The following is a 65430-nucleotide window of genomic DNA, read 5'->3' on the forward strand; positions in this document are numbered from 1 at the left end:
CCCTGAGAATTGGGGGAGTTTTACACGTGCAGTTGCCTCACAGGGCTCAGCGTTTCCTCCCAGAGCTCTGCTGGAAGCTCTGGCTGGATGCATTCTGCTCATGGAAACCTCACAGTGCTGCTTTTGTTCCTCCTTCCGCAGTCCCTCACAGGCAGCCTTTGAGAGTGGATGAAAAGGGCTCCGTGCCAAGTGCAGGAGCAAATGCCTCTATTTACTGTGGGACAAAGGGGCTGAATACAACATGTTTACTTTTCTCTGAGTGCTTGTCTATACTCTCATCACCTGCTTGCTCTTGGGTTTCCTGCCCCAGATGTTTGAAGAAGGATTTGATATTTCATTGTGATGCTGTTTGTAATTTATTCCTGCAAGTTGACTCATTTTGCTTTTCCTTTTACTCCCCAGAGAGACTGTGACTGTCACCTTGCTTTGGCCACAGTTTCAGCTGGTTTGAAGGAGGCCTTCTGACTTTCAGAGCTCCTTGGGCCATCTTGACTTCCCTCTTCCCGTTTGCATTTCAAGCTCTGAGACCAAATGTCTCTGATATGGAATCCTGGAGAACACCTCCTTGTATTTAACTTTTTAAGTTGATGCTCCCAGGCCTTCACTGAAACCTTCCCCACCTCTCTGCGATTCTCAGCACAGCTGTGACCTGTCCAACCCGGTGCTGCCCAATCCTTGGTTTCCTTCTCCTCCTCTGTGTTTCTTACCCATTTCCTTCACAACACAAATATTGAGACATCTAAAAATTCCCCTGTGCTCGCTTCCCAGTATGACATTCCCACTCCAGTGCCGTATGTGCCCCTCCCAGGTGACACCCGTGCGAGTGAGATGCTGGAGCTGGCCTGCATGCACACACTCTTCGTGCGGGAGCACAACCGCCTGGCTGGAAAGCTGAAGAGCCTCAATCCCCACTGGAATGATGAGAGGCTCTACCAGGAGGCACGAAAGATCCTGGGAGCCATGATCCAGGTACCAGCCACCATCCCACCTGCCCTGGCTCTGCCTGCAGTCTCACAAGGTTCACGGGTTAGGCTGTGCTAGTGTGGGGTGGTGAAAGGGTGCAGGATTTTGGGGTGAAAGGACCAAATTCTTTCTACCAGCCCCTTTCGACCAAAGCAAAATCACAGAGATACCTGAAATGACAAACACAGAGGGGTCCTCCTGAAACTTTGATGTCCCTCTACTGTTAAATTTACAAAGTGCTTGATGAAATTTTTAATGGCACATTTTTGTTTGAGGAACAGGCAAAAAAATCAGAGGAGAAGTTTTTTAACCAGTGTTTTGCACCTGATAAAGATGGTACTGGAAATCTGGATTAAAACTCCTCTGGGTTGTGAATCTCTTCCTCTCAATGATTCCCTGCCTATGGCAGGGGGTTGGAATGAGATCTTGAAGGTCCCTTCCAACCCAAACCATTCTGGGATTCTGTGAAGAAGCCCCATGTGCTGGTGGGTGCAGCCAGTCATGGTGTCTCCTTGGGACTGGGCTGCACCCCAGACTTGACCCTGAATGGGATCCTGGGGTCACACAAACACCTCTGTGCTTGGGAAGCACCTCCCGAGGTCTCTTGTCCAGCCTCCAGTTTGGAGCAGGAATGGCCTCAAAGCCAGATGAGGTTTTACAGCTGGCAGGAAAGGCTGGATCCTATGAGAGAAAGGGACATGGGGTTTCCAAAGGCACTGCACCTCCTTTGAAACCTGTCTTCTGAGCTGGTTTAACAAAAAATAAAAAGCAGGAATATCAAAATGTTTATGTTTTTATGCTGTCAATTTAAATATTATTGTATTGCTGAAAAACCATGCTGGGCAAGGCAAACACTCGAAGGATTGTCCTTAAAAGTATCATCCCATCATTGTGTTTACATCAATGGTTTCATCTTCATGCAGTTTTCAGACAATCCATTTTCTCCTACGGACACAGAATTTGATTTTTTTTTTTTTTCAATTATATTGTGCTGCCTTCTCAATATCCCAGAGAGACATGAGAGCAGGACTGGAAATTTCTGCTGTGGGAGGACTCAGGAGCTGCCCGTGGGTGGTGTTACCCCTGTTATCTGCCAATGTTATCTGTGCCATCTGAGGCACACAAGGTGCAGTTCTGCCTGCCTGCTGGGAATGGTGACAAGGAGGCAACATTTGGGAGGATTTGGCAGCCTTTTATCTTCACAGAATCACAGAACCAATTAGGCTGGAGAAGACCTCTAAGATCATTGAGTCCAACCCATTATTATGTTGCTCTCACCTGCCAGAGCGTGGTGGCAGAGAGAACGTGAACAACAACTTTGCTTCCACAGAAACTGATGGCACAGAAACTGATGAAGACATTAACAGTGCATCCTTTCCTTGTTCCCCCCTAGATCATAACCTACAGGGACTACCTGCCTCTCCTGTTGGGATGCAGGTTCCGGAGGTTCATTCCTCACTACCGGGGCTACAAGGAGTCTGTGGATCCTCGGATATCCAACGTCTTCACCTTGGCTTTTCGCTTTGCTCATGCTGCAGTCCCCCCAACTGTTGGTCGCTTAGATGAAAATTACAGACCCATAACTCCTGAAATTCAACTCAGAACCTCCTTCTTTGCTGTCTGGAGGATCATTCAAGAAGGTAAATCCTTTCTTGCAGCTCTGCAGTATGGATTTATTTCATTCCTCCTTTTTTGCCCTCTCTGGATGAGCTCCTGCTTCAGCCAAATTTAAAAGCATTTTGCATTAAATGTATTAAATGGCCTTTACTACCAGCCAGAGCTTTCCCAACAGAACTGTTCCCTGTAGTCAAGGGCAGCCCATCATGTTACAAAATGGTCTGATTGCTTAATTGCTGTGGCCTCCAAGAACATTATTCAAAGTATTTTCTTCTTAATTCTTTAAGCGCAGGAAAATTGATTCTCAGGTAGTAGAAGCTTATCATTAAATATAAGCTGTGCTCACCTCTCTGGGGCCTCTTACACACACACCAGCCTCCCTGCACTGCTCACACGTCCCTGCTTCAGGTGGAATTGATCCCAGTTTCCCTGTGGATGGGATTTCTCTGCAGGAGGGATTGATCCATATCTCCGGAGCCTCATGGCCAACCAGGCCAAGCTGATGACACAGCAGCAGATGGTGGTGAGCGAGCTCCGGGATCGGCTGTTTGAGCAGGTTGAAAGGATTGGGTTTGATTTAGCTGCCCTCAACATGCAGCGCAGCCGAGATCACGGCCTTCCAGGTAAGTCAGCTGTAGGAGCAGAGCTTACAAAGGAAAACAAGTGGAAATCAGGCGTTTTTGTGATTAAACATTGAGAAACTTCTCCAGCCCATGCTTGGCTGAAATTACTCAGGAGTTGGATTCAGTGATCCTTATAAGTCTCTTCCAGCGCAGGACCTTCGGTGATTCTATGATGCTCTTTCCCAAACCTTTTCCTTGTTTCTGAACAACCACAGGTAAGTGGGTGGAGGCTGAGCACTGAAGGCACAGCCTGGCTGAAGCTGCAGGAGACACGTGGAGGCAGGAGAACACGGGGCATTGCACAGACCAGAGTCTGGTGTTCAGTGACTGACTCATTTCTATTTTATTGGTAAAATAGCTCAGCAACAAGTTTGCAGGAGTGGAATTAGGGCTGTAAGTCCCCTGTGACTTCTCTGCAACCATCTGTAGTCCACACATGACTGGAAGAGCAGATTCCAATATGTAAAGAAAATCTCATTATAATGTCTCTATTAAATCTGTGTCCCAGAAAAAAAAAAAAAACAACAAACAACCAAGCATGTCAGAACCACTCTCAGGGCTCTGCAAAACCAGTGTAATGGCATTGCAAGATGGTCTTGAGAAATAGATTGTTGATGGGACTTCAGAGCTGACTCCTGGGTGGGTCCTTGCCCAACAGTGTCATTAGGCTGATGTAAGTGCCCGGAGCTGCTGTGTCAGCAACATCGTGAGGGATGCAACAGGGCTCCTGTTTGAAACTGGGATGAAAACTGAGCTGGATCCACGGGTTTTAAGCCCAGTCAAAGGCTTTGTGGTACATCCAGGTGCATCATCAGCTCACAGAATTTCTCTGCCTTGGTCACAACAGAAGGTTGTGATTTTTTCCATGCTTTGTTGAGGAACACCATCATGCAAAACCTGATGGGAACCACAAATCCTGAGTTTCCAGACCTAACATGGTGGGAGTGACATGTATTTCTAGTGAATTTGGGTTTAGCTTTAGGTCTCAACCCACCAATGAGTGCTGCTGTACTCCTTTATATTAGACATCCATTAAGGTGGTGATGGCATAGCAAGGTCAAAAACCCTCCCTAATTAATTTTCTGATTAAGAAAATTCTCTGTGTCCTGGAATTGTTTGACAGTGGTGTCATCCAGGCACCATATGGTGTGTCTTTTTCTCCTAATTCTCCCTGGTCTTTAGACAGAAGACAGTAGGTTTGGATTGGATATCAGGAAAAAATTCTTTCCTGTGAGGGTGGGCAGGCCCTGGCACAGGGTGCCCAGAGCAGCTGTGGCTGCCCCTGGATCCCTGGCAGTGCCCAAGGCCAGGCTGGACACTGGGGCTTGGAGCAGCCTGGGACAGTGAGAGGTGTCCCTGCCCATGGAAGGGGGTTGGAATGAGATGAGCTTTATTATCCCTTCCAACTCAAATCATTCCATGATTCCCTGACATCCTGCTCACAGCAGAGGGGTTTGCTGCAGCATCATCTCATCTCCTCCACCAAGATGCAGAATTATGCACCATTTGTGGCCCAGTGGATTTTTGGCTGTTTGCAGTCCAGAAAAATTAGTCCAGCTGGCAAAGTCTGGTGGCTAAAGTAACTTGGGCTGTGTGGAGTGGGTGGCTTGTCCCCACGGCTGGACAGGGACCAGCTGTGGGGAAGCACTTGGTCATCCTCCTGTTATGGAGAGAGGGGTCATCAACATCTTGTCCAGGTTCATTTTCAGTGAAGGCAACGTCAGTTGCATCCCTGCTGAGTGGAGCAGAACATTGCTGGAAGGTGGTGGAACAACTCCCACCTGCAAAGACACGGCTCTCCCTAAACAGGAGAAAGGCCAGGCAGGAGGAACTGGCTCTGAGGAGCGGGAAGTCAGTAGCGTTAACAGAAATACAGAAAAATGTTTTAAACATTTTGGGACCCTGTAGGTCTCTTTGCAAAAGAGAAGGAAAAATCTTTCCAGGAGGGGGTGGCACATTAGTGCTCTATCTGCTCTGACATCCAACTACTTGCAGGTTACAACTCCTGGAGACGATTCTGTGGGCTCTCACAGCCCACTGGAGTGAAGTCACTTGGTCGAGTGTTGCGGAATCAGAAGCTGGCAAAGAAGTTCCTGCAGCTCTATGGGACACCGAAGAACATTGACATCTGGATTGGGGCCCTTGCAGAGCCCTTTGTGAATGGAGGCCGAGTTGGGCCCCTCATGGCTTGTCTCATTGGTACCCAGTTCAGGAACATTCGTGATGGGGACAGGTAAGAGGGGAGCTGGGTACACCAACCTCAAAGTACAGGGAGGCTGGAGTTTATGCAGATTTCTTCACACAGATCTGAAAACCACTCCAGTTGTTTGTTGCCTTTTTTTCAGTACTCCTTCAAAAGTTTCTTTCTCTTTGTAGTGATGTGCTTATTCCTCATCTGATGGTTGAGATCCTGCGCTAAGATCCCTTCCCAGTGAAGTGATGTCTCACTATTTCTTCTTCCCAGCCCAGTTCTGAACTGGAACCCTCTGCTCTGACACGTGGCAGGGCTTGGTCTTTGCTTGTGGTGGATGTGGTGGGTTGGGGTTTTCTTGTCAGCCAAAATCACTTCAGCAATGCTGAGGTTTCAACACACCTGAATTCCTCCTTCTTCTCCTTGAGGTTGCTCAGGGGCTTCAGGTGCAGCAGTGAATTACGTTCCCCATCTAAAGCTGAATTTATGAAGCAAGATCCCTGTACCTGCCAGCAATATTGCCTGAAAATGGGATCACAACCCATGTTTCTGGGAAACGATTGTGCTGAGAGAGACACCAGGATGGGGGGCTTAGAGGCAAACAGTCTGCTGCATGTCTAGAAATCCTGTCTTTATGGCAGGAAATGAACCCTTTTCTAAAAAATTGAGTAATTATAGGTCTTGTTCCAACATGGCAATCATGTGGCTGTAACCCCAGCCTGTGCACAGTCTATGCAGCCTTTCCCATTTGAAAGAGGGTGCCTGTGCCTCATCTGAGGGCAATTCATTCAATTGCAGCTTTGTTACATGTCCATGGCCAAAAGAAAAGCAAGGCAATTATCCAACTGGTGAGTCAGGGCTCTCAATTTAAATAACAGAAATTCAAATTTGTTATTGGCAGAAGAAGTTAGTGTTAATGGGAAATAATATTGTGGGAGTCATGAATGTGAAGAAGGCAGAAGGCAAAAATCTGTTGTGTCTTTTTCTTTCTCCTGCAGGTTCTGGTGGCAGAACCCTGGGGTTTTCACTCCTCGCCAGCGCTGTTCACTGGCCAGAATCTCCTTGTCAAGAATAATATGTGACAACACCGGCATCACTAAAGTATCAAGGAATATCTTTCGGGCTAACAGATACCCCCGTGACTTTGTGAGCTGCAGTCAGATCCCAAAGCTGGACCTCAGACCCTGGAAGTCAACGAGCACTGAGGAGCAAGGTATGATCTGCAAACAGCAGCAGATCCTGCCTGCACACCCCTGAGAAAGCCAGACCCTGTGGTTTAAAACTGAGCTGCCTGACATGGGGCTGGACCTGTGTGCCAGGTACAGCTTTAGATGCTCCACTTCACCAGGTGTACTCAGAGTAGCTCCTGCAAAATGCAGATTTTTTGGCAGACCAAGCCAAGTGCCCTATTCTGGGAATTTTTTTAACAAGGACAGGCTGAGGGAGCCGGGGCTGCTCAGCCTCGAGAGGAGCCCCAGCTGAGAGGGGCCCTCAGCCCTGGCTGTCCCTGGCTGCAGGGAGGGCTCAGGGCAGGGCCCAGGCTCTGCTCCGGGGCCCGGCAGTGGCACCAGAGCACCGGGCAGGGCCTGAGCCCAGCAATTGCCCTGCACAGGAGGCAGAACTGCTGCCCTGGGCAGGGCCCAGCCCTGAACAGGCTGCCCAGGGAGGGACTGGAGTCTCCCTCAGCGGGGATATTGCAGAGCCCTCTGGGCACAATCCTGTGCCCTGTGCTCTGGGATGGCCCTGCCTGAGCAGGGAGGTGGCACCAGGGACCCTCTGGGGTCCCCTCCAGCCTGGCCCAGCCTGGGATTTTTTTCTGATTAATAGCCTTTCCATTTAGCCCTTCACTGTTGATGCCAGGGTTTCCTGCCTGGGAAACAATGCCCAGACTGAGGAGGCTGCTCTGTCTGTTGAGATGCTGTTTGTCAGCACATCCTTGTAAGGCCAAAAGCAACTCAGCATTTGAAAAGGAATTCCCAGTCTACTGAAGGGTTTCTGGTTTTGATCTCTGCTTGTAGAGTTGTTGCCTATATTTACACTATTTCTCTCAGATGCCTTCAGGATTTGTAAAATTCTTGAGGTCTAATTCCTTCCAAAATACTCCCTGAAATCCGTGGGAAGTAGATGCAGGGAAGAGTGGCTCTCCCCGGGAAGGGCAGGCTGTTCCAGTGCCTTTTCCTAACAGAACATCCTTCCTTTCCTGACAGTCAGGTCCTGCCACACTCTCATAATACCAGTTTTTGATCCCTCTTTTCCAGCTTAACCTGTGGAAACAAATCACACAAGGTATAAGGGAGCTAAGGCAGGTTCTTTTCTGTTAACACAAAGCTTTTTATCTCCTCTAGAAAAAGATTCTGGTGACTTTAAATGCTGAACATTGAGGATTTCCCAGATGTCCAGACTCGGGAAGCTGCTGAGGTGGATTATTAATTTTTACTGTGTTTATGCTTTTACTGCCTGCAATGTTTGAGCATGGTTCTGTCATTTGCTCAGCTTGATTTGCATGAAGCCTTTACAGTGGGATGGAGCCCAGGAATGAAAGAACTTCATGAAGAGATGCCCCAGATCTGTGCAATCACTCAGTATCACAAAGCCAAGTGAAATGAGTTATCCAGAGGCTGATCCCAAATCACACCAGCTGCTGGCTTAGGCCATAGAACCACACAATGCTTCACCAAGATTTACTGTCAAACACGTTTTGGACCTTACTTTTAAAATTTTCAGCCCCCACAGAATGCTCCAGGACATTGCAATGACAGCTGATTTTTGTTCTCAGATTTTTTTGTTTGAAAGAAACAAATCCTTCAATTTCCAGAGAAAATTTACTAAGGGCAAGATGCCTCAGAGAGAAGCAGAAATAGTTGTCCTGCACCCAAACACACTGTCCTAAAATGCTCTGTGCCAGGTTTTGCTCCAGCATGGAAGGAAAAATTTGCCACATGGAAGAGAGTTTTCTCACCACTATTTCCCATATTCCAGAATGCCCAAAACTTCCTCTGATGTGACAGAAACCCGTGACAAGTTATTCCTGAAGCCTGGCACGAGCCAGCATGGCTCACTACTGGACTGTAGAGCTGTGGGATGTGGCCTGGTAAAGATAAGAACAGTCTGAACATACAAGAAAGTAACAACTATTCTGGTTTCAATCCAGTTTTTTCCCTTTTTCTGAAAGGGATCAAACCCACTTTCTCCTCCCTCTGTAGCCTGCTATATTCCTGTTTATTGCTTAATAAATTGCAATTTTGGGCTGAGGCCAAGATGTTCTTTGCGCTTTGTAAAAGGTGCAGCAACCACAGGTAGGTTTTCTCTGAGAATATTGGGAAAAGGCAGTTCCTGAAGCGGTGTGTCATTAAAGAAAGAAGGTATTTCTTGCTGCAGCCTCTGACCGTAACTCCAGTGTGATGCAGAACTATGAAAGTCAGCACTGATGGGTGGGAGGTGTTGACTGGGCTGCCCCAGTCTCTGCAGCTCTGGTTTTCCACTCCTGGTTGTCTAACGGTGACACAGCCCCGTGTCTGCCCAGCCCCTCGGGGACAGAGCATCCTTCATTACCTGTTGTCTTCAGCAATTCCCCTCTGGGGGAGGACGTGACTGGCTCAAATCACCCACAACCCCTCTGTGTGCACTAAGCACAGACACCTGATTTTTTGTATTTTAGCCAAGATGAAATTTGGACAATTTGATTGACTTTATCAACTTGATCAAACACTTGCAATGCTGGCACAGCAGCATAGGGACTGTCCATAGGGTGCCTGGCATGTGCCTGCCTTGGCCAGTGGAGCTCCTGAGGCGGAGGATGCATCCTGCAGGAGCTGGGATGGGATGGTTTACCTTGATCAACCTCTGCTGCTGATTTCAGAAGCGCAGCTCTCTCTCTCATCTCTGTTGAATCTTCTCATTCACTTTGTTTCCCACCTGCAGCCTCACCCAGCTGTTTCTGCTCAGACCTGGATGTCCGACCCAAGTTCATCCTGTCAGGTCCTTCTCCCAGTGCCAACTCAATTTTTCCTCGGTGGATGCCCACCAAGGTGGCCAGTGGGCTGCAGCACATGGTGATTTCAGTCTCTCTAAGGAATAGCTGTGAAGGTGAACACTTCCCAGAGGCCCACAGGACAAGAAGATGCAGGTTACAAAAAGGGAAATAACCTTTAGACAAAGACAAACGTTATTCCCTGAGATAGGGTGTGGTGCAGACACAGGGATGAGAGAGATCTTGGGATCTCCAGCCTTGGGTATTCTCCCAGACTGTGTAGGCCTTGAGCAAGCTCTCTGGGTTTGCTGTTAACCCTGCTCCGAGTAGCTGGTTGGCCTTGCAGATCTCTTGGTGCCCTTTCCCCCTTCAGTTTTCCTATGATTTACAGTGATAAACTGTTTTACTTCCTAGCCAGAGTTCACTGGCTGGACTCTAAACTAACCCTTGGATGCAAGCCCTGCAGCCCAGGCGGTTCCAGTCTGTTGCGCTCTTTTCTGTCAGGGCTGTCTGGATACCACAGAAGTCTTCATGAGCCAGAAGACCTTTTCTTGTAAAACCTCTTCTCCTGTAATTACAAGCACTTCCAGCCATATCTTTGCTCATAAATTGGTCTCCGAAGCTAATTTGTGCCTTGTAAAACTGAGGGTTACATGGATTCATCATGGAGCTGCAGTCAGAGCATCATAAACACTTTCCTCAGTCTTGATGATCTTTCTCTAATATATTTACCCTGGAATCCCTCTGAAGGTTTTAGTATCAATGTTAATGCCTCTAAGTGAGTAGTAAGTGATGAATTCCCTTTTGGCCCGTTCACCCTTTGGTGGCTGGTGACCAGTGTGGTCCTTGGCCAGACCCAACACTTTGCCCTTTGATAACTTATCATAGAGACATGGACTATCCTGAGCTGGAAGGGACCCACAAGGATCATCCAGTCCAGCTCCTGTCCCTGCACAGACACCCCAACAACCCCACCCTGGGCATCCCTGGCAGCGCTGTCCCAACACTCCTGGAGCTCTGGCAGCCTCGGGGCCGTGCCCATTCCCTGGGGAGCCTGGGCAGTGCCCAGCACCCTCTGGGGGAAGAACCTTTCCCTGACCTCCAGCTAAACCCCCTAACACAGCTTCAGCTGTTCCCTCTCCCTGGTTACCAGAGAGAAGAGATTGGTGTCTGCCCCTCTGCTTGTTGCAGTCTGTACCAGAGGAAATATTTATGCCAGCAATTTTCAGTGGGAATCACTCCCATTTCAAAATCCAGTCCTCATATTTTGTGCTGGAGTCATTGCTTTGTATTTGGAAGTCAGTTGTGGTGTTCGGCTTCATCAACTCCTCTCTCTCACATGTTGCTGTGCTGACAACAGTCCATCCTCTTCTGAGCCTTCATATGGTGAACAAGACAATTTCCTTGGCCTTTTCCCACCACATTGGATCACTTTCCCTGCCTCCCCTCTCTCTTCTGGCCAATATGTGGCTGAGCAGATCTGGGGAGCAGGAGAGTCATTAAAGCTGTGTGACAAAAGTTCACAGTGTGAACAAGTCCCTCCTCTCCCTGTCTCAGATTCACTTGAATTGAGCCAGGTTCTGGAAAGGGTGCAAAGAGCCAGGGGCAAAAGGGAGTCAGCTGGGCATGGATACACTTAGTCTGGAGACTGGGATCTTCATTAGAGCTGCAGTTTCTGAAAACACCTTGCAGGTTAGGCAAGAGCCAACTGCTTTGAAACGGGAGCAGGATGGACCCAGGTGCTGGGGATCCTTGCAACAGGTGAAAATTATAGCTGCAGATTTTGGTATCTGTGGGTTTGGAGCCCGAATGTTGTATCAGATCTGAGCTGACTCTCAGTCCATGGGGAACTGGGAATGTCCTTGGCTTTCTCCATTCTCATCAGAGACAGCTTTTGGAACCAAAGACCTCCTTACTCTCCACAACTCCCTGACAGGAGGGGGCAACTGGGGGGAATTTGGGCTCTGCTCCCAGGGAAAAAGGACAGGAGGAGAGGGAACAGCCTCAAATTGCACCAGGGGAGGTTCAGGTTGGACATCAGGAGCAATTTCCACATGGAAAAGGTGGTCGGGCACTGGAAGGGGCTGCCTGGGGAGGTTTGGAGTGCCCATCCCTGGAGGTGCCCAAGGAAGGACTGGATATGACACTCAGTGCTCTGAGCTGGTGACAAGGTGGGGATGAGTCACAGGTTGGACTTGATGATCCTGGAGGTCTTTTCCAACGTCAATGTTTCTGTGAAGTCTTTGAAAATTGCTGACAGTGACTTAAAATAAACCTTTTCAGTGGTTTGTGAACTGTTGTGAACTTGCAGATTTCCTTGCCCCTGACATTCTGGGTGGGTTTCTATGTGCAGAGTTGTGTCAAAGGTTTCTTCTACAGTAGGAGCCTGACAGCAGCACCCTGGTTTGGAAGCCACGGCCATCCTTGCAGGACAACCATTCCACTCATTCACTGGCATTACATTTTAGGAACCTCTGTCTGGTAGGTCAGGATGAACCAGTTGTGCATCAAATCAACCTTCCCCCAGTTGCAAAGGGCCGTAACTTTGTACAGATGAGATACAGGAAAGGCTGACAGGCGTTAGAAAGGCAACTGTTTGCTGGATCAAACTTTGGAGAATCAGAAAGAGGCCACGGTTTCTCTAAGCACTGGCTCCCACAGGGACCTGCTCTCTGCAAGCACCAGTTCAGAGGGTCCCAGTGTGCACACACGGGGCTCTTGTCATTTCCATGGGCTGGTGCAGGGACAGTTCAGAGGCTGTGGAGAAGCTCTTTGATTTGGCTGCCTCTCCTGTGGCTGCAGGGAAGCCTTGGGAGAGCTGAGAGGTGAGGCTGCAGTCACCTCTCTCCAGTTTTCCATTGAAAATCGGGATAAGAAGGGTCCCTGGCTAAGCCAGAGGAGCAGGGAGCACAGGCAGTGCCTTTCTATATTATTCTGTCTTTCCTCAGTTTCTTCAGGAAATATCACTGAGTCTTGCCCATTTTACTGTCCTCGAGGATTTGACTTTGTTCTTTAGGTTGCAGGTGATGGTCATTGTGGTTTTATGGGTCCTCTGGCTATTCCCTTTTGAGAATCTGCAGCTCTCAGTCCTGGCTGGAATTTAGAGTCATTGCTCCTTTGAAGTGCTGGCTCTAGAGCAAGGCGTGGTGGGCAGACAATGAATCATGAAACATTTTTTTTCAGCCCAGTCATTCTGGCTATTGCAAAGTTCCTTTTCACGTAGTTGTTTTAGGAGATGAAACGCACTTGGAGCAGTCCCAGGTTATACCTGCATTTTCCTGATTTACTCCTTGCTTATGCAGATGCTGTCTGAACATGTGCCTGCCTCTGGCCAGGAACACATTGGGACTAGCTGCTCCTGCTTTGTTTATCTTTTTCTCTAGACTTGTGGCACTTTTCCCACTCTACATGTGGAATGTCCAGCTGCTCAGCTTGGTCCCTCCAGTTCTTGGATGTGTAGGGCAGGGTCTGGCTGCTCAGATCACTGCTTTTCTTTTTCTCCCCTCCAAAATACTGATTTCTGATTTCCTGGACATCTTGCAGCCAGTTCGCTTGGTGAAGGTTAATGTTTGCACACAGTGAGATATCCTGGGGTCATAGAATCATGGAATCATGGAATGGTTTGGGTTGGAAGGGACATAAACATCATCTAGTTCCACCGCTGCCATGGTCAGGGACACCTTCCACTACCCCAGCTTGCTCCAAGCCCCAACCTGGTCTTGGACGCTTCCAGAGATGGGGCAGCCACAGCTTCTCTGCACAGGGTTTGTGCTGTCCGGTACATCCTGCTCCTCCCCACTAGAGGTTTTCTTACAATTCCTCAGGGTTCCTATTCCCAGAGCCCCCTGAAGGGGCCCTCCAGGCACTGCCAGCCCCACAGCCCCTGCACACGCACAGCTTTGCTGCTGTGTTTGCTGTGTTGCCATCCAGCCCTCCTGGAGCTCTCGCAGTGCCGTTGCTAAACCGGCTTCCCACGGTGAGTGCAGCTCCCAGCAGAGAGCACAGCCTGGCTGAAGCCTCACTCCCAAACCTCATTCCAGCTTTGCACCACCCACACGTAGCTGATGGAGGGAGTCTCACCTCTGCCCTACATCGCCAGCTGCTCGTGACTCGTTCACTGCTCTGCTCAACCTGCTCCGGGCTGGAAGGATGGAGCTTTTCCTCCTTCACTACCCCTTTACCTGTCTGCTCATTGCCTTTCTAGTCCTCTACCAGGTGAAACCTGCATTCAGATTCTTCTGCAAGATGACCTTCTATAAGTTGTGGCTCTTCACCATAAGCACTGGGGTTATGATCCTCAGTATTCCTCGTGGACGTAACGCAGAGAACATGATGTAAGTTGTCTGTGGCTCCTTTCTGCTCTGAGCACTGATAGAGTCCACTCTGTCCAGTGCTTTGATGTGGAGGGTCCTGGGGGTGTGCTGTGGTGTGGAGGGATCAGTTGTATATTGGTGTGGGGAGATGACAGACTGTAATTCAGAGAAGGGGTGTGGGTTTTAATACTGGTTTGGTATTACCGCAGGCCTGGTTCCTACGGTACATCACCGTGTCCCGCAGCCATAGGGAGGAGGAGGAGGAGAAGATCCAGCAGGCAGGAATTGTGCAGAAAGATTGATTTATTTAATTATTTTACAAACCTTTTATAGACTTTTTTCTTCATAGTCTAATTGGACAAAGGACCAGCCACCCCTTGGGGGTGATTGGCCAAAATCCTAAAACATCCATTATCAAAATATTTTCTACTATACCATAAACAAGACTTTCCAAGGTTGCAGGTGGCTTGGTTGTTTACATTCCCTGCTACCTCTTCTGTGAGAGAGAAAAGTCTCTCACAGACTTAGAAAAATAACAAGAAAATCCTCGCTAACAGCATTTTTGTACCTACAGTTTGGGGTCGATAAAAGAATAACAAATTATGGCAAGAAAGGATGTAAAAAGTGACATAGATTTGCCAAAGCAGGTAATGCCAACAACCTGGATGTAATGCATATTGCTATTTTTATTAAAGCTCTTTTATCTGGTCTTTGGAGCTGTATTTCCCTCCTCCCCATGGCTGACCATTCCATTTCTAAGTTGTGCTGAGAAAGCCATCCCAGGTGCTCTTCCTAATCTCTACTCTGAGCCAGTGCACACCTGAGACATCACCACGGTGCAGTGCTGGCCCCTGCATGGGCACTGGTGTCCCCATCAGCTCAGTGACAGCCTGGTGTCCCAGGTCTGGCAGTCCCCCAGCCCATCCCGTTGCTGCCCATCCTGTCTCTCCAGATTCCGTTCAGACTCTCTGGGCTGAGGACTCGCCTGGAGGCTGCGTGGGGTGTCCAGGAGTGATCAGTGGTGGTGGCAATCAGGAACCTGGGCTGAGGGGGGACGCGAAGATGACTCTTGTACACGGCACCACAGTGCTTGAACCCTCCTGAAGTGCTGCAGAAGCAGAATTTACCATTCCATTTTATGCTCCAGTGAGAATTCACATCTCCTAACTGAGCATCAGTTTTTTGCTTTGAGAAATTTTCTTCACCTCTTGACATTGGTGCCTGACTTTTTTTTTATTTTATTTTACCAGGATCTCATCAAATAGGGCTCCCAGCACTGCAGCCTAATGTCACCTAGAGGCAAACCCCTCTCTTTCAAAGCCAGCAGAGTTAGGCACAGGTTTATTGCAGCCTGTATTCCCAACCCAGCAAAGTGGGCAGGGAAGCAGAGTACAAAGGTGTGCTGTGAATATGGATATTATCTAATATTTGGTTGATCTGTGGAACTTCTGGGACTGGAGTTGCTGTGTCAATGGTCATGTATGGCTCGAGGGAAATCTGTGAGGTGTATTTGTCTTCTGTAATTAAATAATTAGCTGCAGAGGGACACTAATTGTTCTTCTCCAAGTCATGGTCAAATCTGTGTCTGTGGGAAACTGGCAGAAGCAGTGTATGAGGTGGGCTGGTTCGGATGCAGTGTTTTGTCCCGAATTTCAGCATCTCTTTGGCTAATTTCTGCTCCTTTTTCCAGGATTTTGCGCACACTGGCCCTGCCACTCAAATACATCTTTGGCATTCAGATAGTGGTGAAGGGCAAGGAGAACCTCAGGACTAAGAAACCTTTCGTCCTGGTGTTGAATCACCAGACCTCCCTTGACATCCTGGGTATGTGGTGATCCTGCCTCCTGCTCCTGGCCCCAGGTGTTTGTAGGGGTGGGTCGTATGGAATCCCAGGTGCCACAGGCAGCAGGGCAGGCGTGGCTGCTACAGAGTCCTTCACCAGCCAGCCCCAGGCCAGGGCTGCTCTCCAGGGTGTCAGAGGCATTTTCAAGCTACATCAGCTTCACCCTCTCCGAGGGAATGGGGACAAGACTGCCAGCTGACCACAGCCTTCTCATAGCTGCTCTCCTTCAGTGCCAGGGTGGATGGTCTAGAGACCCCCAAAATTCCCCAGGGATTCTATGAAGCTTCAGGCATGGCATCTCCTAGAGCAGAGGGCTGTCACCCAGAATCTAGAGGGACTCTGAGTGCGGATGACAACTTGTTCTGTCCTTGCTGTCCCTTTGCAGTGATGATGGAGATACTGCCGAGGCGCTGTGTGCCCATTGCCAAGAAGGAGATCCTGTACATGGGCACATTCGGCCTGGCCTGCTGGCTCTCAGGGGTCATCTTCATCGACCGCAAGAGGAGGGAAGAGTCCATTGGCACCCTGACAGAGGTGGCACACTCCCTGCACAAGGACAACGTGAGTGGGGAGGAGTCCAATGAGGAGCTGCTGGAAAACAGGAATCTGGATGTGGGTGGGAAGAGATCTTTGTCTCTGAGCTGGGCACTGAGCAGAACAGAGTGAGAGCATCAGTGTGTTCTGTGTCCATGAATGGAGGTGAGGAGTACAGAGATGAGCCCCAGGGCACCATCCCTGTGCAGTGGCTTAGAACTGTACCTGGAGATTCCTCTGCCTTAATGTCTTCTCCCTCCTGCAGTTGCGTGTCTTGATCTTCCCTGAAGGAACTCGCAACCATGGTGGCTCCATGTTGCCCTTCAAACGTGGAGCCTTCCAGCTGGCTGTGAAAGCCCAGGTGAGACCCACCTGCCTCCTGCCCTTGGAGTGTGATTTGCTTACTGTGGTCCACCAGCAAACGTGGGTCCTGGTCCCTGGCTTCCCTATGGATTGAGCACACATCCAGGAGCCCTCAGGGGTTTGCAGGTGGCACAGGAGGGGGCTGTTTCTGTGGCAAGTGGAAAACCTTTGTTACAGCTTGGAAAAAAAAAAAGTGGGGGGACCTTGACAAGAGCTCTGGACCTGCACAGGGAAGTTTCTGCTGACTTGGCCTCTGTAGGCAGTAATCTGACAATCCACAGTTGTTGGCCTAAATACAGAGATGAAATTACAAAGCCGAGAAGTGGGGACATGGAGTGATAGAGTTAAATGATCTAAATATTCAAATAATCCTCTGAGTGTCTGCTGTGGCACTGACAGTGATAATTATCAGCAAGGTGCAAGATTCACCTGAAAACATGACTTGAATTTTGGGGGAAGGATAAGGAGATGTGTATATTCACTGTAGACTGCCTTCCCTCCAGGTCCCCATTATTCCTGTAGTGTTGTCTTCCTACAACAGCTTCTACAACCAGAAGGAGAAGAGGTTTACACCAGGTGAGGATGACCTGGGGCAAAGAATGGTCTGGGTGGTGGTGCAAGCTCAGTCCTTGGAGCCATGACAAAGGTGGGAAGAGGACCACGTGTAATATGGAGATGGCACCCAGAAAACAGCAGTTTCTATCTTCTCAGGAAGAAATGAGACATTTCAGGCATCACTTTTTCTTCTCCCCTTGGATTTCTCACTGCTTGTCCAATACCTGTCCAAGAGAACTTGGAGAAGCAGCAGAGTCCTGGGGTAGGTCCTGCCCCTGACCCCTCATGCTGCCCTTGGATCTGCAGGTGCATGGAGAGCTGGGAAACATTTATGGTTACAAAAATTTCTACTGGCCAACGATAAAATTTTCTGGGAAAAAATGACACAAGTCTTGGGCTTCAGAAGGAAAATGCAGGAAAAAATGGTACAAATTCCAACAAAGAAAAGTAACCCATCCTGTTCCTTCGCTCCCTTAGCTGCTGCCCACCTTAAAATGGACTTCTGCCACTCTTTCCCAGGCCAGCCCTGGTGTTCCCTAAGGAGAGGATCTGCTTCTCATTCCTCCCATTGTTGTGCTCGGTTGCAGTCATTCTCTTACAGGGAGACACCTGGAAGAGAGAGTGGTGCAAATTATAAACATGGAATTGCCAGTTTCCAGTCATCTTTCACCTGCTGGGTTTATCCTCTCCCTGTTCACACACAAAAGTCTTTTGGATCTGGAAGTGTTCCCCCACCTGAGGGTCAATAGGACCAGGAGCAGGGATTTCAGCAGCCCGCTCCCTTCCCTTCCCTTCCCTTCCCTTCCCTTCCCTTCCCTTCCCTTCCCTTCCCTTCCCTTCCCTTCCCTTCCCTTCCCTTCCCTTCCCTTCCCTTCCCTTCCCTTCCCTTCCCTTCCCTTCCCTTCTCTGGGAAATCAGAGAATAACATCCTGGGGAGGGATCTCTGAAGCAGCTGAACATTTTGCTTTAAGCAAGGCCAGCTCTAAAGACAGACGAGTTGGCTTTGTGACCAGTCCAGAAGAGGTTGTATTAACTCCAAGGATGGAGATTACAAGAATTCCCTGAGTTTTTTAGGAAAGACTTTTGCAGTTGCATGTACATTTGCTTATATTCAACTTCAGTCACCCTGGGAATTCATGGTTAGCTAATTCCATGCTCAGCTGATCTCTGAGCCCTTTTCTAAATGGCTGTTAAACAGGTGGGGCCTGCACTGCTGAAGAAAGAACCCTAGTTAGCTTTTTTTGTACTTTCCCACTTTCCTCACCTGGAAGTTTTGCCAGGGCTGATTCTGAAGATGGTGGTCAAGATTCCTGCATGCTGAGCAGGTCTGTGGGTCAGGACAGCTCCCTGTGTCCACAGTGGCGCTGGGTGTGCTGAGAAGCCTCTGGAAAGCCTGTGGCTCTGTGCTTGGTGTTGGACACTGTCATTCATGGAACACATCTGGTGCTTGCTGGAAGTCTGCTCCCTAGTGACCTGTATTTCCAGCACAGCCTCGTCATCACTCTGCTCTTCCAGTAGGAGCAAGTGAAGTGAGGTACCAGCCTGGCTTTGGGTGTAAGATGTGAAGGCAGGGAACACAGAATCATGGAATCGCAGAAGGATTTGGGTTGGAAGGGACTTGAAGCTCATTTCATTCCACTCCTTACCATGGGGAAGGACACCTTCCACAAGAGCAGATTGCTCCAAGCCCTATCCAACCTGACAAAACCTTTCCTTTTGTGAAGTTTTTCTCTACGCTTGTTTTGCCTTCTTCCCACGGCTCTGCTGCTGGCACTGCTGGATCTCATTCCAGGCACACGTGTAAAGTCATGCAAGAACATTACAACACATCACAGACACTCCCCGGATCCCCAGGTTCCTGTCTGTGCAGGCGCTGTCTTGTCTCCACTGGCCAAACCAGGGGACTCCTGGTGCCAGAACAGAAGAGCGTGATGGCAGCTCCCCACTATGTTCTTCCAGTTTACACCAGTCCATTGCTTAGGTGCTTCTGTGTGACCAGGGAATCCTGGCCACAATTTCCATCATCCCAAAGTGTGTTTCTGGAAGGAGGGACCCTGCTAAATCTGGTGTACACAGACAGAGCACAGCCAGTTTGGAAGTGTTGTATTAAACATCTTCTCTTTGCCTGTGATCTAGACAGACCCTGAGATCTTTCTGCTGTGAAAACTCATCCTATATGAAACACTATATTGTGTTGGAGGAGATGTTCACCTGTTTCCATATTTATGATTCTTGTGCTCTCTGTGGATGGGAAAAGCCCGGGCTGGGTTTTTGCTGTGTGCATTTGGGATGTGGCTGGGCTCCCACACTGGTGTGGGAACGAGGGCATTTCCTTGGTTGGCACCAACCCTCCTGCTGTACCTTCTCCTGCTCTTCTACACCACTCATGTATTTTTTTTCCCCCCTCTCTCACCTTCTTCCAGGAAAGATGATCATCCAGATCCTGCCAGAAGTGGAGACGCTTGGCCTGGGCCCAGACAATGTTCCCAAGCTGACAGAGCAGGTCCGTGACTCCATGCTCTCTGCCTACCAGGGGATATCAGGAATGACGAACGGAGCTTCCCATTAGCAATCCCATCTTCCAGCTCCAGCTGTGTGTGCTACAGCTGAGGGGGGGCCATGGCAACCACAGGGAGGTCTGGCATCAGAGATAACTGTGGATTGCAATGCTGACATACCAGAGACAGGCAAAACATCCAGGAAGGAGAGAAGCTTCCAAGGGGAATGTTGCTATGTCCCTCCCAGAGAACTGTGCCACCCAGGAGGACAGGCACACAGTGGACAGCTGGACATTTCTGTGTAATCATAACCCTGAGAATGTCCCTCCAGCTGGACCCCAGGCAGAGCTGGGCCCTTCCTGTGATCATCGCTACCTGCTCATAATCACCTTTCCCTGTTCAGAAACAACAAGGGGGAGGCATGGATCCCAAGCCTGTGACCATCCTGCCTGGGAAATGGCTGCCTTGGGATTTGAGGGCTGCCACATTCCCGTGGAACACACTCAGGAGAAGGTGCTGTTTTCTTCCTCTTCCATGGGGAGGATTTGGGAAGTACTTCTGCCACAAGAGACAGAAACCAAGGCAGCCTTGGGAGAGGGGAATTAAAGACCTTACATGTGTCTACAGGGCTTGGTGGCTTCTTTGGGATATTTAGTCTTCCTTTTAAGCTGAGGAAGATTTTGCTTTCAGTGGTTGGGCACATCTTCAAAGTGCAAGAGGGACATGTCTGTCTGGGGACTCAGAAACCAGAGGCAAACAGCAGGAATATGCTGCCTAATATCCTTGCCACACCCAGATGGACTCACCATCCCTGGAAGTGTTCAGAAGATGTGTATATCTGGTGCTTAGGGACATGGTTTAGTGGTGGACCTGGCAGTGCTGGGTTAATGGACTCAATGATCTTGGAGTGCTTTTTCCAGCCTTACTGATTCTGCAATTCTACGATGATTCTTTGATAACCTCATTATTTTTAACACAACCTATATATCTTTCAACTCAAACACACTCTGGGAGCTGCACCTCCTGATTTCTGAGTCCAGCCTGGTTCTGCCCTGCCTTCTCTGTCAGAGGATGCCCACCAGCCACGACGTGATTTGCTTTTTTGTGCTGATATGTTTAGCTATGAACCAGAGACAAAGAATGTTTTGGACACTGGTCTGACTTACACAGAATCACACACAGATTCACAGAATCATTTAGGTTGGAAAAGCCCTCCAGGATCACCGAGTCCAACCTGTGCACAATCCCCACCTTGTCCCCAGCTCAGAGCACTCAGTGCCACCTCCAGGCCTTCTTTGGGCACCTCCAGGCACGGGGACTCCAAACCTCCCTGGGCAGCCCCTGCCAAGGCCTGAGCACCCTTTCCATGCGGAAATTCCTGCTGCTGTCCACCCTGAGCCTCCCCTGGCCCAGCCTGAGGCCGTTCCCTCTCCTCCTGGCCCTGTTCCCTGGCAGCAGAGCCCGACCCCCCCGGCTGCCCCCTCCTGTCAGGGACTTGTGCAGAGCCACAAGGTCCCCCCTGAGCCTCCTTTGCTCCAGCCTGAGCCCCTTTCCCAGCTCCCTCAGCCGCTCCTGGGGCTCCAGCCCCTTCCCAGCTCCGTTCCCTGCCCTGGACATGCTCCAGCCTCTCATTGTCTTCCTTGGAGTGAGAGGTGCAAAACAACACAGGATTTGAGGTGGGGTCTCAGCAGTGCCAGCACAGGGGGACAGTCACTGCCCTTGTCCTGCTGGTCACTGTGGTTGGCACAGCCCGGGTGCCATTGGCCTCTTGCCCACCCGGGCTCCCTTGGGCTCTTGTTCAGCCACTGTCAACCAGCACCCCCAGGCTCTTTTCTGATGGAATGATTTCCAACCCCTCTGCCCCCAGCCTGTCATGGATGCCAGCTGGAGGTGAGTGCCCAGGATGTGTTTTATTACTGCCCAGAACACCCAAACCACACAGGTTCACTGTAGGATTTCAGTAAAACTTGTCTCAAGGCTTCAAGGCACAGCTGCCCTGCTGCAGTGTCTTCAATGGCTGAAAATCTCACTGCTGATTAGAAGCAGCCAAAACAGCTTCTTCTCTTGTGCAAAACCCGGAGACTGGGAAAGTTTTGATGAAGATTACATGCATGTGCTGATTTCTGAGCAGGTACAAAGGATAAGGAATTTGATTCTGCAATGCAAGCATGCTAGCCTGCAGGTTTGACACCCATTCAGTATGGGAAGTAAAAAAACTTGTCATAATTACAATTTAGAGAGTCGTAACACCTCTGATCAATTTTTTAGGGCAACAGAAAATAAAATATCCTTGTCCTTCCATCTGAAGACTTACATTACTGGAAGTTTTTAGAAAGAAATTATATTAAAAAATCACATTACAGGAAATAAAACAGATGACATAGTCTTGAGCTCCCCTCTGGGAAACCATGTGCTGATGTTCAGTCAACAGCAGCCAGCGGAGCCTGATGTCCAGGCAGGAATTTCCCAGGAGCAGTTCGGTGCCACCATTAGGGGTTTCCAACGCTGGTCTGATGAGCAGGATTAGACACTGTCAATGAAGCAGAAAAAGCTGCTGAGAGGCAGAAAGTCTTCCCTGGACACACCATTTTCCTCCACCTTTTTGTCGTCCCTGTATCCTTGCACCTCTGAGACACGGTGGTGCTTCCAGCCTTAGAATGAGTGGTTTGGGGGCAATTTCTTTCCATTGGAAAAGGTTAAACTTCTAGCAACTGCTTTTAGCCCTGGAATTTCACTCTCTCTGGGTTACACAAACACGTTGGCTTCCTCCAAGCCTGGTGAGAAAGGAGCCACAGGAAGCAGCTCAGCACATTTTAGTAACCGTAAGACTACGATAAAAAAATAAATGAAAAAAACTCTGTTGTTTAGCTGGACTCAGCTAAAGAATGGGGTGAAGCCACCATAATTTAGCCTTTAAGTGCAAGTATCTGTCTTAAACAACAGTGTTTCCCTCAAATGGTTACTCAAACTCAATACAGGAACTGCATGGAGATGCTTTGTGATCTGTGCCTTGCAGAAGGACAGTGTAGGTGATCCCCAGGTTTTGTGATCATCTGTAAATGGGTTGTCAGAAAGAAAAAGAATCCAAGCCAGTCCATTCTTCAAGTATCCGTTCTCCCACATCATTTCAGCTGGGAGAGCCCTCATCAAAAGTGTTTCAGTAGGACACTGAGTGTCCACATCTCACAGAAAAAGACACTGTTTTAGTGTGGCACATCACAACCTTTGACCATGTGTGTTCAGCTACTGGTGTGTGAGGCCATACAGTATCAAAACTACTCCAGATACACCTTAAACTGATTTAAAGCTTTGGGGAAGATGAGGGGAAAGCAGGAACTTGGAGCAGCAGAGTAAGACCTTGGAGCAGGTTGGCTAATTCTAGTTGATTTTTTCATCAACACCTTTCCTGTCAGGAAAGACTGTGGTTGTCCTGGAATAAGGTCATCACAGGAAACATTCACAAAGTCCAGAACAGACTGGATTTTGAGGGATTTCCCATCCTCTTGAAAGGAAGGGGCAGGGAATAAGGGATGATGAAAGTGATGGATTGTCTGCCACCAGTGCTGTCTGAGTGTGGCTAAATGGACAGTCATTGTCTTTTGGGGGCAGAGTCACTGTGGAAACCTTAATTCTTTCATTTTTTAGGCATGGAAGCAACCTCATAGTGCATTTATTATTTTTGACCAATCTCAGACCACTGGTACCTTTTGTGGCACTCTCCGGCTCATCTTTCCAGGGTGAGAGGTCAAGCACGTCGATCTCTTGGCAATCAGTGAAGTCCTCAGGATAAGTGTTGATCTTGAACACATCCCTGGGTATCTTTTTGATGTGAGTATTGTCACAGATCACCCTCGACACTGAAATTTTTCTCAAAGCTTGCAACTGTTGTGGAGTGAAAACTCCGGGGTTCTCCCACCAGAATCTGCAATGATATTTTCAGAAGCAGTTTATAATCTTTGGTTACTTGCTGAGATGGGAACCTGACCAAGGTGAGTCTGAACGGTGCTTAGATCCACCTTGATTCTCCAGGAACACCCTTTTAGAAAGAGGTGTCTCCAGTGTGGCCAGACCTGGATTCTGCCAGTGCAGAGAGCCTGCCTCTTCCACACAGCATCAGCAGCCTGCTGGGATGCAGTGATTTATCCTCCCCTTTATGCCCTGAGAGCAAAAGCCACCTCAGGCAGAGACCACAGCAGAGACCCCCATGGTCTGGAGCTGGTGCTCCTCAGCCATGTGAATCTGGAGAAACAGGCTGCAAAAAACAGTCCTTTGGTAACTGGGCTAAAATCAAGGAGTGAACCTTGCTGGGAGCACTCACTGGAGTGCTGTAGATGGGTTGGATTAATATGTCACAGGAAAGGTCAGCATTTCCCCCGTAAAAAATGCCACAGGGAACGTATCTCTCACCTGTCCCCATCACGCAGGTTCCTGAACTGGGTGCCAATAATGCAGGACAGGAGGGGCCCAACTCTGCCCTGGGGAACCACGGGCTCTGCAACTGCCCCAATCCAGAGGTCGATATTGTATGGTGTCTCATACACATTCATGAACTTCTTGGCCAGTTTGGGATTGCCGAGCACCTCAGACAATTCTTCCACAGTTTGGGGTTGGGAGAGCCCACAGAAGCCCCTCCAGGCATTGTAACCTGCAAGAGCAGGAGCAGCAGATGACCAGGACCCACCACCACGTCTCTACAACACCTTTCTTGGCCCATAGGCATTCCCTGCTTCTTCTCATGGCATTAAAGGATCTGGAAGGCACTGTTGTCCAGGCAGTCCCAACAATCATCACATTTTCAAAGGTCCTTCTTGTATGTACACTAAACTAACAGTTTGGGTTGTCTTTATGACTGCAGCTCATCCTGGTGGTTACATCTTTCTACTGCTGAGGGTGAATGCATCAGTCCTTGCAGCCTTGGAAGGCCAAATTTCTCAGATAAAATTCTTAGAAAAGAGGAAGTCTAGCTGTGTTTAACCCAAGAGCACCTGTTCTTCTCTAGCACCTGGGGCAGTCCCACCTGTGGGTGCAAGGCACTTCTGCTCAGAACTCTGGCTTGTCTGGGACACGAGACAAGATTGATGAGCAAAGAACAAAGCCCAGGGGACCTGCCCAAGCCCATGTGAAAGCTGAATTTGGTCACTTGTGCCTGTACCTTCTGAACCACACATGCTCTCTCTTTGCAATACACCACTGTCTCTCACCTGCTTTCTTACATTATCCCAAATATCATCTTTGATTTCTAAGCCTTTTGCCCTTGTTTTAAATGTCTCAGAAAAAGATTCTTATAATACAGAGACCTTTTTTTCCCCTGAGCTTGACTGTCTGTCCATCCTTCACCCTCAAATCAAGGTTTCTTCCCATTAGTATAGAAAAAGCTCAGTTCATTCATAAGCAGCAGAAGGAAAAAAGTCTTATTCATAGGAGGTGTGGACTTGTGTCTCCTTACCTGGAAGGCCATGGTCTCTTCCCCGTTGCATGTTCATGGCTCCTAGATCCAGACCCATCACCTCTGTCTGTTCAAAGAGGTGGTTCTGGAGCTCCTCAACGAGCAGCTGGTTCTGTTTCATGAGTTTTGCATGATCCACAAGCATGCCCCGGATCAGGGGGTCGATGCCTCCTGCAGTCATTGCAAATCAAGGAAATATTTTTTGTGCCAATCTGCAGCTTTGGTGGTCCCTTTCATGCAGCTGAAACAGTCTGTTATGGGCTGGGTGGGGTTTTCATCTCCATATTTTCATTTCACCATGTGTATATAGAATCACAGAATCACAGAATCACAGAACCGTGGAATGGTTTGGGTTGGAAGGGACTTTAAAGCTCATCCTGTTCCACCCCCTGCCATGGGCAGGGACACCTCCCACTGTCCCAGGCTGCTCCAAGCCCTGTCCAGCCTGGCCTTGGACACTTCCAAGGGATCCAGGGGCAGCCCCAGCTGCTCTGGGCACCCTGTGCCAGGGCCTGCCCACCCTCACAGTGGTACCTGTATGAATCTGTACATGTCTGCAGATGCCAGTAAACAAAGCCTCTCATAGTAACTGAGTTCCTTATCCCCCCCCATCCCTCAGCTTTTCCTTCCACAGCCCTAAAACCACTTGCTGCCCACCAGTCCCTTTCCAAGTCTGCTCCTCAGCCTGCCAGGCTGCAGCATGTCCTGGTGCCTGGGGGCTCTGTCCAAGGTTTTAGGATTTGCAATGGATTTAGTTTATAATTCACTATTAGATGACAGATCTTTAAAAAACATTAAATGTAATGATAGAATTAATTCATGTGTGATTGTCCGTGTCTTTTTCATAGCAGGAGACGGTATGAGCAAAACACAGGAAAATTGGCTGCACACGTGTAATTATATTTCTCATAATTAGTTAAATAACCTATTTTGGAAGAGACATTTGTCTTCCTTGGAAAGACTCATATCTGGAGATCTCAGCTGTGCAATAGCAGGACCCCATAACTCCAGTTAGAGCCAGGAAGAGGGATGGGCACCTCTAGGAAGGAACAATGCTGCTTTAGCTCAATTAAACTGGATGCATCACCCTCTGTCCATGTCTCCTGATTGCAGGGGGATATAAGAGCTTTGATTGACACAGACTTTGGTGGATTGGCATTGGGCACAGGGAGTCTCCTGCCTCCTGGAGCAGCAGGAGGAGCTGCACCATCTGAGTGGATGTGGAGCACTCCCACTGTCAGACCTTGCTGAGCTGGGAGGTGTCCAAGGAATGACTGGACATGGTGCTCAGTTCTCTGGGCTGGGTGACAAGGTGGGGATCAGTCACAGGTTGGACTTGATGGTCTTGGGGATCTTTTCCAACCTAAATGATTCTGGGATTCTGTAATTCCATGTGCCTGACCAGCTGACGTCCACCTCAGGACCAGACCAGGACCACTGCTCCATGTTCTTACCTTCCATTATAATTCTCCACGGAGCACAAAAGGTCAAATGCAGAGGGACATGGGAGAAGGAACCCAAAGGCTGGAAGCTCTCGTTCAAACGGGACACAAAAGGCTGCACCGACGTATGGCCGAATCGAAAAGCCAGGGAGAAAACATTTGAGGCCCTCGGATCCACCTTCTCATTGTAACCACTGTACGAAGGGATCCACTTGCTGGTCTCCTCAGCCAGCAGGAGTGGGAGGTAATCTCTGTAGGTTATGATCTGAAAAAGCACAAGAGCACAGCATGTTATCAGCAGCTGCAGCAGACATGCCATCAAAGCCAAGTGCAGAGAATGAACTCTGCAGCAGAACTCATTAACATCTTTAGAAAAAAGAGCTGTAGCAATGGAAAAAGTTTGGCATAATGGATTTAAATCATTTTTAAATGTGAAATTATTTTATCTAATAAATAATTTATACATTAAATATAATAAATAATTGATAAATCAGTAATATGATGCATAAAAAAGCTCTGGATATCCATGCTGTCTCAGATGGACTATCCTCATTCACAATTTCCATCTCCCACAAATAACTGCACTGATTTTACAAAGCATGGTTTTCCTCCTTTTGCCTGGAGGAAAAACCACTCCTAAGTGTGTGGATGATAAACAGCAAACAGTGATCAGTACCTGGTTTATGGCAATCACAATCTTTCGACTCTCCTGGTAAAGCTTTTCCCCATCCCAGTGGGGATTTAAATTCCTCAGCTCCATAGCCAAGCGATTGTGCTCTCGGACAAAGAGAGTGTGCATTGCAGACAGTCCCAGGTTTTCTGTCACGCGTTTGTCACCTAAAATGAAAATATTTTGGGGATTTTGTACATTGCTTTCAATTTCAGAAGCAGGTTTTTGTGTTAGGACAGACAAGTAACAAGTGGTGATGTTCCTGGTGATAATGCTATGGCTGCCCCACCCCTACAAGTGTCCAGGGCCAGGCTGGACGGGGCTTGGAGCACCCTGGGATAGTGGAAGGTGTCTCTGCCCATGACACGGGGTGGAATAGGATGGGCTTTAAGCTCCCTTCCAACCCAAACCATTCTGTGATTCTATGAAGGCTGGAGGGGACCCAGGGAGAGATCTCACTCCTCTGTAAGATGATGGAAGAAGCACTGAGCATTTCCTCACTCAGCAAGGTTTCCCATTTCCTCATTCTCAGCATGCAGAGAATGAGGAAATGGGAACACTCTGTATTCCTATGATTGATTTTGCAAGCTTCACATTTATAATGGTTTTTTTTAACATTATGCCTATGATGGATCACTTCAAATTTAAGTAAGTTCTGTGTTTGTCCTCGGTTTGTTTAAATTTCAGACAAACTTCTAGACTTTTCTTCTGATGTAGGGTGGGTTAGTTAATCAATCAACTAGATTACTTAAGAGTGTTTAATTGTTAGTATTGATTGGGTTGAAAACTGAATCATAGAATCACAGAATGAAAGGGACTTTAAAGCCTATCCCATTTCAACCTTCCACCATCCCAGGCTGCTCCAAACCCCATCCAGCCTGGCACTGGACACTCCCAGGGCTGGGGCAGCCACAGCTTCTCTGGGCACCTTGTGCCAGGGCCTCCCCGTTCTCACAGGGAGCAATTTCTTCCGTATATCTAATTTAATCTACTCTCTTTCAGTGTGAAGCCGTTCCCCCTTGTCCTCCCACTACAGTCACTGATCCAGTCCCTCTCCAGATTCCCTGTAGTCCCTTCAGATCCTGGAAGGTGCTGTGAGGTCTCCACACAACCTCCTCTTCTCCAGGCTGCACAGCCCCAACTTTCTCAGCCTGTCAGTGCTGACAAGCTGACAACTGGCATTCAGTTCATGAATGGTGAATTCTAGGTAGCAGTAAAAAAGTCCCTGAGAAGTTTTAAGCACTGTTGGTTATTCTATTGAAAATTTCTCCTGCTTTTGAGAAGACTTTATAAAGGAAGAACAATTTGCTGTAATTCTTCTGGGAAATTAAAATAATTTTGATGTTAATTAATCAATTATTGCTTGATTTTTTTTTTTTCCCTAACTGTGGGGAGGATCCATTGTCTTTCACCTTATGTAGTCATGTCTTGAAGAGCCTCATTCAAATATCACGGAATCACAGAATATTCTCTGTTGGAAGGGACCCACAAGGATCCTATATGGAGATATTTGACCCTTTTTGATTTTATGGCCCACTGAAAACAACCCCCCAGCTGCACCTTACCTGCTTTAAAACAGGGGATGTTGGCGCTCCTGTTGGTGAGAGCACAAACACTGTGCGTTGTGTTCTCGAAGGGCAGCAGTTCCAGCCCCTCATCCACGAAATCCTGGTTCACGGCCATCAGGCCCAGCTGGTTGGTGAGATTTCTCAGGCTCCTGGCCAGGGAGTCGTCGCTGCCGTACACCGTGCTGGCGTCGATGAACGATGTGGCGGCGTTGAGCTGCTCCCGGCTGAACGTGCCGGGATTGCACACGGAGGCGGACTGGACGAACGGCATGCAGGTGTCGGAGCTCAGCATCCGGGGATCGTCAGGGGGGAACTAAAGCAAAGGAGTGAAGTGATGCCTCAGAAAGTCCCGCGGTTTTATTTTTGCTGCTGTGAGAGTGTGGGATGGGTGAGAGTCAGGGTACCTTAATGGGGAAGCAGGGGGGCTTGAAGGCACAGCTGGTGTGGCACTGGAGCTCCAGGCTGGCTCCTTCCCCGCTGGCAGGGGCCAGGTCTATGTCGTGGTTGACCCACTGGCCCCAGTGCATGAAGACCAGCGAGAGCTGCTGGTCTGCGGTGACGTTCTCGTTGGCCGTGTGAGCAATTTCATTGGATACTTTTCGAACCTGCAGAAAACCGAAATGAAAATGTATGTGACTGTCTCTGCCATGGTGGATTTGCATCTCGCTCAAACTCCCCCTGTGAGATCTTGGAATCACAGAATCACGAAAGTCGGAAAAGACCTCCAAGATCATCAGCTTTCAACCAAGTATCCTCATTCCCACTTGTCGCGGGTTTGGTTTGTAACCGGGCAGAAACACCAATTTAGTGTAGTGGTTTGGTCCAAAATACTCATTACTGTTTATCTGCTGTGAGATAAGAATTAGGAGAAATGCAAAACAGGCACCAAACTTGAAAGAATATAAAGAAGTTTATTAACAGACCTAAAAGAAGGAAAAAAAAATTATACCACCTTCAGAACTCTCCTCCTCCCCCCACCTTCCTCCCTTCTCCCACTGACAATGTTCAAAGACAACCCTTGAGATGTTCAGTCTGTTACCACTTCCATAATAACCTTGTTCAGTCCATTTAGAAAGAGAAGTCTCTTCTTGCTCATGCTATGAAAACATTATCACAACGAGACAGCCGCCCACTTCCAAATATTGTTCAGTCCATTTAGGAAGAGGAGTCTCTCTGCCTGCGTGTGAGTCCTTTCCCCCCACTTGCAGCTTTTCCCGCAACTGCTTTCGAGGGTCCACTCTTGAAGTTTTTTGGGGTACAATTTTAAGGTTGAGCCGTTCAGAAACAAAACCAGAGGCCCTTCTCCTTCCCTGGGAGCAAAGGGTCTTCATCATCTTCATCGTTAGGACTATCTCTGGGAGCATCTCTAGGGACTGAGGTTTTCTCCTTTCCCGTTTGGAGCAAAAGTCCTCATCTGGTCCATCTCTCCCTGTCCAAACTTCTCATGAAATTACAGCTGCGTCAGCATCTGCCTATCTCAGCGCAGGTGCTTTTGCTCACGAGTTGAACACTCCACCCCCCATATCTTCATGAAATGACAACGGGATACTCTGACATATTATAGCTTCACAACAGAATTTCAGCTTTAAGCATCTCTTCTCTCTCTTCCCTCAGGTTTTCAGCTCTTCACAGCAATAAAAGGGTTAATCTCACCTCAGCCTTGCAGCTTTGCAGCTGGAATGTTGAATTTTTCTTATTGCAGGGGAGAGGGGGGAGAGCCGAGCCGCTCCGGCTGCCCACGGCAAGGCAGTGGGGGGGGTTCCACGGCTGGAACAGGTCCATCGGCTCCAGGATGTCCGTGGCCCGGCCCGGCCTGGCCCAGGCAGGGCCTGGCCGGGCCCACTGGGCCCTGCTCGGGCCCTGCAGCCACCTGTGCCAGCACCGGAAACGAGAGAGAGCTTGGGGGGGGAGTTTGCCTATTCTTAAATGTGGATAACAGAGGTGATCACAACTTTAAGTGGCTTAGAGAATTGTCCATATTCAAACTGGCCAGCTGATAGGTTCTGTCAGTTCCCAGAGGAAACTGTAAGCACCCCTTAGCACCCTTCCGGGACCACTAAACCATCTCGAGAAGTACCACATCTACCTGATTTTTGGACACCTCCAGGGATTGACTCCTCCACTGCCCTGAAGATCCTGCTCCAATGCTTAACCCCTATTTCAGGGAAGACATTTTTCCTAATATCCTGAACCTCCCCTAGTACAATTTGAAGCTATTTCCTCTTGTCCTGTCACTTGTTCCCTTGGAGAAGAGGCCAACCTAGTCCTTTCAGGTGGTTGTAGATCATGCACAAGATGATCTTAGATAAGCTACTAAGAATTAATTATGACATTAAACAGTTCCATGTCATTCCCCAGCTCTATCCAATCAGGAGTAAAAGTAGACTCCACAGCCCTTCAGCCAAACCTGGCTTCATGGAAAGCCCATTGCAGCTGAAACTTGTTCGTGCACATCCAGAAAGTCAAGAACGTGGCTGAGGAGCTCCCAAGCCTTGTGGTTTGTACAAACCTCCTGGTGTCCTTGAGCACACTGACTGCAGCAATCCTTGGGACGCACACTTTAGAAGCTGCTTAGGGAAGCATCCACAACCTTTTTGCTCATGTCTGTCTCCAACAAAAAATATTAACCTGAGCCATAACTCAGGTGCGGAAAAGCAGCCTCAATTCAGCTCCTGAGATCAAAGGTCAAGCAATTTAGATGTTGTCACTGCTTCCCTCCTGACAGGTGCAGGGAGGGCAGTGCCCATGCTCATGGCTGGATCAGGATAACAACTCTCACCAGTGGGAGTGGGAATCCATTGTAGCGCTTTCCTTCACTTGCTCCTCTGGGAACAGACACTCCATCTTCGTACAGGGCCGGGAGCCAGCGTGCGAAGGCGCGGTTAGAGGACCCCAGGTGGGAGTGATTTCTGCAGCATCAGCAGAAAAACAACTTCTGTTATTTTTTCAAACATCAGCAGCCTTGCACAGACCAACATTTCACAGTCCTTTATTCCACGTATGAGCACTCTGGTAACAGGGGTGAGATTGGGAAAACACCAAGAAGCAAATTATACCAAGGCTATTGATGTGGAGAAAAACCAACTTTTTTTTAAAAGGTGCCTTGTGTCACTCTATCAATTTTATTTGTCATTTAAACCTACATTAATTTTATTTGGCATTTAAATCTCTGTACCACCTCTGTCTTCATTGGCCTCTCAAAATCAGACTCACAGCAGGGCCATCATCATGGTCAGGGTGGCCATGTCTTGTCCAGCTGGGGGCTGGAAGCTTCCAAGGATAAAGATTCTCCACCTCTGTGGGGATCTGTGCCAAGGCTGCCCCTTGGGGAAGTTTTTACACAGACTCTCTCAACCTGCAGTTGTGGCCATTGTTGTGTTGCCTTACACTGCTCTGAAAAGTCAGAATCACTAAAGTCAGCATTTTGTGTTCAGAAGACCAATAATTCTGATTGAGCCAATGATCTGTGGCCCTGCAGACACAAAACCCAGGCAATGCCTGTCTATATGACTGGATGTGGCACTCAGGGTTCTGGTCTGGTTGACAAGGTGGGGATGAGTCAAAGGTTGGACTTGATGGTCTTGGAGGTCTTTTCCAACAGAAATGATTCTGTGATTCTGCACTGGAAAAGGAGAGGAGTACCCAGTGTTTACAGCAGTGTGCTGTGAAATAAGAGCGTGTCCTAGGAAAATGACCCTGCCAGAGCCGAAGCAATTCCATCGAATATTAAGGACTCAGAACCACCAGGTTCTTGTTCTGATTTTTATTACTGTCCTTGCAGGCAAAATATTCTTCCTGGTGTGTGCCTCAAACTGAGCAAGATCCTTGGGAAAATATTGACACCACAGGGATCCCTCAAGCCCAGTGGCCCCTCATCTCTCCCACAGCCCAACAAGGCCAAGGACAACCCTACCTTGAGCCTCAAATCAGCATGAACACAATCCCAGAATGGGTCAGGCTGGAAGAGACCCCACTGGGGTCACGTGGTCCCATGTCCCTGCTCAGGCAGGGTCATCTCAGACCATGAGGCAGAGGATTGTGTCCAGATAGTTCTGGAATATCCCCAGTGAGAGAGATGCCACACCCCCCCTGGGCAGACAGACACTGCTGTCCTTGTGGGGCTGGAGGCCCTGGACTCCATGGGAACAGACTGGAAAACCCCAGTGAGCGTGAGCTCCCCGCACACTGATGCAGAGCTGTGCTGTGTCATCACATCTGGTACATCTGTTTCATGCCAGATGCACATTGGATGCAAATCCCTCTCAGATTTGGGGGCTGGTGCTGGCACGGCAGGACAGAGAGCCTTGACCGCCATTGTCAGAGTAGGAATTTGGTCATTTTCTGGTCAAAAAAAAAAAAGTTTGATCCCAGCTTTGAACCTGGAGGGAAACTATGTGCAAAAAGCTGAAGAACTAATTTTCTCAGATGAAAGATGTACAATACATAAAGTTGGAAGAGCCAAGAATTAAAGTCTTTTTTAATTCCCATCCTTACTCATCACACAGATACATCAATAGCTGAATATTATCATCTGACTCAGCTGGGGAAATGAGTATTATCCCTATGGAAGAGTGCAGGGGTGATTTCCTGTAGCCTCCAGCAAAATGAGAGGTTGAGCCTTAGCCTCAAAATTTCCTCAGCTTCTTACCTGCCCCCACCCCGAGAAGTCCTTTCTTTCATCCAAAGCAGCACATAAAGGACAGTGGGGGCAAATCTGAGATTTTCAAGAAATTACATCTTTTTCCTGCCGGGCAAAGGTAGAAATGAATCCTCTGTTACAGGCTCATTAAACTGAGCATGTCACTCTTCTTGCTCAGTCAAAAGGCACTCTCACAAATCATCTACCCTGGGTCAGAATACGGATTTGAGACTCTCCCTGTCCACACATAAATCCTACCTGTTGTTGCACTCCCCAGTAATGGCCCGGTAAAAGTCCCTCTCCGGGCATTTAATGGAACGAGTCTGGTAGTCACAGCCAGTGCCCTTGGAAATCATCTCCTTCTGTCTCCTGCTTAGCAGGTCTGCAAGAGAAACCCTGAAAAGTAACATCTGATCCTACTCTTCTTTTGTTGTTTCAGCTTCTAAGTGTTCTAGGTCAACATTTGAGCCAGCTGAATCGGAGCTGTGGATTTAACACATCTGGATTGGAATTGTTAATTTGGTGCCTAAACCCTTTTGTGATTCAGCCGTCCCCTCTGGACTAGGGAAACTGGGTGGGCATGCAGCAACATTCCAGGGGAATGTGGGGAGCATCATCACCAGGAAGGTGTTACCCCAGCTGGGAACAAAACGATGAGTTTGCAGAGCAGTACAACCCAGGTGTGAGGAGCACAAGCGGAAGATGGAGGGTTTTCAGTGGTTAGAGCCTCCAGTGGGTTTTGTCCCAGGTTTGTCACAGGTATTGTTAGGCTGTTTTCACAAGGATAGGAGAGATGGACTCTCAAAGATGATGAATAAAACACCTGGGGGGTCTGGTCTGTCTCTGAGCATCCTTAAAATCTATTCCCCTGTTGGGGAACAGTTTTATCCCTGGTTTTTTGGGTCTTGGCAGAGCTGCTCTCTGCCACCTGCTGTGGCACATTTCCTGCTCTTAGCTCTTTGTAAGACATTTTGGTCTAAATCACATTACCTGTGACATTGAAGCTCTGTTCCCCAGAGAGATGCAGCTTCATTTTGAGGAGTTTCAAAGTAGTTTCCAAGTAATCAGCAGCACGGACTGCAGATCTGGTTTTTCCTATTGGGTCCTTTAGGTGCTTCAGGAAATCCATTGGGTTGACAATCTTTTCCTCCAGTTTTCTCTTTAAGCTGAACATAGAAGAGTTCCATGAAGCACCTTCTCTGAATTCAGAGCTCCTCTGTCATGCTGGACTGGGTGTAATCAGCTGTGACAACCCTGCAGGGTGGCAGGCAGCCCTGCCCAGTAGGACGAGCTGTCTGCACATCAGCACATCAGCTCAGATGGTTTTGGCAAACAAATCATTGTAATCCCCTACTTCAACTTTGCAGTCACACTTCCTTGTCACAATAAATTTTGTTCTATCATGAGGAAATCCAGATCAATGAACTGTGACTGGATAGGATTTTACCTGTATTATGTTGCAAGGTGTATTCTGTGAACAGAGGGACAAACCTTGCTCCTGTTCCATCTCTTTCTGGTCCCATGGCTGTGTCTTGCTACTTCTGCAGGATGGGTGGAGAGCGACTCCTTCCCAAATCCTCCCACTGCCTGGAACCAGCCTTTTGGGACAATCACAGAGGATAGCTGGGGTTTGACTTCCACTGACACTTATCTGGGACAGGGTGTCCATCTGCACAGTTCCAGTCCTTCCAGAGACGGGCAGAACTCTGGCTGCCAGGAGAGGACTCACACGTGTTCAGCATGTCTGAACCACTATGGACCAGCGAGAGGTGCCCGTGGCACGGTAGGTGAGGAAACAGTACTGGGGGTCGTGATTGGTGGCTCTGGGACCAGAATCCAGCCAAACTGGGCAAAAGGATCCCTCTAGCTATGACAAGGAGAGCCCTGGCACTAAGGCTTCTCCATTATAAATATGCATTGGAAAAGAGAGAAAACACACATATATTTAATCTTATTGCCTTAAAATATTGGGGCCATCATGCAGGAAGAACTCACCTTTTCCGGGCCTGTAAATATGCTGTGTCTACCAACTGCCTGGCCTCAGTAATGATGCTCAGGAGAGACGAATCTGAAAGCACCTCTGAGACTTCTGCTCAAAAGAATGAAAGAAGAAAAAGCAGAAATTGAGGATACTCAATTATAACATACACCAGGAGCTTTGTTCTCCACTAAACCATGTCCCCAGCAGCTACATACACAGGTTTTTTGAACATTTCCAGGGATGGTGACTCCACCACTGCCCTGGGAAGCCTGTTTCAAGGCTTCCTAATCTTTCCCATGGAGAAATTTCCCCCAATATCCAATCTAAACCTCTGGTACAATTTGAGGCCATTTCCTCTCCTCCTGTCCCTGTTCCCTGGCAGCAGAGCCCGACCCCTCCAGCTGCCCCCTCCTGTCAGGGACTTGTGCAGAGCCACAAGGTCCCCCCTGAGCCTCCTTTGCTCCAATAGGGGCCTGAGCCCCTTTCCAGCTCCCTCAGCCACTCCCGGGGCTCCAGACATTTCCCCAGGGAAAGTGCACAGAAGAAGCCAAAGACACAATCTGTGCCCCAGGTTCCCTGTCATAAAAGGTTGATTTATGCATGGAAGGGTTGGCTGTAGGTTAAATAGGGAGTTTCCTTAGGCAAACCTCTCAGGTATCAACTTCATTGTTAGAGGATCAATCTACAGGACATTTCAGTTCTTTATTGAAGCAGTGTCTAACTGGGAGCTCAGACTGAGTTTTGATTCACATCCTTTCCAGTAGAGCAGCAGCCAAAGGACAAACAGGAACCTACCATTCCCTGAGAAGCCCATTGCTCCAGCTGCACAGAGGGTGATGATGGATCCCAGGAGAGTCATCCTTGGGTTTGTGCCTAGAGAGAAATGCAACATAAAATCCTCAATGGACAGGGCTTCACTGAGGGGTCAGAACAGATTGACATGTTTGGTTTCAATATCTCTTTCAGGATTCAGGAATCTGTCGGTGGGACTCGGGCTGTGGCTGTGGCTGTAGGTGTTGGCAGGACACCAGGACATCTCTGAGTGGTGGGACCCTCAGCAAACCGGGCTGAGTAGCTGCCAAGGAACAGGCAGACAGGTACAGTCCAGCCTCAGTGATGGAGAATATTGGGAAAGTGAGTTGGAAGAGGGCGGTGTCCTGGTGTCCTGTCTTTGGCAATGTCCACAAGCAGCTGATGGAAAGGAGCCTGACCCCACACATCCCTCTCTGCCCTCTCTGTCCTGATGTTGAACAAAACAAGCTGCCACATCTATCATCAGTCTTTCAACCACCCCTGCCAGTCCTCCTGCTGCTCCCTGAAATTCGTCTCTATTCCTGTTTCACATTAACAGCAGAAATGTGCATGATCTGTTCCACCAGTGTCTCCCCCTGTGGCACAGTACCTTCCCTGAATGGAGATTTTTCACCCAAAGGTTGCAGCTAGATCTATTTTAAGTAATTTAGCCAACATTTTAGCTATTTAGAACCAGACAGAGACAAAATTTGGAAGAACTAACAGATTTCTCACAGTGGGAGAGGTTATCTTAACTTTAAATTCCATGAAAATTCCTGGACCATCTTCTTGGGGATTGAAAGCTGCTTATTCCTTGCAACCTTATATTGCAGGATATTTCTGCATGAGGCATAAATCAGACTGTCTTTGCTCACTTTTCACAATAAATTAAATACATATCAGGGGAGAAGGAGGAATGAAGTACCACCAGCTCCCAACACTGCACTATGCCTCCCATCTCCTTGGGTTCACCCATGGAATGCACCAATATCCACACCAGAAATATCAAATACAGCTATAAAATGAAAATGCATTGATCTTACCTGCCATCTCTGCAGCACTGGCAGGGCTGGGAAATAAGTCAGTCCTTTATACACCTGCACTGGGGCAGAAATTAGTCGGGTCTAAGATGGGCGTGGCCAAAAAAATGGGACCAGACTGAGCCAAGAGGAAATATCTGCTGGTTTGCTTTCCTGGAATGATCTAGAAAGTGCACACATCTCCATTCCTTCCGACTTCCTTCTCGAAAAACCAGTAAAAAAAGGAATGAAGACATGCATTTCTTACCTGCAAGTGAAACAGATTAGCTTTACTTTATGATGGTAAAAGATCATGGTGGAATTTGGCTTCTTTTTCCTTGTTGGTTGACAGCTCTGAAGGTTTGGGAAGCCAGAAATGGATCATTTTGCCAGCATGCATTTGTGGAACATCCCAGCATCCACACAGAGCATGTGTGAATGGTGGGCCTGCCACTATCTGTGTCCAGGAAAACAAAGTTGTGTCCCATTAGGGATTTGGAAATTCCTAAAAAATAATTGCTGATTATTGGGGATGACACAGACTGGACAAGGAATGAGGCAGTAGCACGTAGCAGGGTCAAGCTGTCTCCAGCAAAATCACATGGACAGGAATATGGACAATCCCAAAGTTGTATCTGTGCAAATTCTTAGAAAGGAGCAAAGTCTTGGGCCAAATGATGTCATTCATTTCAATGTGAATTATGACAGATGGTTAGGAGCAAATTCTTCTGTGAGGGTGGGCAGGCCCTGGCACAGGGTGCCCAGAGCAGCTGGGGCTGCCCCTGGATCCCTGGCAGTGCCCAAGGCCAGGCTGGACATTGGGGCTGGGAGCAGCCTGGGACAGTGGGAGGTGTCCCTGCCCATGGCAGGGGGTGAAACGGGATGAACTTCAGGGTCCCTTCCAACCCAAATTCTTCTATGATTCCATGATATGCAAGAGGGAAAAGGACAGTACTTCAGTGGACTAATGAGAAGGTAGTAGAAATAATTTAATCCTTTGAACATTGGTGACGCTGATAACAAAAGACAATGCTGATTTTTCTTGCCATCAATCAGCCTTGTAAACCTCCCAGGATTATGGAGTCAATCCTTCCTACTGTTTAAATATTTTCACAGCTCTTATTAAACCAAAATAAATAAAAGAAAAGCATGTATGATAAAGGAAACTGCTACCAAAAAGATGCCGTTTTAAATCTGTGGGGGGAAAAAAGGAAAGAAAAAGAAAGATGCACGAAGGCCAGGTTTTCAGAAACTGAAAATGCAAAGTCAATATTTCTCCCCTAAAGAGAAGTTTGAAGCCAAAGCAGAAGGTGGCCCCCAGCACCAGAGGGACTCTGACCACCCTGCCAGGTGCTCCACCTTATCTATCCAGCTTTCCTTGCAAAACGTGTGTGGGCAGAAGTCCAGGTGCCTGCTGGGTGGCTTTGCTACTTTTTTTGTGTTTGTGACAAGTATCTTTGCCATTAGTGACTCTTAAGGAAACTTCCCTGTCTGACCAGCCAGGAGCCACCCTGGCAGTCCCAGCGGCACCACCTGAGCTGGGGCCCCTTCCCAGCAGAGGGGAACAGGGACCTGTGCACAGCCAGGTGAGGGGCACTCCGAGACATGGCAGGAGCCGATGGCTCCAGACTTTCCTGTGCTTGGACTGCAGGGGTATAACAGCCCAGGGTTTCCTTTGTTTGGATCCGTGCTCAGAGGCACCAACTTGAGCTGTTATTCTGTTGTTACACCAAGATTAAAATATTTTGAGCATCCAGACATCTGTGACTCTCCTGTGGGAAACCTGGGGTTGAGCTGCTGAGGAAACCTGGTCTGACTGGGCAAGTGTGAGGGGTGTGAGCACTCAAGTGGGGTCACTGGAGCCACGGCTGAGAAGGGACCTCAGTCCCAGCTCAGGCGGTGCCAGTGGGACTGGCAGGGTGGCTCCTGGACGGTCAGACAAGGATTTGTCCTTTACACCTCACTGGCAGGCTGGTGACCCCCACTGCCCTTGGACAGGGACTCTGTTCACCCTCGAGGACACACGTCCTTGTGGGCAGGTGGCCCCACACTGCTCCCATGGCTCCAGTCCCCTGCGAGGCAAAGGTTGCCTTCACTTTACATGTCCTGTCTGTTACTGGGGTGTAAGTGCCGTTCCCAAGGCTTTCACATGTCAGGCAAGCAGTACCATGTCACCTCCAGCTGGGATTTGTGGTGTTCCAGTGCAATCTTTGGAGCCTCCAGAGAACCCAGGGTATCCTGCTCACCAAGGCCGATGTACACTCAGCAATGTACAAGGCTTCCAGGCAACCGGGGCAATAATTATCCATGAGTTATCTGACCAAGCAGCAGATCTCCCCTATCTTGAGAAGATGCAGATTTCTTTTCTCTCAGGTTCTTGGTATTGTTAACATTACTTCTCGGTCCTGTTCAGGCTGCATATCTTCACCAGTAAATCCCAGTATAAACCCAGAGCTGTGTAAAACACTGATGGTGTTTGCTAAAAATGTGACTAAGCAGTAGGCATAGGAACAAGGTCATTAAACTCCAGCAACACAAACAAAAGAAAGAGCTCATTATTGCATTCCTATTTACCATCCTAATGGCAAAAGGCAGCATCCTCCTCTTCCTCATTTGACACCTCTGATATTCCTGCAAGCTCTTTCAGCTTTGTTTCCATAGAAATCATAGAATCACAGAATCCCAGACTGGTTTGGTTTGGAAGGGACCGTAAAGCTCATTTCATTCCACCCCATCCCGTGGGCAGGGACACTTTCCACTAGACCAGATTGCTCCAAGCCCCATTTAACCTGGCCTTGGATGACAGAGACACATTTAAATCCCAGGTGTGAACCATGATGCCTCAAGTTTAATAATGATTAAGGACTTAACTTAGGTACAACTTCAAATGTACAAAGTTTCCTCTTCACCTGCCAGTGGTGTATTTTTCCTATATTTCAAACTGTGGATTTATTTACAAATTGAGAGCCAATAGCCTGTACAAGCCAAGCTGTCCTTGTCCAGGGCACAGGTTTACAGAACTGTCTCCAGTGCATCTTCTGCTCCAATAGATGAAAGGCAGAGCTTATAAAGGGATGGAGTGAGCAGAATGAAACAGATAAAAGTGAGAAGTGATAAGTTACAGCACAGAAATTGTAGGGCAAGTAGAGGACGAAAACTTCCCAGGAGCACAAGGGTGACATTTAACAAAACCAGATTGTCCAGCTTTAAAAACAGAAAGGCTGCCACACTAAAAGAGAACTTTAACCCTTTATGGATAAGTGACAGCAACAGCAAGGGATGCTCAGGAGGTGGCACCACAGCATCACTGAGGTGTTCAGGGGTGTTTCCAGCTGTGTGATGCTCAGGAGTGACATTATCACCTCTTTTGGAAGCCCTCCTTTAAAGACTCAACAAACTTCTCAAACTTCTTCCTGCCCCATCTTTTAGTAAACCTTTCTTCCACCCCTTCCACTTCTCTTCCAGACTGTGAACCCATGCTCAGGCTGGAAAGTGGGAGATGGCTTCTCTGGAGATGGGGCTCGCAGGACTAGAAGGCAGAACACAGGAGGATGGTTTCTCCATTTTCCTTGTATCTTCCTGCTCTGGAATCAGTTCCCATCTTATCTGGAAATATGGGACACAGCAGAAATTGGCAGGCCCCTGGAAAGCCACTGCAAGAACACACGGCTTCAAATACTCCAGAGATTTATTTAAGCAAAGAGAGTGGAAGAAGCTTTAGATCCCACTGCAGTTTTCATTGTGTCCCACAGCTGGGAGATATGGGAGCCATCCACTGCCACAGACGCTTCCTCCTGGACTGCAGCTTAAATTCTTAAGAGGCTGAATATGTGAATAGAAGCAAGAAAGGATCACAGATTTTGTGGCTTGATGCAATGCTTAACCCTATGAAGGAATGTCTGTATGGACAGAGCTTGCAGGGGTTCCCTGGTGTTCCAAGGCCCCTCTGGATCATCCTATGCCCTCACATTGCAACCTGGTTTATGGTGAGAGCAGTGTCTTTAACACTGCAGCAAGCGATGGGAGGGAACAGTGAATCAAGGAATCACAAAATCATTTCGGTTGGAAAAACCCTTTCAGACAATTGAATCCAACTATTCCCCCAGTACTGCCAAGGCCACCACTAACCCATGTCCTCAAGTGCCACATCTCCATGTTTTTTGAGCAATTCCGGGGATGGTGATTCCACCACTGCCCTGGGCAACTTGTTCTCGTGCCTGACCACCCTTGCAGTGCAGGAATTTTTCCTAATATCCAACTTAAACCTCCCCTGGCACAACTTGAGACCATTCCCTCTCCTCAGGAATGGTGAGCGCTGTGTGCTGGGTCCAGCAAAGCCGGTGCTCGGGCAGGGCTGTCACTGTTTTGGAAGATCACTGAAACTTGGAAGATCAAAAAGGGTGAAAATGAGAGTTTGAACATTTCCTTGATTTAGAAGCTCTGCCTCATGACACACCTCGTGGTTTTCCCTATTGCGTAACACTGTAAAGTGCTATTTGTTACAAGAGAAGAGCTGTCAGCTCTCTGTTGAACTCAGACTTTTTTGTAAACACATCCCGTTCTTTTTATCAGGCAAGACTGTTTTGTCTGTAAATATGACAAGAATTGTGGATGAAAATAGGTGTTCACTGCCAACGACACAAGATTAGATAAGGAAAAAAGTCAACAAGATGAAAGATTCAGAGGAATATTGGGGCAATTCCGACCAGTGCAATGAAAGTGTGAGTCCAGCTGGGTTGCAAAAACAGTTGGGGGATATGGTGTCCTCCAGTCTCCTCCAGACCCTGCTGTTGGAGCTCTCCAGACCACACCTTTCAACCTCCTTAACCCCCTCAGACCTCTCTTTTCAGGTCTGGTCTCCTCCAACCTCCTCTGTTATGGTGCCCCTCCTCTCCAGGTCACTCTGCTCCCACTCTGATTCTCTCCAGGTCCCTCCATTGGGGTCTAGACCCTCCCATCCTTTTGATATCATGGTGGACCACTCCAGACCCCATTTTGGGGTCTGGTAATGTGCACGTCCCTGCTAATAAATCCCCATGGGAGGGGCATGGAGTGCCAGCAACATAGAGAAGCTCTTGCACAGCTCTTGGACACAATTCCAGGAACCCAGGGAGGGCTTTGGATGTCTCCGGATGAGTCCCAAAGCCAGCTCCAAGGATAGTGCTTCTAGGAGTGCCCTCCAAATTGGATTTTTGCTCCAAAGGAGAGGCCAAGTCACTACCAGACCTTGCTCAGCAAGGATTTCCTCTCAACAGCCACCTTTTCATCCTTTCTCCAAATCCCCTGCTCTAAAAGCCCAAATGCAGGCAGCAACCTGGTGAGAACCACACAAGCCTGAAACATCTTCTCCCAGCTGCAGGAGAGAACCTGCCAGATCCATGGCTCAGGCTGCCTCTGAGAGCCGTGTCTGGACATGCTGTCACAGAGGCAAAAATAGGGATATTGTAGGAAGAGGGGATGGAGAAGGCTGGGATGTCCCCAGGCCAGAAAAGGAGACTGGGGACAGTTGTCCTGGGACAAGTTTCCTGTTGGATACAAGGAGAGGAGACAGGACACAGATCTCCCACCATGTCCATCCCCCATGTCATCACCACTGACATTGTAGCCAGTGGCCAGTTCTGGTTCCCTGCACTCCTGGGATGCTCTGTGCAGGGCAGGTGGCAGCAGGAGCAGCAGTCCCCAAGCTGGACGTGCAGCAGGGACGGCAGAATCCACCTCCAGGGTGGGACCAGGTCCTGCTGTGTCCCTGGGCAGGGTTACAGCCAGGGGCTCCTGCAGACACACGCCAGACAAGCTGCTGTGATGGCCGAGTGGTGAAGGCGTTGGACTTGAAATCCAATGGGGTTTCCCTGCGCAGGTTCAAGTCCTGCTCACAGCGGGAGTTTTACTGTCAGTCCCTGTCTCCCTGGCCCCAGGAGGGACAGATGGACACAGGGCGGTCACACCCCCTCAAGGGACCCCTGTGTTCCTGTCCTGGCCCTGATCTCCAGGGACTCTTTACCTTTAGGAGATGGTCAGGAGGGTGTTCAGGGGGGCAGCCCTGCACCTCTTCTTACCACAGGAAGAAATCCTGCAATAGCATGTCCCCCCCTCTCCCCCAATACAGCCATGTCACCCTGTTCCCTACAGCTGTGTGACACTGCTCCCTACAGCTGTGTCACCCTGTTCCCTACAGCTGTGTCACCCTGTTCCCTACAGCTGTGTGACACTGCTCCCTACAGCTGTGTGACACTGCTCCCTATCGATGTGTCACCCTGCTTTCTACCTCCTGTCGTCCTGCTCCCTTACAGAGGTGTCACACTGCTCCCTAGAATTGTGTCACCCTGCTTTCTATAAATGTGTCACCCTACTCCCTGCAGCCCATCATCCCAAAAGCCATGTCACCCTGCTCCCATAAGGCATGTCACCCTGCTCCCTGCAGCTGTGTCACCCTGATCCCATAAGGCATGTCACCCTGCTCACTGCAGCCGTGTCACCCTGCTCCCTGCAGCCGTGTCACCCTGCTCCTTGCAGCCGTGTCATCCTGCTCCCTGCAGCCATGTCACCCTGCTCCTTGCAGCCGTGTCATCCTGCTCCCTGCAGCCGTGTCACCCTGCTCCTTGCAGCCATGTCACCCTGCTCCCAAAATCCGGGTCACCCTGCTCCCTACAGCTGTGTCACCCTGCTCCCTGCAGCTGTGTCACCCTCTTCCCACAGCCCATACCCTGCTCCCTGCAGCCATGTCACTCTGCAGTGATAGACTGAGCTTTGTTTGAACAAGCTGCTTGAGCCCTGTGATTTATTATGTCCCTGATAGTCAGAGATTAATGTCTTGAGTGTGTTCAAGAGGTAAGGGCAAAGGCTGATAAGAAGCAGATCCTGTGGAGGTGAGGTAATGTTTTTTATCATGCCAATTCCCTTCCTTCCAACAACTCCTGACTGGCACAATAAAGCATTCAGGAGAAATGGGGGCCTGACCCTGGTCATGGCATTGGAAGGGGACATAAACCATCACAGCCCCCAGTGTTGCATCAGTGTAAAACCCCTCCCCAGGGAGGTATCGGGGCACTGCCTCATGAGCTCCCTACATCCCTGTCCCGCCCTGCTCCTACACCCCACCACAGGGGTATCACCCCACTGGCAGGTGCAGCCTGACGGCAGTGGGAGGACAGGAAGCTGCTGCCACCCCCCAAAATTCATCCCGCCCTGACCCAGTCCCATACACTGGGAGCTTCTGAACCCTGAACTGAACCCCAGGAGCTGCTCCAGGACAGCACAGCCACCCAGGAAAAGATTGGGACCTGTGGTGGCTGCAGGAGCCCCTTCCCTGGCTGGGAATCGAACCCAGACCGCGGCAGTGAGAGTGCCGAATCCTGACCACTAGACCACCAGGGATGAGTAGTGACCACCAGGGAGGAGTGGTGACCACCAGTGTAGAGTGGCCACCACCAGGATGACCTGCTGCTGGCATCAACCAAGCCCTGAAGGGACAGGGACACTTGCTCCCCACGGTTCAAGGAGAGGACCAGAGGGGATGGATGTCACAGCCTTTCTGGGGGAATTGGCAGCGATGCCTGTGGCGTTGGGAAGCCCCTCTGTGCAAGAGGACCCCACCTCTGCAGGCCAGGGAAGCAGGACGTGGTTATGCCGTGACTCTGACCACTACTGAAGGCAGGTTTGGGGAAGGCAGTGACGGCAAATGGTCCGGGAAAAGGTGTAGCATCCTCTGGGGGTTCACCAGGGAGGTTTTCCTGCTGCTGCTGGATCATGGCCCCCTTGGGGCTGCTGGACATTGCCAGGCTCGTGTGCCACACACCACACTGGGCACAGTGTCATGGACACAACAATACTGACCCCCAGGGCACAGTCAGAGCTTCCCCAGAGTCACCTGGGGAGAAGAACAAAAGTGCAGGTACAGGCTGACTATCAGCAGAGCCTTTCCTGGGCGAGGGAAACGGGTGTGAGCCCCAGCACTGGGCAGGGAGTGTGTCTGGAGCCCCCATTCCTGATAGTTTTACCTTGCCATCTTGTTTTTCTATGAGGAAACAGCTGGTTGGGGCCGTCTTTTAGAACCTAATCTGAAGCTGTGAAGAGCAGGTAGGTGATTCTTGTTTGCAGAGAGTCCGTAGGGGGAGTAGAGACTTCTGTCTTCCTTTGCCCCACAGAAGGGGAACAAAAAGCGGCTTCCTGATGAACAGGGAGATGGAGAGCAGCTGGAAATACCCCCCACTTCCCCCTCACTCCCCAGAGATTTGCTGCCAGCATGGGCAGCAAGACAGGGCATTGCAGAGCCCCGGATCCCTGCCCAGGACAAAAAGCACAAGGGAGAGCCCAGGGCTCAAGGGGACAGTAAAAGTGTCACCTGTGCCTGCAGCTCCCAGCACGGCAGGGCTCCGATCCCAGGCGAAGGAGCGCTGACACAGAGGATGGACCTCCTGAGCTGTGTGCAGGGAGGAGACCCCGAGAGGGGAGCACGGGCGTGTCCCCAGGGCCCCTCAGCAGATGGGTGAACCGCGGCTGAGGTGGAGGTGAGTGGAAGGGCTCCAGGAACGCTTCCCGTGGAGGACAGCAAAGGGCCTGGTGATCCTTGGATGCTCGCGTGTGGTTGGGAGGGGAAGTAAATGGACAGAGAGAAAAAACCTCTCTGGTTTTCAGGGATCGATGCACACAGACTGGGGAAACCTCCGTGTGTCTTGCCTTGTCCCATGCAGCTCCCAAAAAATGGCCAGTGCAGCTCCCGTCTCCATCTGAGGCCAAACCCCACCACAGTTCCCCCCTGCAGCCATTCCATGACCTGGTCTGGGGTCCCAGTGGGACTTCGGGCATCCCGCCCCCCATCCCTGTGGTGCCACGATCTCATCCCAGGTTTCTCTGCAGTGCCTGGTGGATCCCAGATGCCGCCTTTGCTAACATGTTTCCTTGGGGAGGTGCGCTGCAAGAAGGAGAAGGCAAAGGGAGGCAGCTTTGGGGAATGCAGAGTAGGCCTGGAGGAAGGATGGAGCCACGACAAATGACCTGGCATATTTCCAACCTTCTGGCATCTCTGCTGTGAGGGCCAGGGCTGCAGAATGCACTTTCAAAAAGCCCTGCACAGAGCAAAGCCTCCCCGTGAGGGGCAAGGCTGGGCTGTGTGAGGATGCTACAGGATTGTGCCAGCCCTTGGGCATGTCAGGAGCAGGGAAGGGGGAGGCTGTGCAGGGCTGAGGCAGAGTCACCCTGCACTGTCAAAGCAAAAATCAGATGTCACGGTTTCAGTTGCCTTTACCAGCTGTGACAGAGTGTGAGCTCCAGCTGCCTTGCGGTTGGGGGAGCATCAGTACCTTTCTGTGGTTTCTTAGATCTCGATCTGGCCCTGTCACCTATTATGTCACAGGCAGTAACAGTTCCTTCGTCTGCCAGCATGTCTGGGAACACCAAACAGGTTCATTCGCATGTCCCAGGGCAGGACAGTCTCTGTCTCTGATCGAAGGTGAGTGGCTGCCACCCACCACGTGCAACTGGGAGGTGTCATGGCACAGGAGCTGCCTTTTGGAGCCCTTTGTCAGGCCGTGTGGCAGGGCAGGTGGAGGGCATAAAAACCAGACTTTTTCTACAGGCACTGCTCCTTGGAAAGAGAAATCCCAGCCCCAGGATCAGCCTTGGGGCAGTGGGGATGAGGCTCAGCACAAAATGCAATTAGTGTTGTGCTGAGGAGGTGAAGGTGAGATCCACTGCCTTCCTTTGCACCTGCGTGGGTCTGGGGCATCAGCAGTGCCCCCACACATCAATTAGCCAGACCAACAGTCTAATCACAATTCTTGAATGCAACATGGCAGTAGCAATAAATAATCCAGCTCCCCACCTCTGACAGGGGGAAGTCCCTTGGCAAATTCCAGCTGAGGTTTTGTCCCTTGCAAAGCCTGAGTACCCGCAGCACGTTGCTGTGCTGCCCCAAAATGCCACCACCATGTGTCTGTGACAACCCCATGATGTCAGGCACTCGGTTCAGCTCCAGCTCCTGCTCATGAAGAGTCCTCAGGGTCCTCAGGACACCACCTGGATTGCTCCTGGGAGGATGAGTTGGAAAAGCCATGGGCTCCTGCCCACCCCAGCAGGGTCCCTGGCACAGCCCTGGAGACCCTCCTGCAGCACTGGTGCCCACCCATGGGGACATCATGGTGAAGGGACACTGGGGAGGCTCTGAGTGCCCCACAGACCCATGAGATCAGTGGGGGAGAAGAAGAGGGGCAGCAGAACAGCCCTTGTCTGCAGCCCTGCCGCAACACTGGGGCCGAGGGTCAGTGAGGAAATCCCAGGAACATGAGCTTGTGGTGCCTCGTGATCAGCAGCTGGGCTGGAAAACACCCAGAGGAACCACAGGCTGCGAGCTGGCAAAATGGGGCCCTGTCACAAAGAAGAGAGAGGTGGAAAAAGGGGAAATGCTCCCTGGGACATCCTGGAGAACCCATCGTGCCATGGCAAGGGCAGTGCCAAGGCCTCTGGGCAGACCATACCATGATCCCCTGACTGTGGGCAAGCACCAGGGACTGGGGTCTCTTGGTCCCTCTCCACTCCCTGGGCTGGGGAACCTCCTGCTCTGCCCTCTGCATCCCGCCTTGTACCAAACCCCCTGGCACTTGGAGAAGATGCTCTTTGTAGAGTCAGGCCATCCAAGCAGGATTCCCAGTCAAGCCCTGCCATTACTGGGGGGTGTTGGGAGGGGTTTGGGGGCACAAGCCCCACACAGGAAGCACAGCACTGAGAATTTTGTGCTTGACGGTGCCAAGGCTGCCAGCCTGGATCTACAGGCAGCCTGAAGACTGAGTGTTCCTGCTGCCTGCCCTCACTGACCCCCTGTATCCACCCTGGACATTTCCCAGACCCACGACTGGAGAAGGGACCCCACGGCTGGACATGCACCTTCCATTTGAGGGTCTGAGCACCCCTGACCCCCAAAATGGGTTCCTTGAAGAGGATACCGAGCTGGGTCCTCCTGGTGCTTTGGGGAGGATGCTGAGGTGAGTTTGGTAAGCAGAGTTGTTTCGGATGATGCAAATGTGAAGCTGCTGCTGAAGGGTGGTTTCGTATCCTGTCTTGGTCAGTGGGGGCTGATTTGCTCACACTTACCTCCCTTCACACAAACACTATTCTGTTGCTTCCTCAACCAGCTGTTTCCTCTTTTTTTTCCAGTATTTGTGAGGCAAAGGCGCCATGACATCAGCTCTATTATTTTTTGGAAATTCCACACTTGCCTTCTAATCTGACTGACTGGCCCCTGTCCCTATAAAAAGCAAGGACTGAGCCAGCACCTCGCAAAAGGCACAGGAGGAACCTGCTCTGGTCCTGCTTCTGCTCTTGCAGCTTATCCCTGTCCAGGATGAACACCTCCACACTCTGCCTCTCTGTCATCCTGGTTGCTGCCCTCTTTTCTCAGGCCTTTCCTGCTCCATGTGAGTATAGCATCCCTCTGCTCTCCTGGGGTGGACTTTTGCTCTGACTGCCTGTAATTTGGAGCAGAACTGGCAAAAGTCAGCTGCAAAGGTTGGAAACCTGCTTGAATGACTTCTCCTGATTTATTTGGACTGGTCTTTCTTTCTAACATCCTTTCATCTTAGGGATGAATTTTACTGGTATCAAGGTTTTCAGGTTTCCTTTCCCCTGATTTTGTTTCTGGCCTTTAGGAGTGGACGCAGGGTAACCAAAGGGTTTTTTACCCTGGGATGTGAGTGTAAAACTTCTAACAAGCAATCCTAGCAATGTTGTTTATCAAGCTTTAATGTTCACAGCAATTTCTTGCTGATTTTCAGGGAAAACAGGAGGAGAAGGGGCTTTCCAGCTGATTAAGGGGTGGTTGCCTGTGCTCTCAGCCAGGAATGTGCAAGTTATTGAGTGATGATCTCAGGCTGGATCTCCTGATCTCTTCCAGTGGGATCTGACACAACTCCGTGCTGCTTCAGCTACACCTCACGAAAGCTGCCCCAGAGTCATGTGCAGGAGTATTTCTACACCAGCAGCAAGTGCTCCCAGCCAGCAGTTGTGTAAGTACCGGCTTTGGGCTGTGAGGGGAGGCTTTGCCAGCCTTAGGGCTCCTGGCTTCACATTCAACAGGGCCAGGAGGAGGGTGCTGTGAGCTATCATCCCCGGGGGAAGGGAGCAGCCACCCAGGTCCCTGTGCAGCGTGTGAGCCCTCACCCTCCTCAGCTGAGAAATAAGTGGTCCTTGGTCTCCTTGGACTGTCCCGGTGCTGGGAATAAGGCATGGGAAGGAGGTCAGGAGCCAGCAGGACCTTCCAGAGCTGATGAGCCCAATCCACACAACATTCCACGCTGCATCCAGGCTCACCTCTGCATTGGACAAGGAGATGAATATCTGAGCGTGGCAGGTTCTCCCAAGGGACCCTGATCTCCCCCTGGGTTTTAGCAGGCTCTGCAGCTCCCGGATGCTTGCGGGTTTGTGGGAGATGATCCAATGACATGACCCAAGTCCCTCATGTCCCTTTTCCCCTTCGGGACTGTAACCCCTGAACCTCTGACTTGCCAGGTTTGTGACCAGGAAGAAGCGGGAGGTCTGTGCTGACCCTGATGCCAGGTGGGTGAAGGAATATGTGAACAGCCTGGAGCTGCAGTGAGCACTGGAAGCTGAGAAGTCCTGTCAGACCATCCGTCAGAGCTTGGCACAGACCTAGAAATGCTACTGCCACGCACCAGGACCTGCTGAGCCACCTTGGGACTCCTGAAGTCCATTCCAAAGGTGTCATTTATATGCAATAATTCAGCCACACTTAGGGCAGCCGTGAGGCTGAAGACCTCCTGGCCTTGCAGACCCATCTTAGGCCCTTCTGTGTGATGTGGCTAAACTGAGCTCCACCTTGTGCCTCCACTGCTAGAATGGGAGGGGGATTTCATCCCAGAGCTAGGTTGGAATTAGGCCTGAGTGCTGTCCTGTAAGCCCAGGCTGAGTTTTGCCTGCTGAATTTTGTAGCGGTGCAGTAGATGCTGTGGGTAACATCTGCGCCTAGAGAAGGAAGTGGTACCCTGGTTTCTTACAGGATGCTCGTTGTGGAACCGCAGTGTTCGGGCTTATTCTCAAACCACTGTTTTGTGCTGGTGCCAAAGAATAAAGTTGTTTTCCCTCTGTGTCATCTGTGTCGTTTCCCTCCTGTTTGGAAAACAGGGACCCCACTACAACTATTTTGGGAGACATAGGGGAAAAACCCCAACTTCTCAGCTGGAAATGCCCCAGTCTCCTTAGCTCTGAAAGCCTTTCCTTCTGCTTGGCCTCCCTGATCCCAGCACCTCAGCAGCAGCAGCCTCAGCACCTGCTAGCACCTCCCAGCCCCCATGCTGATGCAGAGCCAGAACTTCCTCCCAGCCCTTTCCCCTCATCATATCATAGGCTGGGAGCTGGTGGGGCTTTGCCACTGCAGATCTGGCAAAGGAATGCCTGGAAATCTCAGGGTGGGGATTCAGGGGTGTCCCTATGGTGAGACGGAAGGGGGGTGGCTGGGACCACATCACTGGCACAGACTGCTCTGGGAATGCAGCCTGAGACAGGCTTAGCCCTTGGGATGCTCAGTTAGTGTTCATTGCAAGACAGGCACCAATTCACTGCTGTTCTGAATCTTCCTGGGGAAGGAAACAAGAATTTTGTTTAATAAAGCACAAAGTAAAACCAACAAAAGCACTTTATCAGCCTGCGGTTGACATTTAAAACTGGCTGATTGCTTTGTGGGTAGAAAACGAAACTGCTGGTCCCACCTCCCTGTGCTGAAGCTCTACAGGGGATGGGAACAATTCGGGCTGTATCCATCAGAGCCGGCTGAAGCAAAAGTTCAGAAGCTTTTGTATCACCCCTTGGACAAGAGTATCCCCACCTGGCAGCTTGGCAGGTCAAGTCTTCACTTCCAAGGACATTTTCCAGCATTTTCCACTCCATCACCCCAGGAGCAATTTCTTCAGGCCCCCCTCATGTCCAGCAACAAATGACCTCCAATAATTAGGGCCAAGAAAACCAGTGTGAGATAAAATCCTGTAAAACACCCCCAAGCCCCGTTGGTGCCACGGTGGTCTGCAGATGTTCATGTTGTCTCCTGACCTCCCCTTGCTCATCATCACCTCTGCCCAGGGCATCACCTTCCCCATCCCTGAAGGCGTTTAAGTGGCACATAGGGATGTCGGTCAGTGGTGGCCCTGGCAGAGCTGGGGTAGTGGCTGGGGCAACCATCCTAGAGGTCTTTTCCAACCTTAGTGATTCTGTGGTTCTGGGTGGGTGGACTCACCTGGAGCAGAGCAGGATTGAGAAAGAAAAGCAGCAACAAGGAGAGGAACAAGGCTCAAGCAGAGAGACCTTCAAGTTCCCATCACACAGACCATGTTTGTGCTTAGCACTGATCCATCCAGCCCCCACTTTCCATGGGGTAGCACCAGTGATGGGACGTGTAAATGGGTGGGTTTAGGAGAAAGGATTCTTGGATGAAGTGGCCAGTGCAGATTGAAAAGAGAGAAATTGAAGTGGCTGAGGTGTGAGGCCAAGTTCAAACCATCAGTTCTCCAGGAGTGGCAGTGAGAGGCTGTGCCAGGATGTTCATGATGGGATTGGAGCAGGGACCAGCAGGGAGACAATGTGGACATTGGGACTGAGGGTAGCCATGGCTCCTCTCTCTTCCCAGGGCCTCTTCAAGTGAAGCTGGGACAGAGGGAACAGCCACAGGGTTCATGCTCTCAAAAAGGCCAGAGAAAAGCAGGCTATCCAGTGTTTTGCCCATGGAACCATGAAGGTCTTCTGATCTCCTGATGTTCTCTGCCACTGCAGGCAGTGAAGGAAACATTCCCTAAGTTCAGCAACTGGAAACCGAAACCAGAAAGGCTTGAGAGGGAAATTCCCACAAGTGCCTGGGCACACAGCCAGGGACTGCCTGGAGGGGAGGCAGCTGCAGCACTGGATGATCCAGCCTCTCCAGCCTGTCCCTGAATCCCGGGCATGGGATAAACCCCAGTACTCCCCTCAACTTCCCTTTCTCCAAAACATCCATCTTCCATCCCCTCTCAGCACTCAGGGTCCCAGACCAGGGACAATTTGGGGCTCCTGCAGTTCCTCTGCAGCACCAAAAGCGGGGTTGGGATGTCCTCATGGGTATGGGAGACACCCAGCACCCCGTTCCCGGGCTCTTCACCCACTCCTGTCCATCCACTGGCCACTGTGCTCCAGGGTTTCACAGTGCAGTGAGGTAGCCCCACTCAGGATACACCCCTTGCAGACTTTCATCTCTCCACATATTTCCCCAGCACCAGCACCATTTCCTGGAACACAGAATGATGCTGGGCTGGGCTGCCCTTTGCTGGGATGCTGCTCCTTGGATGTCCATGACCCTCTTGCCTCCAGCCAGCTTTCCTGCCTGGAAAACACAAGACTAGAGAGAAACCACAAGACAACACAGAGGTGCTTTCCCAGCCTCAAGAGTTGCCAAATCTGACCTATAGCTGCAGCAGGAAAAAAATAAACACTAAGAGAAAGCGCTTTTTTGCTTTAGAAAGAAGAATGGGATGTGGGCAAGGCCAGGACAGCTCTGGACTATGCTGTGAGGGCACTTGAAGGTGGTCTGTAAGAAAAATGCTGACAAAACTTTTAGCAGGGCCTGTTGCTGTAGGACAAAGGGGAATGGTATTACACTGAAGAAGGTCAATTTAGAATGGACATTGGGAAGAAATTCTTCTCTGTGAGGGTGGGGAGGCCCTGGCACAGGTTGCCCAGAGAAGCTGTGGCTGCCCCAGCCCTGCAAGTGTTCCAGGCCAGGTTGGATGGGACTTAGAGCACACTGGTCCAGCAGAAGGTGTCCCTGCCCATGGCAGGGATGGAATGAGATGGGCTTTAAGTCCTTTACAACCAAAATCCTTCTGGGATTTCTTCCCAGAGTGCAGATGTCAAGGAGCCCTGAGCATGACCTCCATGGACAAGCTGTGCCCAGCACTGTGCTTTTACCCTTGGGACCTGCTCCTTCCCATTCGTGTTCCCATGGAAAGCTGCATCCTGAGAACAACTGCAGCAGGTTTTCTGCTGCTTGTTTTACCCCTGCAGCAAGAGCTGGACCTTCTTCTTTGTTTTACAGGTGGGAAAGTGAGGAACAAACCCCATTGGGATGGTCAGAATGAAAGATGGGTCCCCTGTTCCTCTCCAAGCAGCACTGCTGGTCTCAGCATGACTTACTGCACACCCATGGACCAGTCTGAGGTGGGGTATGTGGGGCTGGGAGCAGCAAGTGTGTGGGATGTGCCTGGGGAGTGTGGAGAGCAGATTCATGTGTGTAAAAGTCCCACATGTGGATACGAACACATCTAATTCTGTAGAGGATGTGGGGAGTGGGGGTGTGTGCAGTGGGGGAATGAGGTTTTGGAGGATGTTCCTGAGTCTGCAGAGTGGAAACTTTATGGGTTTGCCTCAAACCATTTTCCATCTTCATGTGTCCTACAGAGGCTCAGATGGCTCAGAGGGATGTTCTGTGTGTGAGCTGGTGAACACCACACGGAGGCACATAAGAGGGAAAAAGCAAAGGTTTTCTCCAAATTCTTTATTCTCCAGAATCATGAGTTCATGTGTATAAACCAGGGTCCCCTGTCATCCAACACTGGGTCACCCTCCTATAAATAGCCCTCCCTGTCACCCCCCTATAAATAATATCATTATCCACAGGGAAAAAAGGACTGACTGCCCCATATGATAATTTCTTAAATAACTTCAAATAATACAGCAGCCGAGGCGCAGTCCCATGGGCCTGGGGTCGGGGCAGAGGGATGAGGCTGTTGGCCTGGTCCGTGCAAGCCAAGGATAAGCAGCAGCTCCGAACACAAGGTGTCCTTCCAGCACTCCCTTGGGGACACCTGCAGATGCTCCTGCAGCTCCTGTTGTCCCAGGGTCCTGCTCCATGGCTGGAGCTCGGGATAACATGACTTGTCCATGATAGCAGCTGCACATGCTCTCCTGCTTGGCTCAGTTCTGCTCCAAGATTTGCAGGTGTCTTTGGACCCAGGTGTTTTCGGGATTGGCACAGACCTGGCGGCCTTCCTTTGTGACAAACCTGTGGAACAGGGATGGGACATGTTAGATCTCTGCTCACACCTGCTTCCCAGGAGAGCCTGGGTCCCAGCTTTGAGCATCACAAGAGGTTTACCCCTACACTCCCCACTCCCATCCCTTGTCCCACACTGCCTCCTCCACTCCTGCAAGAGCACCCCTGGGTATCCCCAGCAATCCCTGTGTGAGCCTTTTCTCCTTGGTATTCCCCTCTCCCTGCTGTGTTCCTGCCCCCCCCTTGCTGTGCAGAGCTGGTCAGCCCCCCATCCCCCCCCAGCGGCTGTCCCCACCCTGTCCCCCGTGCTGGCACTCACACGACAGCCGTCAGGGGACAACTGCTGCTGGTGATATAATGACGCTGGATGCGCTTCCATGGGAGCTTGTGCTGTGTATATTTGACACAGCAGATTGGGAGGTCAGATCCAGCTAGAAGAGGCAAAGGAAGACAATGTGAGCAGTGGGAGCTGTGCTGTCAGGGAAGGTAGTGAGGAATTAGAGAATAATTAAGGTTGAAATGGACATGGGGGGATCATCTGGTCCAATGCCACGAGCAGTATCAAGGTACTGTGGGAGATTCTCAACCTGCCATTGATCAGAGCTTCACTTCCCCAACTCCTCCAGCCCCAGGGCAGAGGCTGAAATCCTTCAACTCTAACCAGGAAAAAGTGCTCTGAGCCCAGGGTGGATGGATGGACAGATGGATGGATGGATGGATGGATGATTTTCTAATTCCAGGGTTCCTACATGCAGCTGATCTCTGGGCAGAGTGGAGAGTGGCACAAATGCTGGTAAATTCCCGGTTATCTCCATGGGAGCTCAATGGAGAAATAACACTGAAGGCCCAGATCTGTTCTCCCTTCACAAATGAAAAAGCAGGACTCACCTGGACCAGAGAAAGTCTGGGAGAAGGAGGCTGAAATGAGGAGAAGAGCCAATGCAGCTGCAGACACCTTCATCTTTCCGTCAGGCGAGGGCTGTCGGAGCAGGACCAGAAGCTCCGGAAGATGCAGCTCAGTGTGCAGCAGCTGGATTCAGCCCCCTTTTAAAAAGGAGTCCTGGAGGCAGCTGGGAGAAGCCGAAATGGAAATTCCAACATGATGAAAAAGGATGACATGAAAGTGAAAATAGCTGAAAGGAATTAGATGGAACAGAAAAAAGTAAGGCAGAATGGAATATGGTTCACAATGCCAAGTGACTCAGCACTCATTTTTGCTTTATTCAAAACAAAAGGAAACTAAAATATGCCAAGTGGCCTGGACACAAAGAGGAGAACGGTCCCTCTGGACTCCAGGGGGAGTTTCCCAGTGAAGCTGTTTAGGGAAAGACAATGTTTGTGTAAGATTATGCAGCTCTGGAAAAAACCCCACCAGGCAGCACAGAAGTGCTCTCGTGCCGTGTGTGCTGGGTGTTTGCCAGAGACTACTGAGCTGCTGCCCTAGAGCTCAGGGGTGGCTGCACTGAGGGCTCTGTGCCACCCCAAACACTCTGCCTGCCCTACCCACACCCACAGGGCTGGTGAGGAGCTGAGGCTTGAATTCATCCAGCCCAGTCTGTGGGAAGGCTGCCCAGGACCCATCTCCAGGTGGGCTGTGAGACCCCACAGCCTCTCTGGACAGCCTGTTTCAGAGTGCAATAAAGTTTTATCTGGTGTTTAAATAGAATTTCTCATTGCCTCTTGTCCTGTCAGTGGCTACCACTGAGGAGAGTTGGGCTGCATCTGCTTTGCTCCACACACGTTGGTAAGAATCCCCTGAGCCTTCTCCAGCCTGAACTGTACCAGCATCTCCTCCCTGGAGAGATGCTCCTGTCTCTTCATCATCTCTGTGGCCCTTTGCTGGACTCCCTCCAGCATGTCCATAGGTCTCTAACCCTGGGGAGCCCGGAACTGGACCCAGCACTCGAGGAACAGCCTCAAAAGTGCTGAGTAGAGGGGAAGGGTGTGACAACCCCTCCTCCCAGCTTTGTGTCACCTGCCAGCTTGCTAAGGGCGCCCTTTGTCCCATCAGCCAGGACATGAAGATATTAAGTATCGATCCCTGGGTTTCCCCGCTGTTGCCTTGGCATCCAGCTGGACTTTGTGCCATAGATCACAACCCTCCAAGCACAGTATCCAGCCCATTCTTGCCTCTCTCACTGCTGTTTAACTAACCCACCCTTCATCAGTTTGCCCTTAGCAGTCACAGGCATCCCAAAGGGCAGGATCCCACCTGGGAGCAGGGAGTTCACTGGCAAAAGGGGTTTGCCGCACCTGAGATATTTTTCCAGCCTCAGCCACTCCCTCCAAAAGATGGCTTGGGTAGAAGATGGATTTTCTGGCTAAAGAGGTGAGAAGAAAGCGGCGGACAACCTGCCTGACATGGGAGAGACTTGCAAGTCTCAGCAGGCCAACAACTCAGGGCAGCTCCTTGGGGAGAAGGGAGAGGGATGACCTAGGCTTCCTGATGTCCTGTCACATTCTGGGCACACAGTCAAAGACCCACCACTGCAGAGAGGATGCTCAGGCCTCTGGTTGTATTCCTGAGCCTGGATTTTCTCTCCCAGGAGTCTAAACCCCCTGCTTGGCTACCCTGGATCTGCACATGAGAGCAAGGGAGGTACTGTCCTTCACCAGCTGGCTTGTCCCTGGCCGGGACTGAAAGAAGAAGGTTGGAGGTTCCTGAGACTGGTGATGGTCTGTTCCTTCCCATGCTTATCCCATGGGGAGGATTTGTTTTGCATTCCTCCTTTCCCTCATGGTCTTGTCCTGCATTACATTCCTGATGCTGCCGGCTGTGACTCATCCTCATCTGGGCAGCGACCTCACCGGAGTGGCCAAGGGTGTGCTTTTAGAGGGGACAAAGGCTCTGTAAGTCCTGAATGGATATCAGAGAAGGTGGTGGTTTTTGCCAGAAGCAAGCTCTGGCAGGATCAGCTCTTTGTTCCCTTGGTAAGTCTGATCAGCTCAGCACAGAACAAGAAGCGACTCCAGCTTTTGGCTGAATTGCTGCTGAAAAAAACCAAATTGTGGCTTTTTGCCACGGAAATAATTCATTCAGAAACCAACAGTGGGGGTTTTATGTTCCTCTGTTCTTGCAACTCACATGTGAGTGCGTGCTCGGGGAAGTGACAAACGCCAGCGCTGCGTGGAGCGGTGACAGAGGCTGCAGAAAGGCACCCTGCGGCTGGCACCAGCCAGTGACAGCTTTGCTCATGGGAACTTCGCACCTTCTGCTCACCAGCTGCTGCCTGCAAGGCACAAACCATGAGGCTGATTATGTGCACGGGGCACAGGGGGATGTGGGGAGGCGTGGTGGCTGTGATGGGACCTGCAGCTCTGTCTTTGACCTGGAAACTCTGAGATGGTCAGTGTGAGGAAAGAAAGTATAACTGAATGTGAGGAGCTGAAGAAGGAGGAGGAGGCGGTGGAGGAGGAGGTGCTGCAAAGAGCTCCTGCAGCTGCAGCCCCTCGGTTGTGTCACCAGTGGATGCCCACAGAGCTGCTTTGTCAGCGGGGTTGTTGTTTCCCCCAGAATGCTGGGAAGCCTGCTGGAAAGGGGGGGCACCTCCTTCCCATCACAGACACCCCCCCGCCCCCAGGGCTCCAGCTTTGAGTCACCGGCTGCCAGCCCTGGAGCTCCTGCCAGGATGATGCCGAGCGAGTCGCCCTTGCCGACCTCCGGGGCCGTTTTCTGGTTTCGGTTTTCTGCTTCTGGCCACTGGTTTTCGCTTCTCTGGCAAATCCCAGAGCCCTCTGCTACTGCAGTTCCTGTAGTTTAAGTGTTTATGAGCTGACGCCTCTCAAGGTTCCTTTATTATTCCTGGAAACAAGCCATTCTTTACCACTTCAGCCTCACCCGACTGGGGTATGAGGTTTGTTTTGGTGCAGGCAGGATAGAAATAGAAAGCTAAAATTATTCAAAGGAGAAGAGTGTAGGGAAGGATGTTATGGGGGTGCTGAGCCTGCATCCCATGGGATATAAACAGTGACAAGGATTAGCCCAGAAGCTTTCAAACTCCTTCAAGCTCCCCTGAAATCGTGCCCTCGCCTATAGCCACAGGTCACAAAGCCAAGAACCCAGGGCAGGGGCATGGGGCTACTTTGCCCGTGGGTGATGGTGAGGGTTCTCCCCAGGATTGTGGGGGACTTTGTCAGCCCCCCCCAGGGGCACAGCTCACCCGTGGGGGCTGCACTATCCCAGCCCTGGCACTGAAGGACCTTGGAGCACAGAAAGGAGTATTATTATCCCCGTTACTTCCTGTAGCCTTTTCTCCTCCTTCTGTAAGTCCACAAGTGGATGCAGGCTCTGGGGAGCGGGATGATCCATTTGGGAGATGTTGGTGGCTTCACCTGGGGCAGAGGTGAGGTGCTCTGGGGGTCACAGCACAGCACTGTCCCTCAGGTGACCCCTGATCGAGCCCAGCTCCCTCTACTCCCACTCACAAACCGAGCCCAGCAAGTCCCAGCATGTGGCTGCGCATTCCTGCATGGTCCCCAAGGGATGCAGGAACCCTGGGGCTGGGGAGGCCAGGGGATGCTGTGGCTGTGGAGGCTGTGGGGAGATGCAGGAGAGGCCGTGGGGCAGTGGAAGGGTGCAAGAGCCCACAGGGGGAGGCTGCAGGGCCATGAAGTGATGGAGGAGAGGCTGTGGAGCTGTGGCATATCAGTGAGCAGTGCCAAAGCTCTCCGAGCCCTCCCCTCTCCCCCAGGGGATGCGGGTGCCAGGCACAGCCCGTGCTAGCTGGGGCAGCCAGACAATATCCCCTTTGAAGGGCACAAACCCATCTGGGGTGGCAAAACCCTCCACATCACGTGGGACAGGACCTGCACTTCAGAGAAACGCTGCCGAACACTCCAACCTCCAACCAGCCGCACACATGGGAAGTGGTTTTACAGTTTTGAATACATCATGAGGCCAGTAAACACCAGTGCATGACCACGGCTGTTCACTGGCAGCTGCAGAGCTCACACCCCGCTGTGGGACTGGGGCTCGCACCTCCCGTGGGGCTCCGAGCTCCCCGCAGTGACACAGCCCTGCCAGGACCCTGCAGAGAGGGGCCAGCGCTGGGCAAGGGAGTCTGGGGGCCATCAGTCCCCACCCCTGGAGGGGTTTAACAGATGTGTGGATGTGGCACTTGGGGACCTGGGTTAGTGGTGGCCCTGGTAATGCCTGGAAGATGGTTGGACTCGATGATCTCAGAGGGCTTTTCCAGCCTAAATGATTCCATGATTCCATGATTGGGGAAGTCCTCCAGCTGTGGCAATGGCCCTGACACAAGTTTAAAGGTTATCCCTGCTCTCAGGGGAGGTTGTGGTTCTAACCTGTGGGGATCAGCCAGACATCCCACGCTCCCTGGGGGGACCTCCACCCACCCCATCCCAAAAAGCCTAGAAATCTGCACACCAGGAGCACCAGTGAAAATGAAAACTATTTGTATCTTATGTATTTTTATTTTTCCTCGATTATAATGGGCAGGCAAGGCCCACTGGATTCACTAAAAGTGGGTTTGGTTTTCATAGTATCATAGAATCAAAAAGTTGGAAGGGACCTTAAAGACCACTTTATTCACCCCCTGCCATGGGCAGGGACACATTCTGCTGTCCCAGCTGCTCCAAGCCCCAATGTCCAGCCTGGCCTTGGACAGTTCCAGGGATCCAGGGGCAGCCACAGCTGCTCTGGGCACCCTGTGCCAGGGCCTGCCCACCCTCCCAGGGAAGGATTTCTTCCTCATATCTATTCTAACTCTACCCTCTTTTAGTTTCCATCACAGCAGAGCTCTGAATTTTCAGCCTGGTCCTCCTTGCTCTTCCTGGGGCACTCACCAACAATCTGCGGGAGGTGGGCAGAGGATGCAGTCCCAGGAGAGACACTTTGTCTGGTCCTCCCAGACTTTTGGGGTTTGAGGGATGCTGAAGGGGCTGGGTTGGGTATGTCCCAGCCCCTGGAGCCAGCAGTCAGGGTGAACCAGGGGCACAGCCCCACAGTCACCTCCCTAAGGCTCAAAAATTGCAAAAACTCAGGTTTCCCCTGTTTCTTTCTTTGCATGCCAAGAATGGAGAGGGGTGTGGAGCAAAGAGGCTTTTTTATTTCACTTTAATTTGCTTTGAAATACTGTACCCTCCATCCTCTTTGGTTTGCTCTGCTTCAAAAGAAAGGCCAGGAAAAATCTGAGGCATCAGCCATTAGAAAGAAGAGCACTTCCCAGAATATTTTATTTTGTAAAATGCCTTTGCTGGAGAAGGATGGGACCTTTATCAAGATACACATTTCTTATCAGCTATGACCAGCTTCCTGTCCTGACATGACTTTGGGGAAACACAAAGTGTTTCCTGTGGAACCAGCCAGAGGTGACCGGCCAAGTTGGCCATGCTCTCCCTTGGACCCACCACACTGGAGACAGATGGTCCCCAGTCACTCCCACAGGCACAGGTTCTTACTGGAGTCAGTTCCAGGATGTGACATCATCTAAAAAATTCCAACATTTCTCCAGAAATGTCAAGAATGGTGGGGGTGAAATTTCTGGACACTGATGTAATGTCACTGGTGCTGGAGCTGGAGCTGGAGCAGGGCAGGATGGAGTTGGAGAGGTCGGTGGACCTTGGCTTAGGGGCAATTTCTGAACTCAAGACATCTTTAATTACTTCCTTTTCTGAGTGAATCCCAGTTCCTCAGCATTAAACCCTGCTATAAATAGCAGCTTACATCAGCCTATGTCACCAGTTTTTTCCAGGTTCCCCATTAATTAAGACAGAGAATTTCCCTATTTCTGCTGTCACTGAATTTATTTTAGGCATTTGCTTTACTTAGCACTTTCTTCTGGGATTTTTTGGGGGACTTGTAGAAAACCTCAATCATATCCCTCTGTGTAAAACAGGGCAACATCCTTCAGATGGCAAATCCCACTGACTCCAAGCACTGCCTGCTGGATCAGGAATTCTGAAGCCACCTGATGGGAAAACTTCCTTTTTACACCACCACTTTGCTGTGTAATTAAATTAATTCCCCCAGAGATGTTCCAGCCCACTTTTCCCACTCTTCCATGGCCATTTTCATGTCTCAAGGCACCTCCCAGGGAAAATGGTTCCTCATCTGAGACACACTCAACCATCCTTCCTAAAAGGGCGAAGAGCTGGAAGAGATGACTTTCTCTTTTCATCATCACTGGAATGTGGGAAGTGGGTAAGGAAACATTTTTTAGGAGCATGTTGCAACATCCCAGGGCATCACCGGCATGACTGTAGCCTCCCACCTCCATCCAGCTGGCCACAAGCTGGCACAGCAGGAGCCTTTGTCAGATTTCTAAGGAAGAATTTGATTGCTAGAAACCAAGCAACTTGGCTTTGGGGTTATTTTTGGCTCTCAGCAGTGGAAAAGTTTCAGCCCTTACAAGTCCCCTGTAACACACATTACCTCAACTAAACTGATTCTAAACTGATCCTAAACTGATTCAGCTAAACTAAGGAAATTTTTGCTTTTATTAATTTCAAAATAGTCCCCAAGAGGTCAAAATAATTTGCTGACAAAGAGATTAAGGCGCAGAGGTGTCCAGCCTGAAAGGGAAAATCCCTCATTGAAAACATTTGAATAATCAAAGCAGATCCCAAACTAATTCTTCTGTTTTCATGAAACTCGTCATTTAGCAGAACATCTCTCCACATTTTGGCACCGTGAGCCTCGGGAGCAGGACAGGAGCACTCGGCTGCAGGGGCTGGATCTCCAGGCATAACCCGCGGATGCTTGAGGGCACAATCAGAGGAGCAGCTCAGAGACAAACCATGCTCCTCCATCCATGTACAAGTTATATTTCCTGAGCAGCCAGACAGGATCCAAGGGAGCTGACGCTCACTCCCTCCCACCCCAGCTGGCGTCGTCAGAACGCCAGGTTCCCACCTCCTGCCTGGCTGAGTGCCCTGCATGTGGAGGCAGGCTCTCTCCTCATCTTCCCAGGATATTTGGGGACAAGCAAGATGACAAACAGAGTGAGGGAATGGGATCTGGACTGATGAGTGAGCCTGCAAGGTGCCTCTCTGCAGAGGGAAAGATGGAAACGGGCCAGATCAGCTCTGAAAGGGGATGCTCAGCTTGGCAAGAGCCATATTTGCTCCGTGGGGTAGATGTGCCCTCCCCAGCCTGGGTGAAAGCCACCACCACATCTCCCAGCAGGAGCCTCCCTGAGGGTGGGACAAATCTGTGGCTTCTCCTGTGCCTTGTCCTCTGGACCCCTCGCCGTCTACCTGGAGCAGGGCAGGTCCCCTGCATGGAGCTAACCTGGCACGGCTGGTGGAGGGTGGAGGATACTGGGAAAATACCCGGTTATTTACAGAAGGTTCCTGGGGCAGTGGCTGGAAACCTTTAATAGAACCAGGATGAGTCAATGCCCAGTGCTGCTGGGGGGAGTGCAGAGGTGCCGGGGTGAGGTTGGGTTGCTCCACTTCACATTATAAACCTTCCACTGGCTTTCAGGAAGTGTCTATCAAGACATCACCACTCCATGATGTCTTGAAAATAACAAAATGGAGACATTCCCTGGGAATGTATGCTTTCCTGTAGAGAACAGATATCCTTCTAGGAACATCTTGGTCCAGCTGGACAGCCCTCAGCTCTTCCCAGAGCACTCATCACCTCCCTGCCTGGCCTTCCCTCTCCTCCTCAGGGAGTCTGTTACACCTTCATGGCTCTCTGTGTGGAGGGTGGTGGCTTCTTCCCAGTGAACCATCTCTGTCTCACCCTTTGCCCAGCCTTCACAGTGCTCTTACTCTCTCCCATATATTGTACTGCTTCTCCAGTCTGTGGTCATTTGCTCTCATCAGCTGAGACAGGATACTCTTTTCTTCCCAACCTCCCAGTTTCTGCCCATGCTCTCACCCCACAGTTCATCTGCTCCTCATTTTCAGAAGCACTGTTTCCTTCCTCACCCTGCACTTCAGAGAAATTCTCTCTGCCTCATCTTCAGAGTTACAAGTCTCTACACTTCTTTCAGCTCTCTGCATCCCCATGCCCAGACAAGCAGTAGTGCTTGAATTTTAACTGTATAATCTAAATTGTAATTTAATGTCTCCTTATAGGACCTGGAGTGCATCAGGCAGTTCCAAGAGATAACAAATAGCCCATCTCAGCTCTCCTTTCCCTTAAATTGATGGGGAAACTTGAGTGTTTCAGCTTCTGAGACTCCTCTTTCATGCCTACCACTACCTGTGCCAGTGCCTGCCCTGAGCCACCTCCAACCATGGGGAGCACATGCAGGACACTGGTGACAGCTCCCACCTCCTGCTCCTGGGCAGCAAGGGCTTTGCAGATATGGGAGGGGAGAATTCCACGGTAAAGGAGTCTTCAGTCTCTTTTTCCCTAACCAGCCTCATCCCACGAATGCTCCTGGGCCCTCCAGCGCTGCTCTTGCACTGATACTCTCTCCCCTCTGAGCTGCCTGGGAAGGTTGGGTAACAGGGGACTTAACAAATGCAGGAACCTCCACAGAGGAACTTCTTACTAAGGGACAGGCATGAGAGAAGCAGAAATAGCCACAGTGACTGTTTCATATCCTGTGTCACTGGGGAGGCACTGAATCGAGCAGGGAGCTTCACTCTTCCGGGGCTGGGGCTGCTCGGTTCCATCACGAGACTGCACCATGAGTGGACTCTGGTGGAAATTCCACCATGCCTACGCAAGTCACCGCATGGACCTCTCGCCCCATAAATTGAGGGGCTGCTGATGGTCTCAGCATCAGACAGCAAAGAGCCTTCCAAGCTTCCCTTGCCTGCTCCAGCTCCAGCCACCACTTCTTCACCGATATGAAGGTGTCTGTGGTTGCCCTGGCCATCCTCATCGCTGCCTTCTGCTACCAGACCTCTGCTGCTCCACGTAAGTCCGGGCTCTCCCCACCTTCCCTAAATGGGGACAGGAGAGATGTCGCTGCTGGAACCGTCCCTTCTGCCAGCACTTCCACTCCAGGTCCCTCCCTCTGTCCCACCATCTTCTGGCAGGTGCTCTGGGGCTGTGGGACAGGCACAGCTCAAAGACCATTAGCATAAAACCTAAAGTATTTTTTACCCTTTTTAGGGTAAAACCACAACCATGCTCCCCACCCCTGCTACAGAGGTCAAATGTGGGCACCCTGAGGAGGGCTAGGGGTGGCCAGCTTTGGGCTGGGAGATGTTGTCTGGTGACATGGGCTGTGTCAATGCCAGCTCGGGGTGAACCCAACAGGGAAACAACTGAAGGAAGAAGAAAAAAGACCCCATCTTTTCTCTTCCTCCTCCACATCCTCCCTGCTCCCTAGACCCAGGGATGGGTGATCCCAGCTCCTGGCCCTGTTCCCCATCCCTTGCTCATGACTGTCTTTACCCTTCACAGTTGGCTCTGATCCACCAACCTCCTGCTGCTTCTCCTACATCTCCCGGCAGCTGCCCCGCAGCTTCGTGACGGATTACTATGAAACCAACAGCCAGTGCTCCCAGCCTGCTGTCGTGTAAGTCCCTCCTCTGGGGCAGGGTTTGGGATGAGAAGCCAGGGAGGAGAAGGCCCCTTTTCCAAAGACAGGGAATGAAGGCTGGGGTAGACAAGAAATACAAGGTGATGCTTGGAGCACAGAAGCCTCATGCTGGTCCTGCTCTACGCCTTTGCAGATAAAACTGGTGGCTGCTGGATAGGATGGGCAAGGCATGGAGCTGCTCATCCTTGGGAGAGGCTGGGCTTGGGCAGGGCTCTTGTCCCAGCTATGGAAGTGCTCCAGGCCAGGTTGGATGGGGCTTGGAGCAACCTGGTCTGGTGGAGGGTGTCCCTGCCCATGGCAGGGGGTGGAACTGGATGAGCCTTAAGGTGCCTTCCGACCCAAACCATTCCATAATTCCATGATTCTGTGATTCTCCATTCAGTGCTCTCCCACCAAAAACTGACCTCCTCTCACCCCACAGGTTTATCACCAGGAAGGGCCGGGAAGTCTGCGCCAACCCCGTGGAGGACTGGGTCCAGCAGTACGTGAATGAGCTGGAGCTGGACTGAGGTCCTGGACAAATCCAGCTGCTCCATGTCCCCAGCTGCCGGGATGGGCGAGCATGACCAGCTGGGGTCCATTGGAAATGCTTCAATGTCATTTAGAGCTAGCTGAGAAACTGAAAACATTCCAAAATCCAACTTAATGTTGTGCTATTTAATTTTTTATAGGGGAGGGATCAGGTGCAATAACTCTGAGATAAAAAATAACTTTATTTAATATATGTATTTTTTTTAATGTAGACTCAGGTCGTATTTTCTGTATTTAAGTACATGTATTTTTGACATAAAATTCAATTCAGATGTCAATAAATGAATATTTTTGTAAGAACCTTCTGCGTTTGCTTCTGTTACAATCCTTTGGGATGACAATAGCTGAAATTATAATAGTGACAGCAAGTTCTTTATTTC

At 50.3% G+C, this 65430-nt stretch overlaps 6 protein-coding genes and 2 non-coding genes across 8 annotated transcripts in view; 5 read left to right on the plus strand and 3 right to left on the minus strand.

Annotated features, from left to right (window-relative positions):
- The window catches only part of LOC125336434 (eosinophil peroxidase-like), a 19475-nt gene extending 10829 nt beyond the window's left edge, over window positions 1-8646 (plus strand). Inside the window, exons 8-13 of the mRNA XM_048324943.1 lie at window positions 809-969; window positions 2357-2603; window positions 3033-3203; window positions 5199-5436; window positions 6393-6607; window positions 7740-8646. Coding sequence (XP_048180900.1) covers window positions 809-969; window positions 2357-2603; window positions 3033-3203; window positions 5199-5436; window positions 6393-6607; window positions 7740-7768 — 1061 coding nt within the window. The 3' untranslated portion in view covers window positions 7769-8646. The remainder of the gene's footprint in view (window positions 1-808; window positions 970-2356; window positions 2604-3032; window positions 3204-5198; window positions 5437-6392; window positions 6608-7739) is intronic.
- A 4767-nt stretch (window positions 8647-13413) lies between these two features.
- LOC125336435 (1-acyl-sn-glycerol-3-phosphate acyltransferase alpha-like) lies at window positions 13414-20094 on the plus strand. The gene is given in 7 exon segments (XM_048324944.1): window positions 13414-13470; window positions 13472-13698; window positions 15368-15501; window positions 15906-16081; window positions 16320-16415; window positions 16921-16993; window positions 19396-20094. Coding segments are annotated over 7 exon segments (894 nt in total). The 5' UTR covers window positions 13414-13428; the 3' UTR covers window positions 19542-20094.
- A 1455-nt stretch (window positions 20095-21549) lies between these two features.
- LOC125336433 (myeloperoxidase-like) lies at window positions 21550-36085 on the minus strand. The gene is made up of 13 exons (XM_048324942.1): window positions 36012-36085; window positions 35231-35324; window positions 34226-34401; window positions 33494-33617; window positions 31376-31505; window positions 29001-29201; window positions 28594-28909; window positions 27035-27195; window positions 26371-26623; window positions 24917-25087; window positions 23878-24115; window positions 23175-23392; window positions 21550-22000 (listed from the first exon to the last, which is right to left on the minus strand). The coding sequence occupies exons 1-13, from the start codon at window positions 36073-36075 to the stop codon at window positions 21960-21962; spliced, it is 2187 nt and encodes a 728-aa protein (XP_048180899.1). The 5' UTR covers window positions 36076-36085; the 3' UTR covers window positions 21550-21959.
- A 6738-nt stretch (window positions 36086-42823) lies between these two features.
- Window positions 42824-42905, plus strand: TRNAS-UGA. Its single transcript has one exon. It is a non-coding gene; the product is annotated as a tRNA-Ser (tRNA).
- A 1424-nt stretch (window positions 42906-44329) lies between these two features.
- Window positions 44330-44401, minus strand: TRNAE-CUC. Its single transcript has one exon. It is a non-coding gene; the product is annotated as a tRNA-Glu (tRNA).
- Window positions 44402-48132: 3731 nt separating this feature from the next.
- LOC125336459 (C-C motif chemokine 5-like) lies at window positions 48133-50124 on the plus strand. Its single transcript, XM_048324982.1, has 3 exons — window positions 48133-48435; window positions 48912-49023; window positions 49526-50124. Exons 1-3 carry the CDS (start codon window positions 48363-48365, stop codon window positions 49611-49613), a joined length of 273 nt encoding a protein of 90 aa, XP_048180939.1. The 5' UTR covers window positions 48133-48362; the 3' UTR covers window positions 49614-50124.
- Window positions 50125-53561: 3437 nt separating this feature from the next.
- Window positions 53562-55173, minus strand: LOC125336460 (C-C motif chemokine 4 homolog). Its single transcript, XM_048324983.1, has 3 exons — window positions 54936-55173; window positions 54367-54478; window positions 53562-54056 (listed from the first exon to the last, which is right to left on the minus strand). The coding sequence occupies exons 1-3, from the start codon at window positions 55006-55008 to the stop codon at window positions 53969-53971; spliced, it is 273 nt and encodes a 90-aa protein (XP_048180940.1). The 5' UTR covers window positions 55009-55173; the 3' UTR covers window positions 53562-53968.
- An 8433-nt stretch (window positions 55174-63606) lies between these two features.
- On the plus strand, window positions 63607-65350 carry LOC125336458 (C-C motif chemokine 4 homolog). Its single transcript, XM_048324981.1, has 3 exons — window positions 63607-63888; window positions 64381-64495; window positions 64941-65350. Exons 1-3 carry the CDS (start codon window positions 63819-63821, stop codon window positions 65026-65028), a joined length of 273 nt encoding a protein of 90 aa, XP_048180938.1. The 5' UTR covers window positions 63607-63818; the 3' UTR covers window positions 65029-65350.
- The last annotated feature ends 80 nt before the right edge of the window (window positions 65351-65430 follow it).

The sequence above is a fragment of the Corvus hawaiiensis genome, chromosome 20 (assembly GCF_020740725.1).
Source record: "Corvus hawaiiensis isolate bCorHaw1 chromosome 20, bCorHaw1.pri.cur, whole genome shotgun sequence".
NCBI classification, from domain to species: domain Eukaryota; kingdom Metazoa; phylum Chordata; class Aves; order Passeriformes; family Corvidae; genus Corvus; species Corvus hawaiiensis.

Coding starts and splice junctions, on each gene's coding strand:
- LOC125336433 (XM_048324942.1), bottom strand. CDS start 36,075: ATGACTCTCCTGGGATCCATCATCACCCTCTGTGCAGCTGGAGCAATG. Junction 29,202..31,375: donor ATGGATTCCCACTCCCACTG/GTGAGAGTTGTT, acceptor GGTTTTCTGCAG/GTTCGAAAAGTATCCAATGA. Junction 25,088..26,370: donor GTGGAGAATTATAATGGAAG/GTAAGAACATGG, acceptor CAATGACTGCAG/GAGGCATCGACCCCCTGATC.
- LOC125336459 (XM_048324982.1), top strand. CDS start 48,363: ATGAACACCTCCACACTCTGCCTCTCTGTCATCCTGGTTGCTGCCCTC. Junction 48,436..48,911: donor TCAGGCCTTTCCTGCTCCAT/GTGAGTATAGCA, acceptor GATCTCTTCCAG/TGGGATCTGACACAACTCCG. Junction 49,024..49,525: donor TGCTCCCAGCCAGCAGTTGT/GTAAGTACCGGC, acceptor CTGACTTGCCAG/GTTTGTGACCAGGAAGAAGC.
- LOC125336460 (XM_048324983.1), bottom strand. CDS start 55,008: ATGAAGGTGTCTGCAGCTGCATTGGCTCTTCTCCTCATTTCAGCCTCC. Junction 54,479..54,935: donor CCAGACTTTCTCTGGTCCAG/GTGAGTCCTGCT, acceptor TGCCTCTTCTAG/CTGGATCTGACCTCCCAATC. Junction 54,057..54,366: donor TGTCCCCTGACGGCTGTCGT/GTGAGTGCCAGC, acceptor CCTGTTCCACAG/GTTTGTCACAAAGGAAGGCC.
- LOC125336458 (XM_048324981.1), top strand. CDS start 63,819: ATGAAGGTGTCTGTGGTTGCCCTGGCCATCCTCATCGCTGCCTTCTGC. Junction 63,889..64,380: donor CCAGACCTCTGCTGCTCCAC/GTAAGTCCGGGC, acceptor TACCCTTCACAG/TTGGCTCTGATCCACCAACC. Junction 64,496..64,940: donor TGCTCCCAGCCTGCTGTCGT/GTAAGTCCCTCC, acceptor CTCACCCCACAG/GTTTATCACCAGGAAGGGCC.